The sequence below is a fragment of the Cygnus atratus genome, chromosome 3, assembly GCF_013377495.2.
Source record: "Cygnus atratus isolate AKBS03 ecotype Queensland, Australia chromosome 3, CAtr_DNAZoo_HiC_assembly, whole genome shotgun sequence".
In the NCBI taxonomy this organism is placed as follows: domain Eukaryota; kingdom Metazoa; phylum Chordata; class Aves; order Anseriformes; family Anatidae; genus Cygnus; species Cygnus atratus.
The window spans coordinates 87831891-87902917 of record NC_066364.1 but is presented as its reverse complement, the minus strand read 5'-3'; the positions used below and the strand labels follow the sequence as shown (position 1 = coordinate 87902917).

General features: G+C 49.8%; 1 protein-coding gene across 8 annotated transcripts; it reads right to left on the bottom strand.

The window, feature by feature from the left end:
* Positions 1-22965: 22965 nt before the first annotated feature.
* VEGFA (vascular endothelial growth factor A) lies at positions 22966-45192 on the bottom strand. 8 transcript variants are annotated; one of them, XM_035562479.2, is made up of 9 exons: positions 45063-45192; positions 39200-39251; positions 33870-34066; positions 32185-32261; positions 31747-31779; positions 31433-31579; positions 28974-29045; positions 27693-27824; positions 22966-25414 (listed from the first exon to the last, which is right to left on the bottom strand). In XM_035562479.2, exons 1-9 carry the CDS (start codon positions 45126-45128, stop codon positions 25393-25395), a joined length of 798 nt encoding a protein of 265 aa, XP_035418372.1. In that variant the 5' UTR covers positions 45129-45192; the 3' UTR covers positions 22966-25392. The 8 variants fall into 8 exon arrangements, with proteins under 8 accessions (XP_035418372.1, XP_035418385.1, XP_035418376.1 ...); XM_035562492.2 differs by lacking the exon at positions 27693-27824; XM_035562483.2 differs by lacking the exon at positions 28974-29045.
* Between the last annotated feature and the right edge of the window lie 25835 nt (positions 45193-71027).

The following is a 71027-nucleotide window of genomic DNA, read 5'->3' as shown; positions in this document are numbered from 1 at the left end:
CTCAAGTCTTTGAGATTGCTGAGCAAGATAAAGCATCCGTCTCAGAAAGTCAGCCAAACTCAAGAGTTGCAAGGCTAGGTGGTCCCCCACCATTGCTAGTGATTACTTGCTCAAAAAACATTTACTTTCTCTTGTCTGACTTTGTCTAGCACCTGTGACAAAACACTAGTTCTCCTCCTTCCCTTACTTTGAAAATACATACTAGTCATCAGCACTCAGCAGCTAGAGGTAGGCAAGGGAAGCATATGGTGCACATAATTAAGAAGAGAGCAAACAAGCATTAATTATTACCATTTTGAACATCACTCTACTTCATATTTTGTCCGTGGGCCAAAGTAGAATTTGCCACATAAAGCTTTCTCCATATCTTGGCCCCCACCTGACACAACTGATCTTGGGGCTGCTCATCTCTTTATGTTTGCTGTTTGTTTTTATTGTGTTCAGCAACACAACACAGGCTGAAGAAGTTTGATCAGCAAGGCTGAGATGGGTGGAAAGTGAGCTTGCTGAACCTGGATCATGGAAGCTCCATGCACTCTTCGCAGTGACAAGAGCAGAGTTTGGAAGATAACTAGCAAGGACCTATAGCTCACCTAGATTTATCTCTTGGTAATAATTCTTGCTGCCTTTAGAGGGGTATGATTAGCGCTGTTTATATAGACTTGGCCAAATCCTCAGTAGCTATAAATCAGAATAGCTCCAATTAATTTAATGAAACTGTCAATTGACACCAAATAAGCATCTAGTTTTTAGTATGTTCTCGAATTCAACCAGATCACCCCCTTTCCATAAATACCTAATTGGCAGTTTCCCCTCCAGAATTCCCGCAGACCCTTCCTCCTGGAATCCAGCAGACTCCATGTCCTCACTGTCTCGCTGGGCACGAGGTAACATCTGAATGTTAGAACCATAAATAAAAGAAGCACACGTTGTTTTTTTTACTACAGAGTTCTATTAGCAAGTCAAAGCAACAGCTTGGAATGGTGGAGGCACAAACCTAAAGAATTTGTGGTATTTGTAAAAAATGCAGATAGTAGAGGATTTGACTCATTTCCAAATACTACAGCAACTGTTCCTTTAATGCATAGTGTTCTGCTCAGCCTATTGCATTGCCTGCAATAGAGGTTTATTTATGGATGGCCTGAGGCAACTACACAAACCTTCTTGTAAGAAGTTCTTGCTCCATAAGGTAGATCATTGTTCCTCTAAACCACCTTTCACCAGCAGATTTCTGTGCACTTTGCAAACAGCGACTTAGGCATCAGGGAAATCCTCTGTGAGGCAATTAACTGGTGTTGCTGTACTAAGAGAGAGATTCAGTAAGTTGCTCTAGGTCAGCAGGAAAGGCAGGAATTAAACTCAACTCCACCAGCCCACTTTTCACTTCCAGACTATGGTCAATTTCCCACACCTGGAACTAGAAGTCAAAACCTGAGTCCCATCACCAGATACAACTGTTAAACTACATCTCTATTAAACTACATCATCTATGGCAGAAAAATACCTATACCTCTCAAGCCCCTAGTCCACACTGTAAACCCGACACCGTTTCTATAAAGTAACCCACAAAGACTCCTCCATTTGCTTTAAAAAGATAAAAAATCAAGTTTATCTCCTTGTTCTTTGGTGAAGAGCAGCTCATTTTGGTTTGCTTTGGAAGTCTCCAATAAGGACTTTTGAGGACAGGAAGAAGCCTAAATTCTCAGTGGTAGTCTGTTCAACTATCCTGCCTGGAAAAAAAGACTTGGACAAAATATTTACAGTTCAATCTGAATCTCTGCTAGGTTTCTAATGAAGAGGTTTCAAATCAGTTCCTTATTTTAAAATGGTGATTCTCATTCCAGATGACTTCTTTGCCTGTCTTTTGCTTTCCTATTCTCTACACCACATCAATATTTTTGTGATTTTTTTTCTCTTGTCCATCACATTATATCCCGCATGTACTGACTTTTACTGGGTCTAATTCTCCCTCATCCTACCTTTTTTCTCCATTTTCTTTCTGTTTTTTTCTTAAAGTTCAGTCTGAAGTCAATGTAAGCTCTCTTGCCTGACTTCAGGTTATCCGGATATTTTGTCTTTTTTCCCCCCTAATCCTGTTTATTGCACCTTTCCTTTCCTCAACACTCCTCTGCAAAGATCCATATGACATTAGCTGTACCTGTTCTTTGAGGTGTAGGAGTATTTTGCACTTTGCCTAAGTCCATATCCTGGCCACATTCTGGTTTCCTCTGGTTTCACTCTCCACTCTACCCCACATCTTAGTTCCCACAAGAATGAAACCAAGTTGCCTGCTCAGGAAGACACATCTCAGCCACATCAATGCTCTGGGAGCTCAAAGGGAATAGAACCAAAGGCTGTACCATAGTGCACATCCATCCATAGTGTAAACAGGACCGTGCCTAAACGATGTTTGTATAGACTAACTTCCACCTATTCAAGTATCTATACTGTGTCTTCTCACAATAACTTCAACCAGACTTGACACGTGAAAAGTGCTCAGCACCTCTAAACTTAAGATCAGAGAGCTGCTGAGCCAAGCGATGGAAGAGAAAAGAGAAGGCCCCCACAACCAAAAATAGGTACGAAGATGGAGTCTATAATCACATAGCAGGTTGGCATTAGATTAGGTACAGAACCAGGTCTCCTGATTGTCCCCACTGGTGCCCTCACCACAGACTATATGACATTTCTCTCTCTTCACTCCCTTCTCATCCCTCTCCATCCCCCCCAAGCCACTCCTCTCCTTTTATTTTAAGAGCTGACTCTGCCATTTCCCATCTATAAGGTGACATATGAAAACTTTCTTAGAAAACAGTCATAAAAAGAAGAAGAAAATGAAAAAGAAAGACCCAATGGAGAGCAGAAAATTACAGTGTCTGGGCCGTATTTACAATAATTATAATTATTATAAAGCACAATAGGGTGTAGAAACCCATAATTCTCCTGGTGCTTTCTGATTTTTAGATCTATGTTTAGAAAGCACATGCCAGAGAAACAGTCAGAAAAGGAATGTCATGAAGTCACTTTCCTCTCTATGTTGTAAAAGCATTGGGGGGAATATTTGTGTCTGCAGGAACATGGGGACAAGCAGCTTCAGAAATGAGTCCATCATTGCCTGTCCCAGTGTGACGTGCCACCTGCTAGACTGAAAAATGAAGCCCTCTCCTAACACCACCTCACAAGCAGAGGCCCTCCTTTCCCTAAAGATCCATGTGTCACTTTCTAGGACCACGCAGTTCTCCCAGTTCCAACACTTTGGTGACTCCTACCCAAACGTCAGACTCCACACCAGCAGATGTGGCCCCTAGCCCACAATAGCACAAGCTCAGAGTTAATCCCTTCCTTACATGACCATATCACAGCAGGATCTCAAGACCTCCTAGTAGTGCCCAAGGCAGCCTGACTAACATCTGCCCCCTGGGACTCATTCTTTCCTCATTCCTCTTACACATACAATGCAAGTGGTTTATTTAGCTCACCAGGTATCATAGCCAGAGAAAGCAGTTGAGGTGCCCTCACGTGTAAGGCAGGAGGTGGGAAGGCTTGCAGTGGTCCTTCCCTCTTGGTTATCTAGCCCATCAGAAAGCTCTCCTCCCTGCACAGAGGAGCTTTCCCCATTTGACAGCAAATTCTGTTGCTTATATGCAGCAGGCATCTGCAGCTTCATTCCTAAATCCTGTGCAGTCTCCTCAAGGAACAGGCCTGAGACCTGCAATTTTAATCAGACGTCTTTCATAAAGATAAAAGCTCATATTCCTACCTAATCCTGCATGGCTGTCCACTTCGGAGCCAAACCAGTTCATTCTGAGCTTCTCCCAGTCGGAGTGATGAAACCTGTGTCTCCCAAATGAAAGAGAAAGATCTCTCTGCACAGCTCAGTATGTCCACAGTAGTCTGTGCTGTCAGAGGTTGTGTGCTCCAGCATCCGGCACAAGCTGGATTAGGTTCACCCGCACAAATCTCCCTACTCCTTCCTGTTCAGGTTTAGACTCTGCCCTCCGTGCCCTGACTCCTGAGCTCTGCTGCTCTGTTTTCCTAAGCAGCACATGTTCCAGCCGCTATGATATGAACCAACATCTACAGCAGGGCCGCTTCACAGCCAGTAGCAAAACTGGTGTTTGAAGTGCTATGGGAGTGTCCACTTCTCACCCAGTGAGCTCAGGACACCCTTTTAGGTTATTGGACTGGAAGCAACCAGGCCAATTCCCTAATGCACTGTGCCAACAGACTTAGGGAACTTTCTAACCAGCAAGGTGGAAGCTGGATTAGAGGAATCTTCCCTGGAAGGAGCATTTTTGTCAAAACAGGCCTTTAATTGTCTTTATTAATACATGAATGGGTGATAATAGCACCTGAATGTGAAAACCCCCAATAAGTTATGACTGGGAAACATGTCTGAGTAACAGGGCAAGGCTTAGTGACACATGGGTAAGTAGATAGGAAATAACGGGGACCAGCCATGAAGGAACAGACAGTCTGTAGGTTTGGGCAGGAGTGAATACACCCTTCCCTCAAGCACCAGTTGTGTTCAGGGGTAGGTATGAGGTTCAGTTTCATGCATTGCAGATGTATCTATGTATGAGCATACAAGTACATGTGGATTTTTCTTTTAGCATTACATATTTCTGCCCAGATAAGGTGTAGTGAGATCGCATGCAGCATGAACAGTCATAACCAGAAGAGCATAATCTTTGCAACATGTATGCCTATCTGAAAAAACCTCCCAACCCTGCAGAACAAGCCAAGCTCAAGCTCTTCACCTACACTGCAAAAAACCAAGGGACTGGCTCCGTTATCACCAGTGATAGGACCCGCGGGAACGGTGTTAAGCTGAGGCAGGGGAAGTTTAGGCTGGACATCAGGAAGAGGTTCTTCACCGAGAGGGTGGTCGCACACTGGAACAGGCTCCCCAGTGAAGTAGTCACTGCACCAAGCCTGTCTGAATTTAAGAAGAGATTGGACTGTGCACTTAGTCACATGGTCTAAACTTTTGGGTAGACCTGTGCGGTGTCAGGAGTTGGACTTGATGATCCTTATGGGTCCCTTCCAACTCGGGATATTCTATGATTCTATGATTCTATGACTGCTCTTAACCAAAAGTAGGGTGTTTTACATGACTTCTCCATCTCAATCTCTGTCTCAGGCCTAGCAGAGGAGGAAGATGGAGAACCACCAAGGGACCTGGAGGCAGAAAGGAGGGAAGCCCTGGGATTCTTCTCTACCCCTGCTGTTTCCTAAGGGGCAGGTGGGGCGTTTTGCACGATGTCTTCAGCAGCTGATTTCTCTCCCCAAGAGGTAGGAAGGTTGCCAAACCAGAGCGGTTTACCCCAAGGAGGGCTGAGAGTCACACCTGGCCAGGTGTTCTTGCTGTCATGAGACCAGCTACCTCCACACCTCAAATTAAACAGCCTGAAGTGGGGAGAAAGGGTGATCAGATAGACGCGCATACAGGTATCTCAGATATGCACCTGCCACTCAGCCAGCGCCAGGGAGACGCCGGGGAGAGAAGGAAATATTTTCTTTCTCTAACATTTTTAGCATGGATAACAGAGTTCAAGAAGAGCAGAGGAGTCCAGCAATAATGGCTTCTTTTGCCTTGAGCTAAGCTGCTTAATTGCATGGGGCTGCCTCCTCTGATCAGGGAGAAAGGTGAAGCACCTCGCTGCTTGTCCCAGCTAACTTTCTTCAACCAACAAAGCCAGAGAGCACAACGCCAAGTGACCCCAACATCAGAAGTAGCAGAATGGGACAAAAAGAGTCCTGCTAATGTACTTCTGCGGGCAACAACGTGTGAGCAGGCATGTGCTGAAATGGCTTGCAGACCAGGCTGAACCTGAAGCCCAGTAGCCATGGTCCTTCCAGCTCTGTGGAAGCACACCATTCCTAATTCACCTCTTCTCCCATTCATGCTTTAGGGCTTTGGGGAGCAGCAAGCAGCTCCCAAATGGTTCTTGGTATCTGGAGAAAACTCAGTCTGCTGAAACAGCTGAAATAAGGATCTTTCTTCCACTCTGTCTCACAGTTCAGGGCCTTTTTCTTTCACCCTTGTCCTTCCCCTCCTTTGCAAGACCTTGGCTTGGTGTTTAAAGAACTTGCAATCATCATAAGATATAAAATGTTCTGCCAGGATGTAAAACTAAAGATCTTGATGTACCCCAAATAATCATGGGTAGCAGAATAGAGCTGCTCAGCACGAAGGGTCTTAGCCAGGCCCAGTCTCTTTGCTTTTCCTGTCAAACCCCTTATCTCTGTAGCAAAAACTGGATGATACAGGGTAGAGAATTGGCCAATGTCAAATCATGGATTGTACGGAGATGTGTCCCACAGCATATGGACCAGTGTCCACCCCAACAGTGTCCAGTCCCAACAGTATTACCAGTGTCAACCCCAACATGTGCCTGCTTATGGCTGTCGAGCCTCATACCCTTCATTTGCCCAGCTACTAACAGTGTCCCAAACCTGCATCTGCTCTCAGGGGGCTGCTGGCCAGCCACTGCTCATCTCCATGTCCTCCCACCCTCATCCCCAGCCAGACCAGGCTTTTCTCCAAGGAACATGCCCTCCTGAATCCCTGTGGTGAAGGGGAATGGTGGGCTGGATGTCAGTGATGGGCCCCAGGATGTGTCCGCCACCACGTTGTGCTGGAGCCCTGCCTTGGAGGCGATGTGGACCTGTGGCATAAGCACCACCAGGCCTGGCTTCACATCCTACTGCTGCAACTTATCTGGTATGTGGCCCTGGGCAAACAAAGTGCCACTTCCTCCTCTCAGTCTCCCTGCCTATCTGTCTTGTCTAATTAGGTAAAAGCTTTCCAGGGTAGAGATCGCCTCTCCCTCGGCAGTGACACAGAGCAGCGGGGAGCGTTTCTAGACACAATTAACGCTCAAGCAGAGCAGGCCTGCTGGATTCGATGGTGTCAGCAGGAGCAGACACCCCTGACGCAGGCTTTTATCTTGTCTCAGTTAAGGGGCAGCAAACATGGAGACCTTCTGTGGCTTGGTGAGGAAGCCAAGTCTCTCCCCTGGATAACTCCCTGGCAGAGCAGCTCCATGTCTGGAGCATACAAAGCAAAGCATTGCTTTTACAGGTGCTTCTCCCCTTCACACAGCCTTCCAGGCTCACCTCAAGCACAGGGCAAAGGGTTTTTTCCCAGGCTTTGGTGCTGTGAAAGGAAAGGCTTTGCCCGCTGGCTGAAGATAGCTGGAAGAGCTCTGGAAGCCAGCCTATCTCGCAGGTAGGAGCACACAGGCAGCAGGGAGAGAGTGACCCTGGCATGGCTATTACAAGGGCTTAGGGCTGCTCGCCTGCGTCAGGGTGGAGATAACATCAGCCTGCTGAAGGCGGCCTGGGGCAGCCTAATTGCTCCTGCAGGAGAAGGAAAATGCCAGGCCCCAGGAACCTGGCTGGCTCTCAGCTCATTGCCGGGCCCTTGGGCTGCACTGGGGTTGTGAATCCCAGAGGAGAAGCTGCTGAGGAGGGACAGCATGAAGATAAGCTCCTTTCACACACCACCATGAGGGGTGGGTGGATGGAGCAGTACTGAAGGAGGAAGCTCACTACTCCTTTGCTTGCTCCTCCCTGGGAGGTGGTTGCAGGTGTGGGTGCTGCGCCAGGCCCAGCAGTCACTATCTCAGAAGTGAGACCTCTGTTAGGGGGCCAGCAGAGAGCAGAGACAAGGGGTGTGATGGCTGCTAGGAGTTTAAACAGGGGTGCTGCAAGGAATCCAAAAGCACACAAGTTCTCCCTCAGTCCTTCGCTACCCGTCTTCTTATTTCATTGCTGTTTGCCAGTGGATTTGAAGATGTTAAGAAGAGAATGTCATGAGACTGGCGCAGCTACAGACATTGCTAACCTCAAATGCAATCACCACAGAAAGCATTGCAGAATGGCAAACCCGAGGTGTGTGGACATACCAAACCCAGACTCTACTCAGTAAAAATCCACATGCTCAGGATGTTTCCGACATGGCTTATAAATAACACATTGGCCTTAAATATTCGGAAACCCACAGTTATGTCCTCTAGGAGTCAGGCCAAACAAAATAAGGGAACATTTCGAGACGATATAGGTCTATGTGTTTGAGAGCTGGATACTAAAAGTAGTGGTGGTAACAAATGTAGTGTTCTCCATCTGCCCAGTGGATGTACAAGAAATAAAGCGTGTGTCAGGTAGCATCCCTGCTAAAATTGACACTGGAGGTGGCTCAAGCATGTGGGTTCTGGGTGTCTTCCCTCCCTTTGCTCCTGCGTGGAGTCTTCTTCTCCTCACTCTGAAGAGCCCCAAAAGCTTGGCTTGTGGTCCTGGCAAGAAGCACGAGAGGGCCCATCCACATTGACCAGGCCCCACGGAGTCCTGCCAACTGCAGGACGGGACTCTGCTTTGTGGAGCTTGCTCAGCAGCAAGAGCTCAAACAGTCGCCCCAGCAAGCCCTTGAGCTCATTCACAAAACAGGAGCTCAGATCCCAGCAAACCCACACGCTCACCAAAAGGAGCCTGGAAATGATCTGAGGGAGAGCACAGATGGAAATCATTGTCATCAGGGAGGCCAAGAGCTTTGCAGGAAGCACGAAAGGATCAGATGTTTCAATGGATAAGAAAGAACATCCAGAGCTACACAAGATAGAATAAAAATGTAAGAGATCGAAGCCCTTTTGCTCCAGGATACAGGCCAGCCCTGACTGACGGGGATTAAGAATTACACATCTGAACAGGTTATCTCATAATTACCTTCTGCCATATTTCCTGCCCCTCTTCCCTGCACTGTCTGGCACTGGCCCCATCCCAGACACAACTCTGAGTGAGACCACTGGGAAGCTCCTCTGAGACAGGGTCTCTGCAGGGATGGCAGGAGAGGAAGGAGGCTCTGCAGCGGGGAGATGAGGAGACAGAGAGAAACCTCAACCGTGGTAATGTGCTCATCCTCTGCTTGCTCTCCCCCACATTCCCACTTTCTCCCTCACCATTTCTGCAACAGAAGATATTGCCTAAGTAAAGCTCCAATGAAAGAACAGCCTGCTTTGGATATCTAGTTAGACAAGAAAAAAATAATAATAATTTACAGACCATCTGTCCTGTCCAAAGCAGAGCAATCTTTCCCAAACTGAGCTAATTCCATGCAACAGCAACAGTAAGCAACACGATATTAAACAATAATAAATCAAATCTGACATCATTTGGAGCGTGTCCGGTCCTTCTCCTATGGGGGTATCACTCTTCTGTGTGTCGACAGAGAAAAAGAAAAGCAGAAAGAAACCTAATCTGAATCAGATAAAAGACAGAGAGCTTAGTACGGTGTTCCTGAGAGGGAAGACACCTCCCAAAGTCTTGCAGTAGGCACCAAGAGGGAGGGACAGGGGGAGCAGGGAGGAAGGATGGGGCAGGATGACCTGCATGTTCTGCAGCAGCCAATTTTCTAGACCAGCAAAGTCATCCTGACCTTTGGTGCAGGGGGTTGGGACCACCCAGCCCCACCACAAAAAACACATGCCTCCCAGAGCCCCTGCCTTCACAGAGCAGCCCCTTTTCCAAGGTGCTAAAAGGCTTCTCAACTTGGTCCAAACCAGCAAGCCCAAGAGCTGAGATGCACGTGGAGAGCAGCAGGGCAGAAGGAAAGCTCTCACGGTGACTCTGGGCTGGAGGATGTGGTGGGAGTTTGGCAGTGACAAAGCATACAAAAACAGTGGTCCAATGCCATGAGATGTCTTGGCCAGGCATCCCTGAGCCAGCTTTAAACAAGCTGGGCACCAGTGGCAGGGTATGGGCTGCAGCAGAGAGCTGAGCTTGGCCTAGGAGGGATCTGCAGTCCTGCACCCTGGTGGCACACTGCTGCTGGTACCCTTGCCAGCAAGAAGAAATCTAGGTTAAAACTCAGCCTAACACCCAATCTCATTAGACTGTGTTTAACAAGCTCTGATTCCACCTCTGGAATGCAATACACGCATACCCAAGGGATGACTGGATTTAGCTCTCTCTTTGTAAAGTACTAACAGAGATGTGACTGAGGAGATTTGTACTCCATGGCCAGTCTTAGATCTGCATACTAAGCACTTCAAGGTAAATCCACTTTTTTCTTCTTCAGTGGAAGCAGGAAAATGAGGCTGTTTTCCCAGTGATGTACCAGCAAGGGACACTGGTGTAAACGAGAGCACTGCAGCAATGCTTTCTGCTCACTGCACACCCAGGTCAGGGCATTTATACCAAGACACATAGGAGGCCTCTCTCTCTAGCTTAGTGCTTTCTTCAAGGGCATGTCCAAGAAACCACCCCGCAGGCAAGGGAAAGTTGGCAACTGGATATTGTTCAGAGAGCACAGCTTCACCCCAGAAGCTGAGGTCTTCTGCGCCTGTGCTACAGACACTGCAGAACAGAGGGCAACGCAGTCCTTCTGCTACTCCAGCCTTTGTAGGAGGCTGCAGTCATCAGGGCGGGCTCCGAAGAAAGTGGAGTCCAAACCACTGGAAGAGAGGTGGCAGCTGAGCTTTGGACCACATCACTGACAAGTACAGAAATCTGGGCTGGTGGGGCCCACGGGCAGAGCTGGAGCACCCAGGGATAAGCTAGTAGGGAATTTAAAAGGGTTAAGACGATGGGTTAGGGAATTATCTCTGGTACTTTGTTCTCCCATCTCCCTTTCCTCTGGCCATTTGCACTCCATTGTAGTGACTTGCTTCCAGTGATGCTGGAAGCTCTTCAGGACAGGGACTAATTCTCCAAAAATGCTGTGCAGCTCCAAGAACCAGAGAATTATGATCCACAACAATTCTCTCTGCTGCCATGGCATTCACCCAACAGTTCAGACACTGAGATGTGGATGTGGTAAAATAGATGGTCTACAGCAGAGAGAAGAAATTAGGTGCTTGATTTTCTTTCAGTTTTAATGGGCTTCTTGTAGGTGTGCCACTGCTAATGAGCGTTGAGTCATGCTGGCCAGAGCTTTTTCTTGCACAACTTCTCCCTGCCTCCCCAGGCTGCTCTGGATCTGCCCTCTGATAGCAATATACCCAATGACTAGGGTAAGCACCACTGCCAGCAGCAGTTTTCACAGTGTATCTGCTGAGCTTTACCAGAACCAGAACCCGATTGTTTCACTATTGTGGCTCTTTGTTCAGCCATTCCCCCTGCCCACCCCTCCAAAACCCTCTGCAGCTGCCCTTTGGCAGCAAAGGACAGAGCCCCCCCGGGTGCACCCCAAGTGCAGCCCCATCCCATCCCGCAGCCCAACACGGAGCCGTGCTGCTCCTCTCTGCCATCACCCGCACCCCACCCTGGCTCGCCAGCACCCACAGCCCCACTCCCTGCCCCTGAGCACGGAGGAGCCACCCCATCCATGCTTCCAGGGCCAAATGCTGCAGCTGCAGGTGAAACCAGCTCTTTCCCAGTGCCACAGGTCCTTTCCCACGCGGACACCTCGTGGCATCACACCAGCCCCCTTCGGCGGACACTAACCCCAGCAAGGACAGTGCCAGCTTGAGGCAGCCAGATGCAAGCAGCTGGGAGATTCACTACAAAGTGACTAGCTCCCATACATGCTCCTTTTTCCTTTTTCTTCCTATTTCTCTTCCAGGCTGTTGGAGGAGGCACACCCCGAGGCACCGTTCCCATCAGGACTTTCTTGATGACCTCTGTGCGCAGGGGAGTATGTCTCAAGCTGGTGCTTGAAACCTCCTATACCAGGACTGTGAGTCCAAAGACACTGTGTAAGTAGGCAGTGTTCCCCTGCTGATTCAGCTAAATGTGCTGGCACATCATGAAGAAAATCTGAAGTATTTCCACTGACTCACGCAGGTCCAGAGCTCCTCTCAGCTCCGTCCCTGGCTATGAGAGTGGATAGAACCTGTCTCTGAGTCTCATTGCCTCAGGACTGCAAGGGGTGGGTGGGAGAGGAAATCCCATGCAGGGAGGCACTTGGACCCTGTCTAACATTCTGAGGGGAGCAGGGATCTTCCACCTTGCAACGTGTGCAGGTTGCAGGCATGCACGACGCAGCGCCTTGCGCCAGTTGAGACTCATCTCTGAATCCGGCCTTCAGTCTCCGAGTGGCTCCGCATGCCAGGGCACTGTGTCCCAGCATTAAAAATACCAAGGCTGACAGATAGTGTTTATTAATAGCACGAGTGGTGTTTATTGCTGAGCAACAGTCAGCAGCTCGGAGGTTACTGCTGTTACGAGCCAAGGTCTGAGCGCATTGCCACATTGCTCTGCTCTCGGGGGAAGAGGCTCCATCTTTGGAGGCAGAAGCCATGGGAACGGGTCGAGGTGGGTGCTCGGGGCCCTGGGGACCTGCTGCTTGCAGGGACGGGCAGAGCACCCTGACTTGATGCAGCCTGCATGGCCTAGGGGACCTGGTTCCATGGGGTGACCTGTGTAATGTACAGCAGAGGCAGTGCAAACGGGTGGAGAGCAGAGGGGCCGTCTGCTTTCTTCCCCTCCTCACCTATACTCAACTACACCGGGGACATCATCCCTTCTCCATGAAGAGCCCTGGTCCTCTGGGCTCTTGCTCATAACTCCACAAGTCCCTCAGCTCTGCCTCTGCGCCAGAGCCCCTGCCAGCCTCGGGGGCCCCAGCTGCTCTTTGGGAGGGTGTTGGTGCTATTGCCTTGGTTTTACACAGGGAAATTAGGGTGCAAGGAGGTGAAATGATTTGCCCAAGGGTGATCTTCTGTTTGTGCCCCAGACATTGACTGGGACTGACTAAGTCTCAGTGATCCAGAAGTGATCAAGTAGTGCACTTTGCTGGTGTTTCTCTGGAACACCCATGGAGGAGGGGAAGGGGTTCAGAGGCTGAAAGAAACCTGAAATCTAACAAGCTGTTGTCACACCCCAGGCACAGGGCTCATGGTATGGCACTTGCACCTGGAGGCAGAAGCCAAATCCAGCTATCAGCAGACGTTTCTCTCCAATCCTTGATCTTGCCCTCTCAGCACAGCAGACTTCGTGTGATGCTTTGCACTCCCCAGGTTCCCTCCTCCAGAGCCATGCTCCCTAGCTTTTACTTGCTTATGGGAAAAACACTACAGCACTAGCATGCTACAAGCAACATCCCCCTTCGCTCTGTTTCTTCTTTTTTTCCCCCTTTCCTCATCATCACACACAACGTGGGGATCTCCAAGAGAATGCTAACCTTGTTAGTCGTTATGTATTGCTTCAGGGGAAGACAGTTGCAGCTGGGAAGCTACTCCATCCTGCCCACACAGCCTGCTGCACACCTGGAAATCACATTACGTGACTGATGAGCGCTTGTCTTAACGAAGGCATGACTTTCTGCTGGAGCCACACAGAGCGGAGCAAAGACTCGGTGACAAGCTGCATTGTAAGCAAAAGCTATGCTTTGCACAGCACGCAAAACTACAGCTTGCTGCCTGCTATCGTGGAATCTCTGAGCACCTGACAGAGGTTACCAATTAATCCATCCTTAACAACTTGCCATTAATTCACTTACAGATCATCCCCCGGGGTGGTTCAGTACTGTTATCACTGCTAACAGATGAGGAAACTGAGGCACCAGCCAGAGCAGTGATTGACACCAGTTGTCGTTAGCGAATGAGGCTCAGGGCTGGGAAGAAGACCTGGGAGTCCTGGTTCTGGCTCAGCACCAAGGCACAAGATCTCCTTTGTGTGCAAATGGCCATAGCTTTCAGCCAGTTCGGTTCACACTGAGCCAAAACACAGGCTTTGACAAAAGCACATCTTCCACAGAGGCAACTGATTTGGTTCGTCTCCGTTAAAAGACACTATTCAAAGCTCTCCTCATCCTTTTAATTAACCTCCATGCAGATTTCATCCTCTGGGTGCGCTGGAGTCTGTGCACGGAGGCAGGTCTGCATGAGAAGGGCATACAAGTGCTCGGAGAGGCTGTTCTCAAAGCCCAGCAAAAGCGAGGGACCTCCTCTCCTCCCTCAAGGCCCCAGTCCGGGTCAGGGAGCTGGGCCGTCGATGTTTAGTCTGGAATGGTCTGCCGGACACGATTTGGTGGTGTTCCCGTGATACTTCGCACAATGAGCTTAGGGAGGACAATGCAGTTGCTTTGTGAGACGTGGCGATGCTGTGTCTTGTGACACAGCCTATTAGCAGATTGGCTAATGCTGGGTGTGCAGCTGCTTTCTGTCACGGGAAAGGCTGAAAGCAGCCAGAATATACCTGTGAATCCTGCCTCTAATTACTGAGAGCAAAAAACCAGTGTGCTCCTGGTTTTCCCATATCTGAGCACCTTATGGGCACATGAAAAATAACAGTCCATAACAAGAATAAAAATCCCTCTTTTTGTCTTACTAAAATCCTGCTTAGTAAACAGAATTACACTTAAAACAGGCTGTGATAGAGAGATACAAGGGAAGAAAGACACTTCTTTTCATGAAGACAACTTATTAAACAGCTGAGTATATTTTGCTACCTCTGCTTAACCCCAGCTGTCTCTACACCCCTTATTTAAGACGTTTTGCCTCTTTAAAGGGCCTTTCTGGCAGCCCTCCATCAGTGCTGAATTTTTCAGGAGGGGGGAGGGATGGGATGTAAAACAGCCCAATGAGGGGACATAACATTTTTCCTTTCATTTTACTAAGGCCAAGATTTGGCCTTCTTGCTGAGGGTGGCTCGGTGGTAATAAGGATCCCGGCTGTGAACTTCCTGTGAACTGATGGGAAAAGCCCTTCTCCCGGAGAGAGGAGACAATATCCAAGGGCTGTGTACAGAAAAGGGAGGTAGTCAGCTAATAAAGAAAATTAACCCGGTGGACATGATTTGCCTGCATTCTCCAAAGCTGGAGCTCTTTTATAAGGCTTGCCACAGAAAGCTCGTAAGGATAACAACTAATCCCTGGATAAGGGTTAAAGTTCTTACTGGGCATTAAAACCTGGTGATGTGATTAGAGAAAAAGTGAAAATTTGCTGCTCAGAGCAGAGCCTCCAATGAGGAAGCCGCAGAGTGCCATGTTCTGGTCGCTGCTGAATGATCCCAGGACACCGCGGGTGAAGAGCTAATGGTTTGGCTGATGGTGCTCAGATGTCAGAGGAGCCCAAAAGGGGTGGAAAGATTATTTGGAGTGAAGCAGCCCAGCAGCCCTCTGAAATGGCCACTGGGACAGGTGCAAGGTGACGTACCCTGGCACAGGACAGCCATAACTTCACCTCTCCACCAACGGGCCTTGAAGTTCCCCTCTGGAAAAAATATTTAGCAGTTGCTGTGGATACCTCCGATTAGATGCCTGGGTTTTGTGTATATGTGCAACCTAGAAGGCAAACAGGGCTCAAGTGACTTAGAACCAGGAGAGAAACTATAAAAAATATCCACACTGAGACAATGATATATAAACAATCCTTTTCCAGGCTTAGGAAAGGTTTGAGATTGACAACACCAGAAGATGGGGAGTGGATTAAAAATAGGGTGGAACCTGGTTGTAAAGGGATATGGCAAGAGTCTGGAGAGCGGCGTCTGAAGTGTGCTGGAGGGGGCTGGGTGATGGGATTTAAGGCCAGGAAGGAAAATCATTGCTGGCAAATCACCGACCCAGCTGAACCCCTTGGCAGTTTCAAAATGAATGCAATCTGGGGACATTTACCTTCTGAGATTTTGGAGTATGCTTGGGTCATGCTGGATTTTATCTTTTTACAAGCATGAAGGCTTGAAAGCTTTTTGGTTTGACTAAAAGGTGTTAGTCTTGCACATCACACAGCTCTTGCGCTGGTGCAAATATCACAAAATTCTCAGTAAAATTGTGGCCTGGGCTCTAATAGCTGCTTCTTTGCCTGCATGGTCTGATGGAGGGGTTGCTTGGGGTAGGTTCTCCAAGCTCAGACACTCCTGCAAGCCCTAGGTGCAAGTTTTCCAGCTTGGAGCAATTTACTCCACTGAGAGCTGTGTCCATGAGAGTGCAAGAGGTTTCGCAACTGGGAGGGTTCCCTGAGCCCAGGGCTGACAGATAAATTTGGGCCTGCCCCACCCCACTCCTCAGACACACTCAGCCTCTTCCTCCTCGTCCTCCCACCTCACATGGCATCCCTTACCTTCCTCCCTTGTTGGTCTTGCACTGTGCCCCACCTTTCCTGGCCAGCAAAGCCCCTCCAGGCTGTGCCTTGCTTTTTTCCCTCCCCATCACCCCCCGTACCCCATATGCAGCACCCCAATTCTAGCTGGATCATGGGTCTAAAATTCTAGATTGTAGTGACCACAGCTGTAGGATTCTTGTAGGAGTTGCAACCTTCCTGAAGTGGGGTTGGGAGCTTTTTTCTGCCATACCACAGCACAATTACATGCCATAACATCACCAAAATGGTGAGCAACAGGCACCTCCCGTCCCAAAATCTCACAAATGGCCCTATCAGCAGTGGCAAGGCCATGGCCCATACAAACCTTTTCCAATGAAGGCAGAAAGTAGCTCCCTTCAAAGGAGCCACCACATAGGAGAGGGAATGAGAGCAAAGTTTGGATGTGTATCTACAGCAAGTGGAAGAAATACCTACCAGCAAAGTAAATAAAACCTGCTTGTATACTGTTTTTACAGCTCCTATCCCCTTCCCAAAGAGCAAATGGAGGGAGGTGCAATTGATACCAAAGTTACCTATTGAGGTTGTGTCTCAAATGATGGAGAGGAGCAGGAAGACATGACTTCAGCTGCAACTGGGTGGCGAACACAATACTGTGTTCAGTTTTGGGCCCCTCACTGCAAGAATGACATTGAGTTGCTGGAATGCATTCAGAGAAGAGCAGCAAATCTAGTGAAAGGACTAGAAAATGATATATGAGGAGCGGCTGAAGGAACTGGGGCTGCTCGTTTGGAGGAAAGGAGGCTGAGGGCAGACCTTGTTGCTCTCAACAACAACCTGAAAGGAGATTGCAGCAAGGAGGGAGTCAGTCTCTTTTCTCAGGTGACAAGTGACAAGATGCAAGGAAACAGCCTCAAGTTTCGCCAGGAGAGGTTTGGACTGGATATCAGGAAGAATGTCTTCATGGAAAGGGTAGTTAGGCATCAGAACAGGCTGCCCAGGGAAGTTGTGGAGTCAGCATCCATGGAGGCATTTAAGAGACATGCGGATGTGGCATTTAGGTGCATGGTTTAGAGGTAGACTTGGTAGTGATAGGTGGTTGGACTTGATGATCCTAAGGGTCTTTTCCAAACTAAATGATTCTATGATTCTATGACTTATCTGCTTTGGGGAAAAGTACACCAAGATTTCTAACAATTCCAGCAAGCCAGGAAGTTTCTACTAACAGACAACAAAATAATGAGAAGTGAATGGCACTTAATCATCTGCCAAAGATACCAAAAGGAAGAATTTACTTTGAGACTGAAGGACCACATTTATTTTATGCATGGGAAAATGAGGGCAGGGAGGTAAAGCAGATCATCATCTGCCCAGCTGGGAGTTGAACCCTGCTCCCTCACTTCCCACACCTCTGCTCTGCTCTGCAGACTAGGACCTGCTGACTCCCACACTTCTTCCATCCCTTCAGGTGTACTAGGCAATTCCTACCTGATGATGAGGGAGAAATAAGCTCACCAGATGATTGAACACTGTGATGTACAAGGCTGCACCTGCACCCACACTGTGGGGTACCACCACCACCACCACCCTGGCACTGGGAGCCACAGCACCCTCCTGACTCAGCAGCAGTAAGAAGGTTCCCCTGTGAACTCCCCGAGCTGGCACTTCTAGCAGAAGTGACTGCAAATTCCAGTGCAAAAATGAGAAAGCTCCTGAAGGGATTTAGAGAGATTAGGAATGAGCAGGAAACAAAATGAGATTTAACTTGGGAAAAGATAAGCTAATATATCTGGGGCAAAGCTGCTTTGCCGTGGAAGGGGACACCCTGGAAAGCAGAACTGGCAGAAGAGGCTGAAAATGAACATCCATGGAGAGAGAAATTTAGAGAGAGAATGAAGAAGGAGATGTTTAGAGCCACTTCTGCAGTTCTGCATTCATCCACCTTGGAGTGTCTTCAGCAGCAGAAAACTTATGAGGGAAAATGAGTATTTTTGTTATAAATGAAGGGTATCAGGAGACAAGGAACAGGACTAACTGAAGGCAGAGCTTGATGAGTTGATGCAGGGGACTTTGAAGAACTTCTGTTTTATGTCACTGGCCAAGAAACACCCACAGAGGAGACATAATGAGACTCCACAAACACCTGAGGGGTCCATGTCGGAGAGAAAGGGAACACATCTAGACACATTCACAACAGGGTGAAATTAAGGCATAGAAAGCAGAGGCTAAAGAGCAGGACAAAGTGCAGGCAGTGCAACATGCCAGGCTGCAGGGTATGACCTGCGTGACGGTAAACATGTTCAAAACAGCAGCACAACTGTGACTGGTGGACCAGACAACCTAAAATCAGAAATTATTCCTCTTGGGATGTCTCGGAGCCTGTGGCTGGTCCCAGCATTTCAGCAGGGGTGTGGATCACACTCAGTCCCACAAAGCGAGTCACAAATGTCACAGTCCCTTGTGCTGTACATCCAGCCACCCCAGTGGGGTACTGGTGCAGAGGGCAGTGCCACTCCCTGACTCATCAGCACCACCTCTGGCGGTTCAGCCCGTTCTCCTGGCTGCCGTGTGTTGGCTAGGTCCGCACTGTGCATTCACAACACACAGCTCGGGCAAGCCAATACTGCAGGCGAGAAATTGGCCCAAAGCCTCAAGAACAGCCTCGTATTAGTCACCGAATAACTCAGGATGATCCTATGACTCATAATTTATGGTTCCTATGGAGACTGAAAACAATCAGATTCGGTGCTGTTGACCCCAATTCATCGCACTTTCAATGGTGAGATAAATCAAAATAAGTAGGAGTTGGCTTCTTATTCCCCAGGAGCAATAACACCTTAGAAGAAACATGAGCTGACCAGGAATTTCCAGGCTGTTTCTCCCAGATGTGAGGTCTTTGCAATGCAACAGAAAAAGGCTTGAACACTCCAGCAAGCTGCCCAAAATAAGGAAGGGGTCTTGAGGAGAAATGAGCCAATTCAAGGTGGGGGAAAAAAAAAAAAAAAAAAAAAAAGGAGGCAAATGATGGCAATTTGCTTTTCCAGAAGTTAGTGCTGGCACTAGCCTCTAAGCAGCTAGGCAGGAAGGGTAGGGAGGGGTGGTGGTGGGAGCCTAGCTATTGGAGAAAAGGCCAATAACATGAACATGGCACTGGGTTAATGATACAATCACAGCATGGACTGTATCTGGTGCTAGGGTTCTCTGTAGTGAGAAGGATATGAAGGCTGGGCAGACAGACAGCAGCTGAGATGCCTTTCCAAAGTGTACACTCACTCAGGCAAGTTGTATTCTTGCTCAGGGAAGAGTTATGAATAAGATGGAGGTGAAGGACTCAGGTCAGTTCACACAGGCCACACTTCTGGCCTCAAAATCCCTGAAGAGGTGATGGAAGAGGGTTATTTGCTTAAGCTGATTGTTGTGCTTATCTTGTGCCGCCTCTCCTGAGCTGTCCATGGGGCTTGCAGCTAAGGGGTTAGGTCTCTCCCCCTTCTGCTCAGGTAAAGGTCCCGTTGAATGGGGTTGGACATGGAAGGCCCAAGGGCACACCCTTCCTGCACCACAGACCCGCTCAACCAAGATTCACAGGTCTTGCCATCCCCAGCCAAAGCTTCTCAGCTGCAAGGCACCATTCAGGTTGGGAGCAAGGCATCACCACCTGTATCCTGGGTTATTTTGGCATGACATCAGCATTGAGGGCATAACACCCAGCAGAGCCAGACACCTTTCCTAGCCTGGGTCCCACCAAGTGACACGCTCCAGGGACAGAGCACACAAGCAGCTCCTGAAACAGCTGGCAAAGGCCATACTGAAGCAACCCCCTAGCCAAACCCTTGCCATGCAGGCACGGGGCTTGTAGCTCATCACCTTTCCCCACCACATCTAAGTGCCAGGCTTGGCCAGAAGACACGTGGCACGCAGTGAACAGCAGAGCTACCCCTGTGCTAAAGGCACGAAGGAGCCTGTGGCAGCAGATTGCAGTGAGCAGCACGGATGCCAGGGGAGACACTTGGGCACTCCCCATTTGGGGAGGGGTTGGGCTTTTTTTTTTTACTCCCAAAGAGGTGTCAGGGGTATCCAAAGTTGTGCGGTAAAAATAAAAAGCGTGAACCAGCAAGATTAGCCCCATATCACAACGTACGGACATAGCCCAGAAGCACAGATATTTCCTAATATGTCCCTCAGCTGTGAATGCACAGCAACGCCTTCCTGAGTATACATTAAGGCATCTCAGGCGGTGTTTCAGTGGAGACCTGTAACTGGAAGACTATTTTGGTGGCGGGAGGCCAGCTTTGGCCAGGTAAATGGGTCACACGTGGGGAAGAAGCCTGTCTGCCAAGTTTGTGTGTCACCTCCAAATGTGCATGGAGAGCTGCACCTCTGGGAGATGCCCTGTCATCCCCTCCTCACTGCATGTATCCAGCAAACCAAGGCCACCAGGCCACCCTGATGTTTGAGGGAGGACTTGACCCTCATCCCTGTCATGGTGCAGAGCCCCCCGATGCCTTCCCACTTCCCAAATGGAGAGGAATCCCTCCCCAAAGCCAGATGCTGCTCAAATTCCTCACAGGCTCGCCCTGGCCCCTGGTATGGGGGTACCACAACTCACCACCTCCCACAGAACACGTGGGGGGGCATGGCTGGAGCTGGCCTGGCTCTTTCTGTGGTGATATTCCTACAGCATCTCACCCAAAGGAGGCACACCATCAGGTGACATGGCTGGGAGCCATCTTGAGACACCTGAAGCACCTGAAGCACCTGAAGGGACGAGGGCACTGCCAATGTGTGGGCTGCTCTTGCCTCACTGACAGGGGATGGATTTCCTCTGGGCCTCCCAGTCCTTCACAGGACCGTGTTGAACAGGACAAAAGATGTACAGGCATTTTTAACATATTCTCTGAAGGTGGCTGAGGAGCCTGAGCAAGGCCTTTCTCTGCAGTGCTGCTCCCCCTGCTTCCCTCCTGGAAGGCTGACGGACTCGATCTGCAGTCTGAGTCATTAGCAACAAGGGGCCAAAGCGGCTAACAGGTGCAAAATCAAAAAGACAAAAGGCATTTCTAACCAAAAGCACCCTTTTCCCACTGGCAGCGGTGTTTTCTGTCCTCTCTGCCCAGGGTTTTTCAGGTGCCTCTGCTCTTTGACTCCCACAGAATAAGTGAAGCAGGCACGAGGAAAACTGCCTGAAGGCAATGTTTCAGCCACCCACCCAAACGTGGATGTGACCAAAAGTCTCGAGGGAAAAATCCCTTTGTGCAGGGCACGTGGCAGCAAAGCTGGCTGGGCTCCACACGTCCTTGCCTCACCCCAGGACAGGGCGCACGTGAGCCAGGTATGATGCACAGGCTCAGGATGGGCAGGATGAGGGAAAGGCACGTTCCTGGATCCAGATACCTCCTGAAGTGGGGTCCTCACCCGTGTGGAGCCGCTCCAGTGAGGCCAAGGCTCCCCTCCAACAACAAGCTGCAACCGATCTCCTCACAGGAGGTTGCAGCCCAGCCATATCCACTCTGGAGGGTAAATTTGAAGAGCTGGAAGGCTTCCAGTGGCCCAGGTGCCTCCTTCAGAGCTGACTTGGACAGCCTCTTGCTGCGCTGCCATCCTGTTGTGGCTGCAGTGTGTATATAAAGTATCATGAGGCAGCAGCCTCACCTCTGCTGTAGCCACACACAAGTGAATCCCTTCAACAGGTGGAGTTGTCCCAGCTGAAAAGTGCCACCACACCAGACACAGCTGCTGTCTCATGGAGCAACCTGGCTCTGCACGTGTCCTCCTCCTCCTCCTAAGCCCTCAGAAGCAGGAGTAGAGAGCAGTGCAGATGCTGTTCTTCACTCACAGGAAGCAGCCAGCTCAGCTCTCCATCGATGGGCAGGGTTCAACATGCTGTGACCAACAGTAGGGACCTGCTGCCTCATCCATCCAGGGGACCTGGGTTCCCTCATGCTGATATTTCACATCCAGAAAGGTCTCTTCAGCTCAGCCCATGGTGGCACCACTGACCTGCTGATTTCGATCTTTTTCAATTTGCTGACTTGTAAACACTTCCGGGCTCCAGCAAAGCCAATGCAGGTCTGCCAATGATAGACTTGATGTCTTTGTTAACTTGCACAGCCATCTGTGAAACAGCCAATAGATCCTCACAAGCCAAAAGTCGGTGGTGAATATGCAAGTCAAGAAATTCCTTGGGTTCTTCACACAGCAGCATCCACAAATGGCCCCCGCTCACCTTCACACCTCTCACTGCTGCACTCTGCAAGATGTTACTGAACAAGATGAACCAGAGCCTCAAGTGCTTTTCCTCTTCCCTCTACTCTCTGCCCTCTGCAGAGGCCCAAACTGCACATAAAATAAATAAAAAACAAAAGCCATATCCTTTACCTTGAGAAGCGCAGGAAGAGCAGGACAGGGCAGCAATGAACTTAGTGGTCTGTATTAACCCAATTTATCTTTGTTCCATGTCATCCAGGATGGTGAGGTGTCACTGAGCCATGACTGGTAGTGGGTTACACACAGCTCCAACAGCAAACACCGAGTCCATTACCAGTGAAAGGCAGGCTCAGAGCATTACTTTTCATCTTGGATTGTAAGTTCCACCAAGATCGCATCTACTCGTGCCCATGCAGCACCCAGCATGATGGGGCTTGGCTCCTGATAAGACAAGAGGCAAGGCTGCAACCATCACGGCACTGCTTGGTGTCAGAGGCTGGAAAGGAACCCAGGAGTCCTGCCCCCTCGTTCCTGCCCATCAGACCACCCTCTTCTCACTGAGCTGGGAACTTGGGCTGGGCTTCACAGAAGTATTTTGGTGCCTACCTCCCACTAATTTCAAGGGGCTTTAGGTACCTAGATGCTTTTGGAGGCTCTGGGCCCAAATCCAAGAGTCCAACTGGCAGGCTGCTGGAGCCCTGTATCCTCCAGAGGCAATGCTGGAGGGTCTGCTACACAATGGAAGAAAATCAGGATGCAAGGCAGAAGGAGAAGGCAAAGGAAATCAAGGTCAGAATTAAATTCTTTAATACAAAAAAAGTTTGTTTGTCGTCGTCGTCGTCGTTTTTTTAAGATATATCTGTAATTTCTTTGTTTAAAAATAAATATGCACTAAGGAATATCTTGAAAAAATTCACTAGACACAATATGTAGTGTTAATATCTTTTTTCCCCGCAATTATTACAGATAAACAGTAGCACCAATAAATAAAATGATAACAAATATTAAAATTAAAAAGGAGAGAGATTCAAGATGTAGAATTTTCTATTTTTCCTGTCTCTTCTTTTTACATATATAAAAAAATCGTAGCGTCTATTTAATCCAAATCACACATATACATAAACATATATATATATATACAAACACATAGCCAAATATATATATAGTATGTAGATGTATATCTAACCCTTGTCTCAATAGGAATGTGTAGGGGTAGGTGTTAGAGAAATTAATTAAATAACTGCCCATAACATGCTACTGACTCTGCCAACAATTGGGGAGAGATGGGATGGGACAACAGGAAGGTTAAATTTATACACAACCAGTACAAATAAAAAAAAAAAAGAGGTACGGCTTATAAATAGTTGAAATTAAATATTAACAAAGAATACTGAAAAATCCCTACTCTTTAATTAAATTATCTGTTTAATTTCTAATTTAAAAAGGGATATTAAATAAGTATATAAAACACTTTCTCTTCCCTCCCCCCCCAACGGAAGCCTCTGTCTTGCGCACGATGCAGCATGAGTATTATACATTGCAGATGCAAGCACCCACCCGTGTGTTTTTTTTCTCCTTCTGAAAGCCATCAGTCGGATGGGGAGTTCCTAGTGGTTAGTAGTCACTTGTTGTGAGTCTGTTTTTAGACCGTCTTGTCTTTTTTGGAAGCTTTCCGTGTTGTACATTATCAGGCGTTGAAAAATTCAATTGCAGATGATGTTTGGCAGATTTCTGACACAGACCGAGTACCTTTTTGATTATTATTATTATTATTAATAATTTTAATCACAGAACTAGATTATATATATCCACATAGATGTACAAACACGCTTTCAGGGGTGTGTGTGTGCGCGCGTGTGTAAGGTGGGTTTCACATACACCACAGCGTATATTGCAGATACACACATAGCCAAGATTTTCAGACACGGCTTGGGGATTCCGGCTGCCTTCACATTTGATTCCCCAGCCCAAGAGCTGGAAAAGGGGCCTGATATTTACAGTACACCATTAAAAAAATCTTGACGCTCACATACACACACACACACCCCTACTGTGTATATACTTTTGATTAATATCCCTTTCCAGAAATGTTCCATAAGCATCTTGGATGCTCTTGAGTGGCAGCTCTGTGCATGAAGAAAGCAGACAGTGCTGAACAATTGTGTGGCTATGCACCGGTCCCCATTCTTGCTTCAGCACACTGTAGGCCTTATGTCCTTTTGCAGCCACCAAGGGCGGGGAATCTAGACTCCTGTGATACTTCCTTGAATGGAAAGTTAGTGCGCATCAGCTGCCCACCATCCTTAAGAGAAGCCAGCATTGCCTCTCTGTCGAAGTTTCTATAGCGAATAAAGTCAACGCAAAATGTACACTGACATCCCATGTCCCAGCAAGGCAGGCAGGTTATGAGACGAGTAAGGGCGAAGGTTGGGGGAAGAGAGGGGAGGAGGAATCCTTGATCACGCAGATGGCCGTTTCCTTGGCCTTTGACCCATCGCACCCTAGGATGCCGCTCTTTGGAACTCCCTGCCCATCCTCTCCATCACCTCTCCTCCCTGTCCCAGGCAAGGAGAAGGTGGTTTGTGGTACAGCACACTCTACAGAGAAACAGCGGAGGCCGCACAAGTCAGTTAGAGTTAAGAAGTTTACACCCAGCGCTTCTACTCAAGTCCAGTCTTAGCTTGTTTCTTATGCCCCAAGTAGCCCGCTTGTGTCCACAGCAGTCGAGTATTATCCAGTGAAGACACCAATAACATTAGCAATGTTAAAAAAAATAATCAGTATATATATATATATTATATATATATGTGTGTGTGTGTGTGTGTGTGTGGTTAAGATATACATATATGTATATATAGATGTGGTTAAAATATATATACATATATATATATGTATATGCATGTATACACACATATATATGTATGCATGGGAAAACCCATCAAATACACCCCTATAGTCTTCCTGGCTCTGTTATTTAGCAGCATGAAAAGAAAAATAAAATAAAACAGTTCAAAACCCAAAGGTGAATTCTGTGCGGCGGGTGCCTTGGGGAATGTTCCTTCCGGAGTCCATCGTCCGTACTGAAAGTGCTGTGCTCTACCGATCCTTCATTTTTAGGGTTCATTTGGATTAGTGTTTTGTTTTGTATTTTTCTGTCCAGGCGAGAAATCAGGCTCCAGAAACAGGGCTGTTCCCCCTTCTTTTCCGCTGCTCACCGTCTCGGTTTTTCACATCTGTCAGAGAGGAGAGGGAAGGAAAGAAAGAGAGGAGATCAATGTTTGTGACGGGGGTGCAAGTAAGACAGGGAAGGGGAGGAAGGGAGGTGACTGATGTGTTTAAGAGCATATGGCGTTAAGACATGGCATGACGTCACTGGTGGGGTGAAGTGCTGTGCAGTCAGGGCAGAACAGCGGAGAACCTCGACCCATGAATGGGTCGATGAATTCTATTCCCGCAGGCTCACCTAGACACGGGGGGACACTGGTACAGGGGTAAATTTAGGAGCAGAATCAGAGGTCTCCTCACTCACAAGCTGAGCTGAGTGTCTTGTTTGCACCCTCTCACACCATGCACACATAGATACACACACACACAAAAACAAGGCTAAGCAACGCATGCAGAAAGACACACTCCCTCAGCTCCCCACCTAGCCTGTTGTTTGGGTTGGAAGCAATGCAGACAACAAAGCCTCATGCAGGCGAGAAGGTGAAAAGAAAATGCGTCTCATTTCACTGGCTGCCACAAGCAGGGGTTAGCGCCACAGAACAGCAGCAGCAGCAGCCTGAAGAAGCAGCAGGAGAAACAAAAATTTGCCCTCCCCTCCAGGGCCCAATTCTAACTCTACAAAGAGATGGAACAGGAAGAACTACAGCTTAACCAGCTTTTTATCTGGAAACAGATAAGCTACCCACTCTTATGACTCCTTCCTATCTTCCTGGCCAACACACCAGCTCTGGAAATCTCCCTTAGTGCCAACTATCCCACCACAGGGAGTGACTAGTGAAAGAAGCAAGTAAACCCCTTCTGCCATCATGACTTCTTTGGGGTATTGTTTGTTTTTCTTTGTACTTTGTACTATTTCTCAGTCTTCAAACTCTGTAGGGTAATTTCCAGTTACTCTGTGGATAGGGAGCAGGACCAGAGGAAAAAAAACAAGGTTAGGTCTGGTCTCATTCTTCAGGGGCTATGCTCACTGGGAGAAGTGTAACTCTGGAAGCTGCTGTACTCTGGCCCCTCCATCAATTACTTTCCCACTCGGATTACAGAACCCCAGAAAATTCCTCTGTTTGCAGAGCAGTTTCCACCACTCTGGCAGTGCCTAGATGCCTCCCTGATTTTGGCACATAGCACTTTCACACCTAATGGAAGCACAGCCCTAGTCACCTAGCCAATTCCAGGCAGGCAAACAGATGTCTCCTCTGTCAGGATGTAGCCACTGGTGAGGACCCTGGATCTCTCTCCCTAATTCTTTCTCATCCAGCCACTGCTCCTGCAATATTCTCTTGACAGGAGGAAGCTCCTAGATCTCTGTGAACTGAGTTTGGAGGCACAACCAAGGGCTCATTAGCAAACCCATCTCTGTCTCTCTCTACGGATAGGTAGGATGATCACGCACCAGAGATGCACACGCAGCTGGTGCGAGTCAAGTGACCCCACTGAGTTCACCAAAGTGCTCAGGTGAGAACCAGGAATCGGTTTCTGCACATGCCCATGCCACAGATGGTGCATGATAAGTAGCATTCAGACAACACATGCACAGTGTGGATTTCTGAGCAGACACTAACCAGTGCCTTTGCATCTCCCACCTGGCATCTGAAATACAGACCTCTGCCTGCCTTCACCTAGAGACATGCTGTATCCCACATCACAGCCCTGAGTGCAGTCCCTCAAACCACAACTCTGGCCAAGACATGGACAGTAAGTACACTGTGAGCACAGTGCAAGAGGACAGGGCCCTCTCCCTGGCTTTCAAGAACACAAAGGCAAATGAGAGTATGAGGATATCCTTGAGGGTGAGGGAGGTTCCTGGCCTGGCCTTCCTTACTCTGCACACTGCAGAGTGTCCACAAGCCATACGGAAAGGGCTTGGAAGACAGGGGTGGTGGAATCCTAGTCAGCTAAGAAGGATTTGGCTTTGTACAACAGTACCCTCAGAGTTGCACACACATAATGCACAGAGGGCTGCAGACCCTCCCCCTGGCTACTACAGCAGCATGAACTCCGTTACCTCGTTCTAGGGGAATGGACACCTTAGATACAAATGCCCTGTCTCTGGGAGCCATCCCCGTCCAAGTCCTGACAGCACATCAGAAACGCAGAGCTGCCCTTTGACACAGGGAATCTCTGTCCTCATCTCAGTTAGACCCTCTGCCCTCTGGCCCACGTAGGATAGACAAACGAAGTAATCATATAGCACTGGTGCCAGAAGTCAGCAGGAAGCAAGCTCCCCCCTCTTTCTCTTTCTCTCTCTTTCTTTTTGTGTGTTTCTCTTTCATCCTTCAGGACACAAACCTGCAAGTGCGCTCGTTTAACTCAAGCTGCCTCGACTTGCAACGTGAGTCTGTGAATTTGCAGGAACATTTACAGGTCTGGGGATCTTGTACAAACAAGTGCTTTCTCCTCTCTGAGCAAGGCTCACAGTGACTGCAAAAAGGCAAAAGGAAAGATGTCTAAGCTACAGCGCTTCAGCAGAAAGAAAATACACATGCAACACCCTAAACATCAAAGCAATCCCCTTGCCCCCTCCCACAGCCCCCATGCTGCCCACTGGAGCGTCGCGGGCTGATGGTTTTCCAGCAGCACCCCGGCAGCCCCAGAACCTGGTCAGGACAGCACCCCTTTGCATTAGCGTAAAGAGAAAGAGAACAGGCTCTGCACAGTATTCACAAATGCTGCATTGGATCCATCGGCACAGGCCACAGGGAGGAGGAAGGGGGAAGCAAGGATGGGAAGGTGAGAGGTCCCAACCAGCCATTGATATATCAATGAAAGGCGTTCTCTGAAGTGGGCTATTCGAGTAGAAAGAGGCCAGCGGCTAAATGAGTTAAATACACAGGGTCTCTCCCCCCTGGAAAGCAGCTGGGCTCCAGCATCACGTGCTTATCCCTGCAGTCGGCAAGGCCCTCCTTTCTGTAAGCCCCGTCCCAGCCTTGCCACCTAGGAGTCTCCCGTGAGGGAAGGGCCGTGAGTTTTCAATGCAGAATTTTGTGAACCACCGTGAGAGACAGAGCAGAAGAGACAGGGAGAGAGACAGGGAGAGAGAAGCCACCGAAACCAGCAGGGAGAGAGAGAAAGAGAAAGAGAGAGAGAGCCCCCCCAGTTCCCCAGCACCCCCTCTCCAGCTCCCCACCGTCCCACCTCTCCTCTCCGCTTGTGACTCCACCAGACACGCACGCACACGCGCGCACGCACGCACACACACCCATGCACGGCAGGCACCAGCCTGCCCGTCGCCAGTCGTCGTAGCACGAGACAAGTGGGGGACAGCACGCGACAGAGCCGCAACCCAAGGAGTGGGAGAAGAGGTGCAGAGCGCTCGCCCACCCACCCGCGCTCCTGTGCCTCGGGAAAATGGTCGCCAGTGATGATTAGAGAGAGCCAAGCAAGCGAAAGCCGCCTTCCCTGAGATACCCTTCGTGCCAGAGCGGTGCCACCGCCAGCGCTGCCCCTGCGGGATCTGCAGCCCACCAGTGACTGGGAGGGGAGGGTGAGATTTTGAGTGAGCAGCAAGCAGGCGGACTGGTTTGGGGAAAGGGAGGGAAGAGAGTCTACAAGCAGAGGACACAAACGTACAAGCTGGGTGGTTTGTACCGGCCTTTCTTGCGCTTTCTCTTTTGACCCTTCCCCTTTCCTCGCTTTGATTTTCTGGAAGAAAAACAAAAAAAAAAAACAGAGAAAGAGAGAGAGAGAGAGAGAGAGAAGGAAAGAAAGGGAGAGATAGAGAGAAAACGGAAGAAAACGCAAGGAAGAAGAGAAAAAAAACACAGCCATGTGCCTTGCTGGGAGGGGGAAGCACATGAGGCAGGACCGGAGGGCAAGTCCCGGGGCCGAAGCACAGATCTCCACCTCGCACACACACTCACTGGCCTCCTGCGCTCCTGCCAGCACCGCACCCAGCCTGCCCGCAGCCAAGCCAGCGCCAGGGGACACGGCGTGCACAGAGGCCACCTCCACGCGGGGCTGTCTCAGAGGGCCCCCGCAGCCCCCGGAGAGGGGCAGCGGGGCGGGGGCGAGGGGAAGGGAACAGAAAGCCTGGTGAAAGCGTCACACAACCGCAGCGAGCGCAGACAACCATCCCGGGCCACAAGCTCAGGCGCACGCTGGCTGACGAGGGGCAACCTGCGTGGAGGGGCTCCCCCTGGGGAAGAGGAAACCGCCCTGACCTGGTGGCGAGGAGGGGGCAGCCCAGGGATGGCGACAATCCTGCCACGGGATGGGCTCAGCACGCTGGGACAAGGGGGGAGAACGGGTCTGCACAGCGGCGCTGTGTGGGAAGGGGCCACCTAGCCCGCGGGCTCTGCTCGCCCACCCCACTGCCTGCCTGTGGCTCAGTGGGCTCCAGGAGACCTCGCTGTCCGCTAATAGCCCTCCAGCAGCCTCCTTCCTGAGCACCGGAGGAGGCAGAGGGAGGCCTGACCTAGCTATGACACCGAGGAGATGATAACCAGCAAGAGGCTTCAGGCCTTCTCTCCTTTTCTCCCTCACCCACCCCTTCCCTCCCTTCGCTTTCCACATGTATCTGGCAAACTGATGAGCGGACGGAGCCAAGGCACTGACTCTCTTAAAAATTCACCCCTTGCTCCTGATTTGGGGGCAGGAGCCGGGGCGGGACGGGGCTAGGACGTGCAGGCCTGGACACTAACCATGGACCTCTACAGCCCAGCGAGAGCACAGAGAGGGAGGGAGGCTGGAGCCTGCGCTGCTCCTTGAGCCACATCAGCGCAGCACCAAGGGAGAGGCATGCGAGGAGAAGGCCCTGGGCAAAGCACCAGGGCTTGTCAGACAAGTGGGCACCACGGCAGCTCAGCAGAGACTCCCTCCTTCCCTGGCGCAGCCCACCTCGGGAGGGAGCTGTCGAGGGAGGGGACATGGGGGGGCAGAAGGGAAAGCACCACGGGTGTTCCTTAGGCCCCGTTCAAGTCTTCTCGCTGGAACGAGTGTCAGAGCATCAGCTCACTCCCAGCCTCTGCCCTACGTGTCGGGAGTCACAGGGAGGCGGTGAGGGGAGGAAAATCGACCTGAAGGGAGGAGAGGGGCACCAATATAACAGGACTTTCAATCGAGAGCAAGTCAAAGCACAGCAATCTCTCCCATCCCTTCCCTTCCTTCCCCGGGGAAGTGCAGAACCAGCAAAGAGCAGGCAAGGTGCTGTTAGAAGAGGAAAGGGAATGCAACACAGTCCGGGCTGGCTGCTTCACCCACACCCCATCCTCACCAGAGCTCACACAGACCCAACTCTCGCACACCTTCAGACCACAGAGCCACGCAGACCGACCGTCCCCGACACGGCCCTGCACAGAGAGGAGCGCCGGCTGCCCGCGGCCCGATGCAGCCACGAGCGGATTTCCAGGGGGAGGAGGAGAGGCTGGAAGGCGGCTAGAAGGACACAACCGCCAGGAGAGGGGTGAAAGAAGTTCTCTCTCACTCTCCCACTTGCTCTCTCTCTCTGTTTCAGCCTCATCGCCCAGTATTCACCCCTTTCCTCTCCAACTCCGCACCTCCAAGTGGCAGAGTCGCTATCCCAGCCATGCGCAGTCCGGCTGACCCTCTCACCCAGAGAGGTCACTCTATTTTTCCACGTTGTTCCACGTTTTGTGATCGTCCCTGCAACTACTGCAGGGCGAGAGCTGATTTATCTACTTTCCATAACCTTTTTACTTTGGGGAGGAAGGAAAGGGAAGGTTGTGCCTTAACCTTCTTCAGGTCACCAGAGTAAATCCATCAGCTTGAAAAAAACTCTCCTGAAAGCCTCCACCGAGACCCAGCTAGGAGATCCATCTCCTTTTATACCCTCCCACGCCCCCACCCCACCAAAATCAGCATCACATCGTGCATGGCATCAGTCCTGCCTCCACCAGGCCTCCACTGCCACCTCTCCCTGTAGCCAGCAGAGTTCCTACCCAAGCTGCTGTGAAAGAAGCCAGCAAGTTCTCACTCAAGCAGCAAGAAAAAAAATTAATAATAAAGAAAGGCAGCGATTTGCAGTAACCAGAAACACCCCAGGAAGAGGGAAGGGAGAACGGGGGCTGCACCTTGAATCCATTCTGGTAGGACACACACGACGGGACTTCCCTGACTCGGGGTAAAGCATTAGGAATGACTGCCATGGTCGTGGGTCATGCAAGCTCCAGGTCTGGGGTATGAAGGAAGGACCGTCAGATCTGGGTTTCTGTGCCCACCTGGAACGGATTCAGAGTGTCGCCCCATGCACTACCATATGCCATTTCCAAAAACACCTTCTCAAAGTGAGTATCTCCAACCAATCAAGGAAAAGGGCAAGGGGCAGTGGGGAGAGGAAATGCCAACCAACCACCAAAAGAGAAAGGAGGAAAGGTTTGTCACTTACTTTTCTTGTTTATTTTTGACATCTTTCTTTGGTCTGTGGGGGAAGAGAGAACAAAGGCCTCATTAGAAGGGAGCTTACCACATACACATCCAGTATTATTCCCAGTTCCCGCAAGCGCAGGGAAGAGGACATGTACAGCTGCCGCTGCAGGATGCCCATGGCACAGGTTAAGTAGTCCTTCTCAAAGCGTTTGCTCTCCTGCTGCACCTCACCAGTGCCAAAAGTCCCCAGGCTGCAGGCTAGCAGTGTCCACCTGCCATATCTAGAGATGGAGGAGCCTCGCCAGCAGAGTTCTTTTCCCAGGCTCAGCCATCCCACTGCAAACCAACTGAGGAGACCGCAGAAGCCTCTGGACAACAGTCCCAACCCAACGGCAGAAAAAACGAAAGGCTCGGAATAAGTTTATCGCAAGAGGAACCAGTGCTGCTCCATTCTCACCTGCAGTCACATTTACTGTGCTGTAAGAAGCTCATGTGCGCTATGTGCTGACTCTGATGGGGTTTAATTCTCATGATCTGGAATGAAAGAAACAGAGAGGGTCACTGCCCATTCACTATTTATATTCACAGCTCCAAATCAGCCCGCTGCGCGGCAAAGCATTTGCACCCCAGGTGCTCCTGGGAAGAGCATGGCAGAGTTTGAGCTGGCTTTGAGGCCCCGTTCTCCCAGTCAGAGAAGGCCTTTGATCACAAGCAAGCGGCAACACCAGGCTCGTGCCAAAGCTCTGTTTGCTCATGCATGCAAGGTGCCAGCACTGGTGGACTGCCTTGGAGACAGAGGCATGGGAGAGGGCGTAACACCACAGTAAGATTCTCACTGAGCCGTCCCTGGTCAATACTAGCAAGACAGCAATGGAGCATTCAGCCTGCTCCCAGCGAGAGGCATGTTTCAGTCTAAAGCAAAGGCCCAAAGCAAAAGCTCCACGTCCGACTACTGTTCCCTAAGCCACCACTCCTTCCCGGCTGACATGTCACCTTCTCAGTGAGATGACACACAGAATAAATCTGGTGCTCTGTGCTTAAAACACCCCTGCAGAGCCAGACTTCACCCAGCCCCTAGCTCCATGTGCCTCCAGGGAAGTTATATGGGAAGCTAGGCACGTACTGTCACAGTCTCTCAACCCAGAACCTGGCTGGACCACTAGTTCTAGCATTTGCACCACAGATCTCCTGAAGAGCTTCTGACCCTTCACAGGCATGCAGGCATGCCAGCCAAAACATGTAATTCAGCAAGGAATGGTAAGAAGAAAACTGTCCTTAGTTACACCGTGCTAGTAGGCTCTGGCCCAGGCTGGAGCATGCAAGTGGAAAAGCAATACAGGGGAACCATGGAAGGACACAGAGAGGTTCTCTGCCGGAGTTCAAACACAGCCGAGGTCACAAGTGAAAAGCACTGGCTGGTAATCACGCAGTCCTGCACGTCTCTCATCCATATCAAAAACTGATGGCAATATTTACAGTGCCCTTTCAAGAGGCTGAGGGACAAAAGTAGGTGAGGGAGCTACAGGCTAAGGGTAACGGACACTAGCACCACAGTGGATACAAGCTGGAATCAAGGCCGGCAGACAAGGGCAGTGACAATGCTCTCTAAGCAGAGTCTGGATCTTCCCCGTGTGCCCAGCCTTTGCTATCACGGCCAGTCCCTGTCTCTTCCAAGAAATGAATTCAGCAGCCTCCAAACAAAGGAGGAGGATGCCCAGAGGCAGAAAGGCTTTTCCACTTGACACTGAAGCAGTGTGTTTCTTAGAGACCCTTTCCACCCCTGCTGTGCCAATGCAGCTAATGACCCAAATCCTCTGCTCTGTTGGTAAAGACTGACCTCACATGCCCTCCGGGAGAGAGTACTCACAGGCTTTTCCCTATTGCGCTACTCAGCTGCCTTCAGAGCAACAGCTGTGTGGACCAAATGCAGAGTTAAGGTAGAGCAAGGGTCTGGGGAGTATCTTCTCCGGGGCCTCAGAGATAACAGCATCAGAAATGCTCCTTTGCATTCTCTATGCGCAAAGTGCTCCTTTGCAGAAATGCTCCTGTGCCTGCTCCTAGCTTCTGTATCTCTTGGGGTGGCTGTGACGGGTGACTTGCCTTCTCCACCCAAGCATGCCAGCTTGCAAGTTGGGCCCTCACCTCCATCGTGACGTTGTACACATCCACAGGGACACATTCTAGGCCCTCATCGCCGCAGCAACCCGCACATCTCATCAGAGGCACGCAGGATGGCTTGAATATGTACTCCACCTCATCAGGGTACTCCTGGAAAATGTCCACCAGGGTCTCAATTGTCCTGCAGAAACTGCGCTCGTAGACTTCCAGGAATTTGATAACTACAGGGAGGAATGGAGGGAATAAGTTAATGCAAACTTAGCTCAAGAATGTCTAGTGCTTTGCCCCTTAAAACGAGCCAGACAGTTGCAACACATCTACCCTATGCTCTTCACTACCAGTCTTGCAGGCCTACGTCCTTCGTCTCTGCCCTACTCACCCACCATCCCTCCCTCCCACCCACACCCCAAATCAGTAGGGGAAGAGAAGGAGATGGCCCTTCCTCCTGCTGCTTCGGGACAGAGACAAGATGGACCGGAGAGCTTCGCTATTTGGACTGGCCCTCCCTGGCAACATGATGCATCCCACAGGTGCCTCGTCCCCTTGCCATTCCCCATACTCTCAGACATGCTGCCTCTAAGCAAAGTAGCCCAGCTAAGAAAAGCACCTGAGGCTGCTGCAGATGACCTGCACTCTGGATTAAGGCCCTTCACTCGTTCGTCTTTTACCCTCTTTCAAAAAGGCCATTTGATGCCTTGGTTTTAGGAGGCAGGGGTATAAGCCAGAGGCAAAAGCATCCTCTCTGTAGACCTCAGCGCAGAGACGCCCCTGACAATGGTGAGACGGCTGTGAGCAGTGCATCCACGTGGCTCCACTCTCCCCACCAGCTACAGCTTTTGCCCACGCACAGCATCCACCTCAGCAGGCCACCTTCAGAAGACCGACAGCACCTGCTACAAGTCGCAGCCTCCCTGTCTCTACACTGACCACTCTCCCAGAGCAAGGAAGCAAGCCAGCACCTGGAAGACTCGAAGCAAGCCCACAGCACCCCCAGGATTAACCAGACCACACACTTGGCTACTGAACCACAATAAGGCGATGTGGGAGGGGGAACGGGCTGGGTCTGCCATTATCCCCTGCCTTCCCTCTGAATGGAGCAAACACTAACTGCTTGCGACCTGCACTGATTTCACAAGCGTTTCTCAATGTTTCCCAGTCTCTTGCCAAAGCTTCGTCTTGCTGCTTGGTCAAGGGTTGGAGAGATTTAAAGAGATGAGAGATAGGGTAGATAAGTACACACGCACAAAACCCAGCTGCTCGTACACCTCTGCAAACAGCGAGTACCTGGAGCCCTCCAGGCCTCCCAGCTCTACCAGCATGCAGGCAGCAAAGGAAGTTGTCTCAAATGGAGCAGAGGATAAGCGTATGCACAAAGAGATAGTACCTGCCCCGTGCTGTTATGCGCTATAATGATCCACCTGTACAGTATGCAGAGTCCTACAGCACCGAGGTTGATAACTCTGAGTGATAAGCACAAACTGCTTGCATCATGGAAAAATGGTCTCTGGTAAGCGTTTCTAAAGCGCCCTGAACTTGTGACAAACTGGCATAAAGGTTACTTTGCCACAAAAATGCAAAAGCTGCAGGGCTTGGAGCTCACAGCCCGCAGTTAATTGTTGAAAGTTAATTCTAGGTCATGCAGAGCTGACAGTGCCACAGTGCTGAGAGCGGGTACAAGAGGGGAGGAGCTCCCATCCAGGCAGTTTGAAGTGTCAGAGAGCGTGAGCAGCTATTAAAAGAGAGAGTGGCTTATGAAAAGGAAATGTAGCCTGGCAGGCATGGACTGCTTGTTGGTATTCCTAGCCTAAAAGACAGCATGCCTCTGTTCCCTGTCCCTTCCCTTCCTATTCCCTCCTCCCCTAACTACAGCGTGCCTCCTGCCTGTCCTCCGATCTTGTCTGTGCTACCTCCTTCTTCCTGCTCCCCTTCAGAGTGACCTTAGTCACTGCCTATGCTCCAACAAGTTGAACAATTTAATATGTGGGAAATTCTGCAGGCACAATGACAGCCGCTGAACTGCACTGTTGATTATTCACGCTGTGCCAGCAGAAAGGATCTGGGAACTCCGGCAATACAAGCACAGCGCTGGATAAGAATGCTTCCAGACCCACTGCAAGGGGAAGAAGGGAAGAAAAGAGGGAGGAAAAGCGACAGTTACCTGTGCAGATCAACTGCTGCTCACTGAACTCGTCTGGAGCATATAAAGAGCCAGAAACCGAAACCAGGCAGAAAACTGAAGTGAAACTGATTCAGGTCCACAGTGCTTTCTACATGTTTGCACTGCTCGAGCAGCTGGATTATACCAGGGAATGCAGACTACAGATTGGCCACAGAACAGCACATTTGATTTATTTTGCAGAGCCTTTACTTTTATGGGTACACCCTGATAACTATCCTTGAGATCTGGGAAATCTGACAGGACCTAACGCCTCCCGTTATCAGTGCTGGAGTTTTTGCCTTTACTTTAATGTACAAGGATTTTCCAAAGTCTGAATCAGCCTCGGAAGAGGGAACGGGGACTCTTTATCCAACTGCCAGTCAGAATATCCTGCCATGAAAGGCGCGTTGCCTCGATTTCACTGGACACAGAGCATTCACACGGAGACTGTGCAGCACTCCACAGTCCATTTGCACAGCTAGTTCCCAAACCGGAGCACATGACTGAGGTACAGTCATCCTCACAACAAAGCCCTGCCCCTGCTACTGTATCTACACTTACTCCTATGTACTGGGAGTCATATTCTGCACTTTGCCGGGCTGATTCAGTCCGTGCTTCCTTTCCATTGGTTGTGTCAGGGACGGAAGGACGTCTGTCTTTCATGGGGAAACATAGGAAGGTCACTGAAGGACTAACACCGCTTGGCCTGCTCCCTTCCTGCAATTTGGGCCTCAGCCCATGTTAAATGTTAATCCCACATTTAACCCACACCCCTACCCTGTAAAACACCTCCAAATTTGAGTCAGAGGTTCTTCTTTGTGAATGGAGAGGGAAGTAAGGTTAAAACTCAGCCAGGGCCCACATTAACTCTTTAGGCAGACATGGCCACAGCAGGCAGGATTAAGTCCAAATTCGGAGCAGTCAAGTGGGAACAAGCTAGACTAGAAAAGGAGCAGGTCTGTGATCATTCTGCCTCCCTCCCTGTCAATGGCTTAGCAGCAATACAGACACACTGTTCTGTTAAAAATAAAAGTGCAGCCACAAGTGCTGGTGGTTTCCTTTATTTATACCAGAAAATCTTTTCTCGTGGAACAAACAAAGAGCGTTTGTCTAACTCCTCTACAACTTCCCATGCCACAAAACATGTGGAAGGCTCTCTTGAGCACAAAAGGGTAGGGGCTGAAGTTAAAATTACAGGCTCCAACCAGAGTAAGTCCATCCCAAATAAAAACCTGTCGCAGCCTGACATCTCAGAGCAAGCACAAAATGGCCAAAGACACAAAGTCACCTTACGCACCCACCCCAAAGACCCCAGGAGTATCAGCAGAAGGCACTGCAGGATTGTCCTTGTACAACAGAGGCACATCATCAACTCCTCTTAACAGAGGGGAAACTGAGGTACAGAGAGAGAACCGCCAAGGTCATACAGCAGGACAGAAGCAGAGCCAGGAAGGTAATGCCAAGAGTCCTGATTTCTAGCTCGCAGATGTATTTGCATAGCAGAGCCAGGAATAGCATCAAGGCAATAGCACTGGAGTCCCACTGCTCACGCTGCTAGACCAACTTCTCCCCTGCTCCCATCAACCTTCCTGTGACAGGGAATTAAATTCTGTTCAACTCTTCCCTCCCCAGGAACGTAGTCAGACACAACAAATGGCACAGATCAGGACACTAGCTCTCTTCTACCAACAGCAGAGGGACTGGTTACCAAAATAAGCCTCACAGCAGGCTTCATCTTGATCCCTCTGGAGTCACTGAACCTTCTTCTGTTGACTTCAGCAGGAGCAAGGGTCAAGCGCAACATGCGGCAGCCCGCCAGCAAATCGGAAATTTCGGCCACGCAAAATGGACACCTAGCCCAAACGCTGCCTGCCACAAATCTCTGGCTACCTGCAGTTGGTCATACCAATAAAGTTACAGAAATTGAAATAGAGTGCAACATAAAAAGCCAATCTGGGCCCACACTGCTAGAGCCCTCTGCTGACCTCCAGCTGGAATAACGCTGGAGGTCACAGCCCATGGGGGGACCCTGCGAGACCTCCGACAGAGCCAGCCACACCAGCGAGGGGCCTGCTCCACTGCCAAGGTAATGGGGAAAACATGGTCAGAACAGAAGCTGATTGATGATCACCTCAGCCTGAAGGCCCCCAAGTCCACAGCCCCCACTTCTGAGCGGAGGACTGCGGACGGAAAGCCCACCAGGCTCCACCAGGCAGGGGGCTTGCAGGAGGCACCTCTGACTAGCCTGGCGGCTGACTGCTCTCCTGGCCTACACGCGCATGTGCTCGCACAAACCCGCAGAGCCGAGGACATGGCCACAGCCTGGCTTTTGGGTGGCTGGAGCAGCACAGAATCACTACGGCTGCACAGGCACCACCTCGTTTAGTAAAATCTTTAAGGTTGGAAAAGAGCCCCAAGATCACCTGGTCCCATCTCTACTGCGCTGCCAGCAGCGGATTAAGCAAAACCTATATGGGATCCAACCCCTGAACCTTTTATGGCTGCTCACACCGGAGTAAAAGGGTGCCTTTTTCAAGCCTGGCTCTGCACACAGAGATAGCCCGAGCTGGGGGACGAGGCTGGAAGTCACCCTGCACTGCCACCCCTCTTCTCCCTCCATACGCAGAGCCACTGCTGGTGGTGCCGGGGCTGTCGGGCACGGCTCCGGCCTTTGTTCGGGGATCAGCCCCGGCCGCCCGGGCACCACCGGCGCCTCCGGGGAGGAGGCGGGCGGCTAAGATGACAAATCCCTTCCTACGGCACTGTGGCAAATTCCTAGGAGGCTGTTCGCAGCCACTCAGCTCTTTGTGTGCGCGCATAAATATATATATATATATATATATATATATATATAAATGAGCGTGTGTGTGTGCACCAGCGCACGCACGCAGTTCTCCCCGGAGTTATGGGAAGCGCGCAGCAGGCTGGGCCGGCCCCGCCGCACGTCCCGGCCCCGCCGCACGTCCCGATCCCGATCCCAATCCCGATCCCAATCCCGATCCCGACCCCGATCCCGCGGCCGCCCCCAGCCCCGCGGGGTCCGGCCCCGACCCCGCCGGGGCTAATGGCGGCGCCCGGCGGCGGCAGCCCCCCGCTCCCGCTGCGGCTCCCCGGGAGGTGGCGGTGTTGGCCGCCGGCCGCTCCCGGGGCCCGGGCCGCCTTCCCCCGAGCCCCCGGCAAGCCGCCCGGCTCTTACCTTCGTTGGGTTTCCGCTCCCCATCCCCCAGGGCAGGAGCAGCCTTCGACAACTGCAAAGACAAGAGAAAATCGGTCACAACGCGGAGCCCCCCACGCCGGGCCGGGGGCAGCCGGGCCCGCCGCCACCGGGGAGGCCGGGGCGGGCACAGAGCCCTTTTGTTCCCCCCCGTCCTCGGCCCTGCAGGAGCCGAAGGGAGAACGGGGCCGGGGAAGGGAAAGGGGAGAGGAAAGCGACCCGAGGGGTTGGAAGGAGCCCCCCCGAGGGATTTGCAGCGACTGGGGGCAAAAAGCATTGAGCAGATGAGGGCCGGGTGAGAAAAACAACGCGGGTGACCTTCTCCCGCTGGCCCGCGCTGCTCCGTGGGCCTGGGCAAGCTGTGGGCCCGGTGCCACCTCCAGAGCAGCACCAGGCCTGCCTTTCTCCTTCAGGCCTCCCCTTCCCCGCCATAAAGGTGAATCTGGCCCAGGAGGAGGGCCGAGCGGGGAGAAGGGCTGTCAGGCGCGAAAGGGCATCGCGCCCCGCTCAATGTCACCGATGTCTGTCACCAAGCAGCGGTGGCCGCAGAGGTGTCGCTATCTGGCCCCGGTGTCAGGGTGGTTAACTGCTGCGGCACCGCATGCCGTGAACCCCCATGTGTCCCTCTGTGCTGGCACTGTCACGTAACAGGCCCATCCCCAGCCCCTGCGCTGCTTCCCCAGGACAAAAAGAGGCCCTGAGCTCTGCATTCGCTCCTGCTGTCCTCTTAGGACAAGGGGCATTTCCAAACCGCTGACGCAGGCGGGAGCAGCAATAGGGATCCCACCCCCAGACTGGGATGGAGCGGTGTTATGCTGCTTCACTGAGGAAGTTTTTTTTTTAATTCCAGGTGAAACAAAAACTCCACTCTTCCTGCTCTGCGTGAGGGTTTTAGCTCTGACGTAACTTTCCAGCCAAGTCAGGTTTCCCCCTGCTGTTCTGTTCTGAGCCAAAACCAAAAAAAGCTTGGGTTTCTTCACTTCTGCAAGGTATGTTGCCACCTGCGTGACGCCATCCACCCTGGAACCTGCTGCATTTCAGCAGAGGCGCAAAAAGAGAGTGGCAATGCAAACACACAGAGCACTGTTTCATCAGCAACATGCTGTATTTGGGCTTAGAAAAAGGCCCTCTGATCTCACAGCTGGAGACGGGACTGAATTGAGCAGGCAAAGTCCACCTCGAGCTCACAACGGGAATCTGCCACCTATGGTCTTCTAGCAGCCCTGTGCACAGAGCAGCACCACCTTCTGAGCGGCCTGAAGTGTCAGCTTTTAAAAGGAGGAGGAAAGAGAGCCGGCAAAGCCCCTCTCCCAGCCATTCCTTTGTGTCTGTGCACAGTTCCCTTTGTCTAAGGTCCCCCTGACCGAACTCCTTGCTTCTCATTTCAACCGACGTCCTTCTGTACCTGGGAATAACACACCAGGCCCGGACCTGAGCCACCCCACGCGTGGATCTGTTATGTCCCTGGGGAGAAAAGCCTGTGTGCCTAACCTCAGTGCTGTGATAACAGTTCAAAAAGCAGGTTCCTAGGAACAATTTCATTCCTGAAGTGTGAAGGTCACTGCAACAGCACAAACAAAATGGAGGCAGCAGAGGTTGCAGCGGCCTTCCAAAGACGCACAGCGCCTGAAGATCTATGGGTCAAAAGAAAACTGCATCAAGGGCAGAAAAGCCTCCATTCATGTCATAGCACAGGAAGAAGATCACGAGCCAGGCCGATCTATCCAAGTCACAATGCTCCCAAGACCTTTCGCAGAGGGATTTTTGGTTCGCACACCAAATGACAGTGATGGACTAAACAAAATTAGCTCTGAGACACCTTGAGGGTCTTTCTGCCCATTCCCAGTGTGAGGCGGCTCAGCCTGCTGCCAAGCCCCCTGCCTCCATACGCACACGAACATGCGCACGTGGTGCATGGGTGTTGGGAAGCAGACGTAAGCCGCACACTTTCACTGCTCACCTGCGCGTGGCCAGCACCTCTCCCTGCCCAATGGACCAGCGCGGGAGCCAGAGCACCCTCCCAGCTCTCACCTAGACCTGGGCTGCAACTCCACCCGAAGGGTGGGAAACAGGATCGGTACGGAGCCTGCCAGGAGCAGGGTGAACGAGGTTGCTGTTCCCCCTTGGCAGAGCTCTGCAGCACTCGAAGGGGAGCTCTCAGCAGTCACCCAAAAGGTTTCCCAGAACTATCAGTAACACGCTGTCTGCCCGCTATACCAGGAAACCTCTCTGCCCTTTTGGCAGAGCCTTTCACCTGTGGCTAATGCCCTCCAAGCCCGTTCACTCAAACAACAGGGCAGGCAGGGGGTTCTGCCTCGGTTGAAACCAGGCTGCTACATATCATAAAGGGCAATGGGAAGCCAAAAGCCTTCCAAGGGACAAGCAGGCCCAGCGTGCCCTTCGGTGGGAGCCTGAAGGTCACGCTCTCCTCTGCTGTCTTTTGGAATTACCCAACAGCTCTGTAACACACTTTGTTTCCAATAGATTTTCAGCATTTCACAGAGGTGTGGAAGCAAGCCCTGGGCTCGAGAGCAGGGTAAATGCCCCCAGAGAATGGGGCTGACCAGGGGGAAGCTCCTTTTTGTGCCCTTTGCAGGTCACAGTGAACGCACATCCTGAAGTGGGGTAAAACCCTCCCGAGCAAATAAACCTGCCTCACACTGTCTGTATCTGCACCTTCCCCACCCCCCTTCTCCTCCAAGTGCCAGTACGAAGCAAGTTACTCTCTGAAGGGAGAGAAAAGGTTAATCAAGTCATTCCTCTCCAGCCATCACCCCCCTCACCACCACCACCAGGACTCTTTCTCTCCCTTCCCCTCCCCCTAATCTGTGCAGCCTCATTAAAAGAGCTTTGTAACTGTTTAGGACTGGAACAAACAATCCATCCACTTTGAGAGGGGCTCTGGGACAGGAGTTAAGGCACTTTTCGTCTTAGGCGCTAGAAATTCTTCTCAGCGGTTTCTACTTAAGCGGTGGGGGGACTCGCTGCACTCCTTCCCCATTGTACCTACAGACGGAGATCAGTAATCCCGCGAGCTGCCAGCACGGCGCAGGCACCTCTGACACGGAGCAGGACGGACAAGAGACCCCATTCGGGGTCGCTCAGGAATCGGAGAGCCCCTCCGAGCCCCCAGCATGGGTTCCCCTTTCCCCTGCTCCTGAAGGAGCCCTCCTCCTCCCAGCATGTCCCCGGACCGCGGGCCCGCAGCGGGTCTGGGGAAGGTGACCCGTGGTGTCCTGGCTGCCAGGGGGCTCGGGAGGCAGGCTCCGGGGGCTCCCAGCAGGGCCTGGCGCAGAGGCACGCCGAAGGCAGCGCGGCTGGTGGGTGTGTGATCATTAGCAGTCTGGTCACAGGCTCGCTCTCCCTCCCTCCGTGTCTGATCGCTGCCTGTTCCCTGTGGCAATACAGCTGGTATAGCCAGGTCCCTCCACGGTTCGGGGTGGGAAGGGATGAGCTCTCAGCACCCCACCAGCACGGACCCGCCACCATGCCGCCGCCGAGACCCCTGGACAAAGGAAGATGGGGAAGGACCTGCCTTCCCCCATTCTCTAGGAAACCGGGGACTGGAAGGGGACAAAAACGCAACCTCCCGCACCCTGCGGGGCTACACGCCCGCTGGCCAACAGCTGGGAGGGTGGCACTGCAAAACCACCTCTCCCTCCCTCTCCTGCACGGAAGGGCTAGTGCCACAAGCAGAGGCAGACACCTGTGGCATCAGCGCCACCCAGCCCAGGCCGTGACACAATTCCCTGCTGTCCCGGCCTCGCTGCAGGAGCGACCGTACCAGCTCCCTCGGTCAGGAGCCATCCCCCTGCCGCCTTCTCCAGGGGAGCACCGTGATTCCTGCGTCCCTCCTCCCTCGCCTTCAGGAAAGCAGCCTGACACGCGCTGGACCCTGCCTTCCCAGCTCAGCCTCTGCCAGGGCTTTTCTTTAATTCTCTCCAACGCGCCTGGCTAGCTAGATAGGTTTTATTCAGCACGACAGTCTGATTAACACTACAGATAAATATTATCATCAAAGCACAAAACCCTAGTCCCAACGTGAAGAGTCATGCTTTCTGCCGTGCCCAGAGCCATCGTCAAGCTGCCTACGTGAGATCTGCTGGTATTTCCAACGTTCCCATCACCGTGGTGCCCAGGCGACCAACGGACAAATAAGGACAGAACTAAAGGACAGACCTCACCGTCTGTCTGTCTGAGCACTTATATGGCCCGCATCACCCGGCTGTCTGAACATCTCGCGATCTCTCGTGCAATTATCCCCGCAACACTTCCCACCACCCCACAGTTCCCACGCCACCCCGGAATTTTTCCCTACTCTTTCCCCCCCCCGCCTCCCCCCTCACCGTTACCCTCTGTCTTTTCTCAGCAGCACCATCCTCCCGCCTGGGAGAAAAGGCAGCATGAGGCTTTCACGCGACTCCCGAGGACAGGCAGACCTGGACCCTACCTGATCCGCAGCTTCATCTCCGGGGAAGAGGAAGGGGAGGGGAGAAGGAGCAAGGGGAGGGTTGAAGGGTATTATTACTAGACACGGACCCGGAGTTGTCTAACCTACAGCCAGGGAACAGACGCTGCTCTGCAAGTTTACGGATGAGCTGGGAGGCAAAGAAGCCCTGTTTTCGGTGACGGTGGAAAAAACTCTTGGAGAGCGGAAAGAATCGTCCCACGAGCCAAATCTGGCAGGCTAGCTGCACGGAGCTGCTCCGTGACACGCTCTAATGAGAGCTCAGCCTCGGTTCCCATCAAGCACAGCCTAACGTGCGGCTGTCACTGGAGAAAGTAGAGATATAACAGGCTAGAAACAAAGCGTGCAGTGCCTGCATGACTTCGGTTACAGCTGAAATGGCTCCTAATTGGGGAGTTACCTTCCAGCATCCGTGCTGAACAAACAATGTGAATAACTGATTAGTTTGCAAGCGACGTTTATGTTCACGACTGTGGGAGATGATCTAGCCCGCATTCTCGCCGAGAGCTGAGGAGATGGCAGGGGAGAACTAGCTCCTTATAGCCCTTAAAACATAATCCGCGCCTGCCTAGCATACAGCCACTTTCACGTGGGCACTCTGTCTAAACCCCTTAATATCTCTTGGCAACACAGCCCTCTTGACTCTTTTGAAAACAGATTTATAGGACAGGTTTGCACAGAAAGCTGCCTTTCTTTTTCTCTCTCCTTTTTTTTTTTTTTTTTAAAGGAGAGAAAGACAAGGAGGAAGAGTCGGTTTCTAATCGCTCAGGAATGACAATGAGGCAAAAGTAAAAGTGACCGAGGAAGGAGAGAAGGGAAAAACGAGGGGTTTTGTAATCTCGGTGCAGGAGATATACATTTTGAAAAAAAAAAAAAATCAATCTGGAAGAAATTCAGGATCCATTTTGTCCTCTTTGATCTCTATTTGTTTTTCCAGCTAGGTATTTTGAACTCCACACGGCAGCGCGAACCCGAGCCGGGACCCAAGGCAAATACCGCCGAAACACCCTTTTGCAATGTCAGGAGAGCCGAGGCCGGGAGGAGAGAGGCTGATGCAAGAAGCCAGCGCGCTGCCTCCCCTCCTTTCCCTTCCCTTCCCTTCCCTTCCCTGCCCCGCGCAGCGCCGCGCAGCGCCCCGGCCCCGCGGAGCCCCACGGCGGGGGCGTGCAATGCGCGCACATGTGCGCGGCCCCTCCGCGCCTCGCCCCCCTCGCACAGGCACAGCGGGCAGGTGGGAGCCGAGGGAAGGGGGAATAAAATAAAACAAAAAAAAAAAAAAAAGGAAAAAAAAATTATTATTATTTTTTTTATTTTTCCCGCCCCCCCCCCCCTTCCCCTCCGCACGCGGGGGCACAAAAGCCCCGTCCCGCCGCTTACCTCCGCGCTCTGCAGATAGAGCAGCGCCGCCAGCCCCCAGTGGATCCAAGTGAGCAGAAAGTTCATGGTTGCCGCCGCACGCCGCGGAGGAACGGGGCCCGCCGCGCTCCGCCTCGCCTCCGCCGCCGCCCCGCCGCCGCCGCCGCCGCCCCGCCGCGCTCTCGCCCGCGCCTCCTCCGTGCCCTCCTGGGGTGCCGCCGGCCGGGCGCTGCGAGGGGCTCCGGGGGAAGGGGGGCTCCTCTTCGGGGCGTCCGCGTTCACCCCTCCATAAGGCCGGCTCTCCGCCGGCGGCCCCCGCTGCTGCTGCTCCCGGTGGGCGCTCCGCCGGGCCGAGCGCAGGCTCCGCGGCCGCCCCGCCGCCGCCGCCCGGCCCCCGCCGCCGGGCAATCCGAGCTCCACAGCGGCAACCGGGGCAGGCAGAGGCACCCGCGCCGCGCTCGCTCTCGGCTTCGCGCACTCACGCCAAAGTTTGCGGGGAAAAGTTTCAATGCATCTCTTTTCCTGCGCGCCCCCCACCTCTTCTTCGCGGCGGCTGCCTCCCCCCGCCGGGGGGATGGAAGGGGCTGAGCCCGCCGCCGCTCGGCCGTCCACCGCTTTAAAAAAAAAAAAAAAAAAAAAAAAAATCAGAAGAGGGTGAAAAAAAATAAAAAGAAAAAAAAATCCAAACTGGCTGGAGAGGGAGGCAACCGGGGCGGAGAAGAGGGGAAAAGGGGGGGGGGGGGGGGGGAGCTTTGCAGGAAAGGGAGAGAAAAAAAAAAATCCAAAGTATAGGTGGGGAAAAAAAAAAAAAAATCAATTAAACGGGAGGATAAAGCAAGGCGGCGAGCCAAGCGCAGGTCCCGGTGCCCGGGGAGGGCTGAGGTGCTCCCGCGGCGCGCTGTCCCCCGCCGGCTCGGCGTGCGCTCCTCGCCCCCCGGCGCCGCGGCAGCGGCGGCTCCGCGCACTCCAGCGGCGGCTCCGCGCAGCGCCCGCTCCCCGCGCAGCGCCCGCCCCACCGCCCGCTCGCCGGCGCTCTGCAACTGCTCGGCGCGGCCGCGGGGAGAGACGCTCCGCCGAAGTCCCACCCTCTCCGGCGATTCCCCTCCCTCCTTCCCCTCCCCTCTCGTCCTTGCGGCTCCGGGCGAAAAGGCCACGGAGGTAAAAGGGGGTGCGCGGCGCCCCCCCCCCCCCCCGCCCCCCAGCTCGCCCCCCCAGTCGGGATCGTGTCCCCCACCCCGTCACCCACCCGCGGTTCCCACGAGGCGCGCCCACCTTTTTCCCCCACCCACCCCAGCCCGGCAGCCCCACGGGCGCGCTTTCTGCCCCGCCGAGCGATGCGTGAGTTCGGGTCAAAATTTACCTCGCCCGTCCGTGGGAATCGCTCCAAAGTCCAGCAGAGCCATTTGGGGGGAGGGGGCAGCAGGGGACAAATTGCCATCCCGGCCGCCGCCCGGCCCCCCAAGCCCTTTGCTTTGCAGCTGCGGTGATTTCTTAGCACCTACGTGTCAAAGGGGAGGGGGCGCATCCTCGGTTGGGTTTTATTTCTCTTTATCCAGCTCCGGCCCCCCTAGGTCGCGGGGCCTGCCCGCACCAGCCTTTGCCTGCAGAAGGGCATTATACTGGAGATCTTGCCAGGCAAACCCCATCCCGCTTTCTGGGAAGGTATTTGAAGAGCAAAAAGGTGTCTCCGTCTCCCCGGGGTTACCGCAGGCATTCCCCAACCGAGCTCCTTCGCTCGTGTCACCCGCGAAATTTCCTCCTGTGGGATATAGTAGCAACACACGCGTGTCGACATAGATCAGTCTCCCTCCTGCCGCCGTCCCCCAAGGACCTTCGGTGGTGGACGGGGTGGAAGTCCAGACCGGCAGCTTCCTGGGGCTGGCCACAGGCTGGAGGAAGGGGAAGGGGAAAAAGACACTGAAGAAAGAAAAGGCCATATCATCGTTAGAAAGCAGGTATTCCAGCACTGTGCTACAGACTCCCACTGATACAGGCAAAGCGTTGGCTCTATAGAGGCACCTGCTGGCTGAGGGGAACACACAAAACATAAAAATAAAACCGAATAAAATCTTTGCTCTCAGCACATCTCAGACCCGTTCTTCCCTTTGTTTTTTTTTAACTGGTTTGTGTCACCCCTTCGTGCGGTACTGGGGGAAGTCGCCGGGGTTCCTCCGATCCCGAGGAAGGCTGGCAGGCGGGTGGCAGCTCGGTCCGAGCGAGGAGCCTCCCCAGCTCCCACCCAGCCCCACGGCTGCGGGGCCGCATCCTGCACCCCTCAGCGAGGGGAGCAATCCAGCCCAGGCAAAACCCTGGGGAAGGGTATAATCCCTGTCCCCTCAGGGATCACGTTTCTTCAGAGGAATGGGTGTTGTTCAGAGGATGGGTGTTGTTCAAACATTGCAAAAGAATCCTTTTTTCCTTTGCTCTCTCTTTTTTTTTTTTTTTTAACTAATTGTTGCAAAGAGTTTCTGAAAAAACAAATATCCGTCCAAAATATCTGGAGTTTCCCGTATTCAGAACGCAACTGCCAAAAACGTCCTCCCGGAGATAGGGAGGCTTCCCCCTGGGGCAAGCGAGGGGATGTTTCACTAACTGAAAGCAAAGCCAGGCTGGAGGTCCTGGAGGTAGTAGGAGCTGCTTCCGACTGTCACAGCTCACTGCGAGCAGCTCCCTCCTCACGCCAGGCCTCTGCTCTTCAGACCAGCAGAGAGCAGATAATTCGCTTTTTTTCCCGTATTTGGTAGAAGGGGCCTTTTTTTTTTTTTTTTTACCCTAGGGGCCTTTTTCCCTTCCCGCTAGGTGAACATTTTATGAATGAACGTAGCTCTGCTGCAAATAACTTGTGTTTTCACAGTCCTCTGGAAGGATGAAATCCCCAAGGCTGCTGCACTTTGGAAAGTCCCCCACAGAAACCCAACAGAAAAGATTAAACCTGCCGGTGGAGAGGGGGAGCCTTACCCCCACCGAGCTACAATGTACTGTAAATAATGTACAGAACCCAGCTTCTAAAATTACCGCTACAGGATTGCTCAGCTCATCTTACGTTTCGTCTGGATCCTGTGATCTTCCCACCTGCCAACATCCTGCTACCAGGAGAGCGGCGCGTGTGAAGTTTGTGCAAGCGGTCATGTACTTGCACGAATTCTGGCACAAGCGGGGACACTCATGTGCCTCCCATGTTAGAGTTACACCGTAATAAATACGGGGACGGGAGATGCTGACATTGCTACAGAATCCGCGGTGCTCGCGCTAAGTACCGCTCACCAAAAAAAGCAGATCAATGCGTGTCGTGGCTACGCTGCTTCATTAGCCTTGGTGTCTTCCTCACGTCGACGGCTCCCGAGACAGAAAGGAAGACGGAATCAGGGGGCAGGATTTTAAATATGGAACACCTAAAAGCACGAGCTCCATGTTTAGGCACTGCAGCGAGTAGGACGCGTGATTTGCAAAAAGGCTGAGTGACGACTGACTTGGAGCTGTGAGGCACGGAGAACTTTGAAGAACCTGACCATAATTTAGGACTTCATCTTACAGACTGAATTCAGGGGCAGCTTTGGCACAGACTTCAAAGGGCACGGGATCAAGCCCATATTTAGGGGCTCAAAATACAAATTTAGGAGCCTAAATTTAGGCATCCATTTTTTAATACCTTGCCCCGTGCTAGTAATAGCCTGCATCTCATCCCTCTGTTTGACCTGAAAAGGGAGGAATGTCAGTAACTCTTCACCGGCTCGCCTCAAGGAACCTGTGGCTGAACAGGAGGAAACCCAAGAATCACATTCCCTGCACGTCGTTTATTTTTCTCCCCTCTCTCAGGTCCCCAAAATAACAGCCAGAGCAGTGTTAGTAGAGGAGCTCAGGCCCACTTTGAAATTGGAACAGGAAATGTGAGAAATGCAGGCGTTAAAAAACAAACAAAACAAAACAATATTTTCTTAGAATTCCATCTCCTGGGCAAGTCTGGGGGGAATCTGGATTTGGATAATCTAAATTAGGAGAGAAGTCAGGAAAACAATGAGTGATTTTGAACATCGTAGTGCCAGAGCTATTTCTTAACACGCAGCTCACTCTGTGATTTCAAGTACAGTCCCTCAGCGCTGAGCCTGGAGAACAGCGCGAGGAAGCACAACGTCTCGATGAGGCCGCCTGGCAGGCATGGAAAAAAAGGCCGGGATGGAGTGGGGTGTAGAGAGAAGCAGGCAGGTGAGCAGACCCCAAAAGTCCTAGAGTATTTCAGGTGCTTCGTTCCTCGCAAGAAATCACAGCGATGCAAAACCAGGCTACGGCCGCAGCGGCAGCGGCACCGTCACAAGGTAGCAGATCACTTAACCCCACAATCCACGATATTATGATGATTTTTGCATCGGTTGCACGGACAAGGAAGGGAGCAGCTGTAGGTATAACAAAAGGTGGCTCCTCTGAGATGCTTTGCCAACGCTCCCTCTGCTGTGGTATAAATAGAATACATGCAGCGGGCACGGGCAGAGCGCGAGGCTTGCGCTTGCAAGCATTAGAGATGCCCATGCACCACCCACTGGCAGTTTCACTTGCCTCTGTCACTCAGGAGTTTGTCCAGAAAGCTTCAGCTCCTGAAAAAATAAAAACACTCGAGGGGCAGCAGCATCACTCAGATCATCCTCACCAGTTGATTCTGGACGCCAGGTGCTTCTCCCGTAGTCTATAATTGCAGCAGGTTGCGAGGAGTTGCTCCCCTTCCTCACTCTCCAGCTGATCTCCATCACTGGATCTTCATCTGACCCTTTTTGCAGCAAGCAGCAGAGGCAGTGACAAGCGGAGGAAACAGGACAGGTCGTCAGCTATCAGCAGGATTGTTTTAATATCTACGGAGAGATCAAGGGGCTGAAACAGCTTTTTTCCTGCCGGAACTACACGTAATGTCAGCCTAAGGGTGCAGACATCCTGACCCCGACTTATGTGTCCCCAGCTAGTAGAGCCAGTAGGAATACGCACACGGTTACTGTGAAAGTGCTTCACCTTACACTTACATCACGGTCCCAGGAGAAACATCTGATGGAGCAGCCTTACATATTAAATCATTTCCTGGAGGGGAGAATTCATTTGGGCTCATTTATTATCATTTGTCCTGGAGCTCTTACTTTGCACTCCCAGCGTTGGGAGTGGGTATTTTTCATCGATAGGGGTCGAAGAGCCGAAGGCTGTTTTCAGAAAAGCTCTTCTGCTGTTTTAGGTTTGTCGCTTGACGTTTGTCCCAGGTGCTGGACACGGGTTGCTTTCTGAAGAAGGTATGATTTGGACTCAGACTTCCACATTTTGGTAGCTACTAAGCAAAAATAAAACTAAACTCAAGCATGGTTATCACTCCCCACAAATCAAGAGTCCGTTAATGGTATTGACTTGAGCAATAAATAAACCAATACAACAATCAAATCAGAATCACACCAGTGATGCATCAAATGAGTAATGGAGGGACACATAAGATGGACAGTCAGCACGTGCAGTCCTCTGCAAGGACATTTAAATGGGTCTCCAGTCCAGAGAAACCCTCAAAACATCTATTCTACGTGCCCTGAGTCACAAAGTCCCTCCCAGCACCTCACACCACTCTTCAGAGCCATACCAAAAGCCAAATGCCACAAATGTGATGTGCCACAAAAAGAGAGAAGAGCACGAGGTTCTCCCCAAAGGCCGGCAGCAGCAGGCTGTGGTTTGCACCCATGCCCCACACGACTGTCAGAAGTTGTCAGTACTCCACATCAAAGAGGAAGATAGCAAACCCTGACTGGTGGTATCTACATGATCATGGAGAAACTCCCTCCTGCCCACAGATCTGACAGTCAGGTTAAATCCTGAGGCCAGAGGAATAGGAGCGTGGATATGCCTTGTGACAAATCTCACCTTTGCTCAGGCCCCTCACGAGTGCTCCCCTAGAAGAAAGAAGCAAGAGAAGAAACCCAGAAACCTCCTTTTTCCTTCAGAGACCCAAATACCCCATCCAACAAAAGGGGGAGGTTTGGGGGTTATTTCTTCCTTAGGGTGAAAAGCTGAGGAAATCTACCAGCCAGCTGTCTGGGGTTCCCCATCCCAGGGTAGCAGAGGGGCGTGAAATGTATGTGCACCGAAGCAACGCCCGTGCCTCTTCCCCAGTAATTAGGGCGTGAGGTAGGGAACCTCCCCGTCCCCAGACGCCACTTCCCCACGGATGACTGAAGACTTCCTTGCACCATGTCCTCCTCCCACCCCGTTCCCACAAGTCACTCGTGACCGTGCCACGCTCACCTCCGTGACTGCCCAAGCCTTTCAAGAACTCCTGCCCGCTCTACCACGCAGGTTATAAAACCCGACCGAAGGAAGTTGCAATCAATCAGATCTATAACTGGATGCCAGTTAAATATTTCCATATTGAAACTAGATTATTATCTGACGTGTAAACCACAAACCATAGATACAATTGTAAAGCTTCCATCTCAGAGCTATATTAATGTCTGGCTCACCACTCCAAAAAACATGCAATTTTTATTTTTTTTAAATAACAGACTTCAACAAATTGTTTTGGATAAATGGCAATTTGATAACTCTTTTGAATCACAGTTTTCACAAGATAGTATTTCAGTTTCGTCGGGACCTTACGCAGAACATATTGAATACAGTTCAGTGAGCAATTTCCTGAGAGCACATCGAGTTGCTCAAAGCAGGGGAGTTTTCTTAAATTCCTTCTGTGTCTAGACCTTACAGATGCCCACACACCTTGGTGGCTGTCTGCCCAGAGCCACACCTTCACACCCAAAAGCAGCTGGGCAATCCTCCAGCCAGAAAAAGATCAAAACAAGGGCAAAGAGACTATTAGGAGGTTCCTGAGTTCTCCAGCTCTCGGTCTCTTGGGGGAGTGCTTCTCAGCTCTGGATCTGAAATGCAGCCCATACAGCATTTCTCGAGAGTTTAAGAGACAGCCTTCCTCATCCTCAGCCAAGATCATCAGCCTTCTCCTTGCAAAGAATAATTTCCAAAATTCCTTTTTCCTCTCCGAATTTTGAAACAAAGTTCTTAGGGCAAATCTTGGAGGCAGGAACTTTGGTCCAAACAGCCTCAACTCGAGACAACACTTCACTAGTGTCAGTTCTGGGAAAACCTCTTTTACACCAGCAGGACAAAACACAGTCAGAGCTTAAGACGCCTGAGATGCCAGAAATACCCTCTTTCTTACAAAAATGATATTCATAAATAAAACTACTTTTGAAGAAGGTTGGCAAAATCCAAACTGGGTAATAGGTTTCGTGATGTCACCAATTCACAGAAAGGTCAACATTAAAAGCCCAGAAGATTTAAAACAAAAACTGCAGGGACAGCTATTCATACAACTGTCATCCATCAACAAAATTAAAGTTCAAACATCTGATCGGTTTCATCATTTCCAGCTTATTTTCTGTTCATCCAAAAAGAAATGTTTTCTCTGGAACTAAGCTATAGGTCAAAGAGCTTAGCTTCTGACATCTATAGTTTGACAGAGTAAAGTTATTTTTCAATTGTCTGTATTCCCATTTACATTGTTTTTCTCTCTAAGGGGCCATATTAATTCTTCCAAAGCATGGTGGACCAAGGAAGGGTTTGCAAATTTCCAGTGAATTTAACGTATTATCTCTGTTCTGGAAGAAAAAAAAATGCAGTGCGGCTTTATCTCATCCCCTTCCTGGACATTTCAGGACAGCTATGTTGTGGGTGTGCTAGCATGTTATCCCCTAACATCTTATCTGCCTGCGCTATGTCCAGGGCAGCACAGGATCATCAGGGCAGTGATCCAGACCTGCACAGGGCAGTGCTTTCTACTCGTTATGATGTGAGGCAAAGGAAAAGGCACAGTCCTTGCTCCAAACACGCTTCCTAGCCCTTCCTAAGAACTACCTAGCAGCTTGCTTTCTTGGAAAGTGAGCCATAAAACAACTCTTACAGCAATGCATTTATACCTGGACAGCTCAAGTCTTGAGCCGGACACTTTGTAAATATAAGAGAAGAGAAGCAGGCTGAGTTAGTGCCACTATTATAATTTATTTAATTTTATTTTATTTTATTTTATTTTATTTTATTGGAGTGGGGGAGAGGTCTTTTATATCTCCCAGTTGCAAGGCACAGTGCTGGGTTGGGGCCCCAGGACTCACCTGACATCAGGACAAGACAACCATTCTCTGAGACAACATCCTGAGTACATGACACTGGTTGGGGACTGGGCTTGCCAGCAAAACAGCTTTTGCTTCACTCAACATCAGCTCGGTTAGGTGAAATAACGTGAGCTGAATCCCATTTTCAAAGAAAATGATTGCACAACCCAATGCTATCTGTGAAAACAAACAATTAAGCAAACAAAACCAGGCACCAAACTCTAGGAGTGCTTCATGCAAGACCGTGTCCGCCTAGCTAGCCTGGCTCTGGAGACCAGCAGTCCCTTCTCTGACACTTTTTCTCACACCCTCCATTGCACACCGACCCATTTCACTGCATTTCACTTGGGGAGTTCCCTTTGATCCTTTGTGGCTTTGGCATACTCAGCGGAAGGACCTTGTGATGGCAAATGGCTCCAGCTGCAGAGCTCTACTGAAGCAGCATTCGTGTCTGTGATCTAGCTGGCCTTGTCTGTTCAAAAGGAAGGTGGCTTTGAAGTCTTTGAAAGGAAAGGGTGACAGCAAAACCTTAGTTGTGATGCACTTCTGTTCTTCTGGCGATGAACATCTCTCCTGTGTGTGTACCCTTGTTCCTGTCCTGCCCAGGATGGAGGAGAGGTTTGGGCACAGAACATGTGGTGAGGAGATGGAGGTGCTGGTGGTGGAAAAGCACCCAAAGTACCGTGCCTGGAGGGTCTCACGAGAAGAGGACAACCAGTCAGAACACAATGTAATCTGTGCCACAGCAGAGACACTGAGAAGCCCACAGGCTACCACCTTGGAGAATGACGTGGTTGCCCAGGGAGTTGTCTCCTTTAATAATTTTCATCCTTGACCAGGTGCAGGCCATGTGCGGGCTGGCCTCACCACTGGACAGCATCCTGTAGCACACAGAGCTGAGGCCGGTGGCCGGTGCCTTGTGCCAGGTTTCGGTCGAAAACGCTTGCCTTTCATTTTGCCCTGGACTGGGCAGTGGGAATGGAGGAGCTGCATCAGCCAGTGTCGATTTCATCTAGTCGAAAGTTTGGCGTACTTGGATGAGTCAAGGCTCGTTAAGTAGCTGCTGAGGTGTCCTGAGCTGGCTGCGTTGTTCTCCAACAACATGCATGCAATTTAGGAAGTGGCTGTCGGCTGCCTGTTCTCCCAGGTCTGTGTCTCACCGGGATCATGGGGGCACTTCTCTTCTGCATCCCACCTGCTGCCGGGGGAGCAAAGGTCTCTGACGGTCTCTCTCCCCTCACCAGGAGCGTTAACCTATGGTGGATGTGGCCCAGTTAGAAGAAACCAGACAAGAATCAGAACACGGCCATGGGGAGGTCCCTGCCCACTGCTGGGCAGCAGTTAGCCAAAGGCACCCAAGCACACAGCTGGAGGCAGCCAGCACAGCGCCTCTGTGCCATCCCTCAGGAGATGGCCTGAGCTCTGTCATTGCTGACACCTCGGGGACAGTCACCTGCTGGCAAACAGGGGCAAAAATTATCCAGGGCAGTTCATTTGCTGGCCACTCCTGTTCCAAAGGCACCAAAGTATGTCCAAGTCCAAAGCTCTGCAACATTAAGAGCAAAACAGCCTGCTGTGAGCAAGGAGAGTTTTGAGTTGTGCATATACTGCATCAAGCAGCTCAGACAATGCTTACACCAGCATGGGAGGTGATGCCACGACAGCTACCACACATCTGCAGGCAGAACTGAGGCAGAGTGGCGTAGGAGGGGTCATGGTGGACATCCCAAAACACCTTCCTTCGGTAGAAACTCATTCCCTATTGGTATTCTGCACCAGAGGAAGACTACTAGCTACAGAACTAAAAATGAGTTATTGATTAGAGCCAAACTAGTGTGACTTGTTATGGGCAAACAGAATAAAGTCCAAGCTCCTAATGTACAAACATGGAGTTTTAAAAGGGCCAGTTTCTGGAGCTGAAAACAATTCAGCTTTGGGCTAAATCAGCTGGGAGAGAAATGTAAATAGAAGAAATGGAACAGTTGGGAAACTGAATATTTTATTGGTGCTGAAATATCACAATTGAGAAAGAAGTTTGGTTAGAGGGAAAATAAAGCAGTTGCAAAAATTAAATACGTAGATGTGCTCTCTGTATGGATTTGTGTATATGTACATATGAGGGGGAAGAGAGAAGCTGACAACAATAGATAATGTGACAGCTAATTTAATTGATTTCAACTGTAGAAAATTGATAGGAGGACAGGAAGACATTTGTGGACAGTAGATTTAAGGGCAATAAGATGTCTTTTTTAAGCTGAGTCAAAACAAAGGATATCATAAAGCAATTCTGGTCTATTTCTACATGGAAATAGTGGCAAAATAAATATCCAGCAATGATTCAGAGAATGTAGATGTAGCCAATGAATATGATCAGTCTAGACTTTGAACAGTGACAACATATATTTCCTTCTCAATTGGAATCTTAGGAAACTTTGAAAAAATTAACAGAAGTGTAAGAAGCCCGAAGGCAGCAATTTAGATTCAAGGGACAAAAAGAAAAGAAAAGATAAAAAAAAAAAAGCCAACTTTTCAAAGCATTAAAACGTTAAAAGAGCTAGCAGAAAAGACTGTGAGTGACTTTGATAAGTTTTGGGAAACAGGTTTCATAGGTCTAGAAGCAAAGTGGCATTGTGCCAGTATTAAAATGAGCAAACACAGGAGCTTGTGTGTCACTGCAGCAAGATACCCAGAGAGCTGGTGAAGCCTTCAGTCCCAAGCTTGTTGGTATTCAGCCCTACAGAGCCAAGCTGACCTGATCCAGCATTGGTGATGGTCCTGCTCCAAGCAGGAGGTTGGCCTCCAGTTCTCCGGTGTCCTTTCCAATCATTTCTATGACTGCAAACATGATGCAGGTAAGTGTATGGCTGCAGGGTGGCATAACCAAATGGACTGAAGCAAGAATTAATAAGAATGAATTAAAGGGGATAGTACAATTCACATCAGTGAGCCTAGATACGTAGAAAATGGATCTAATTAGAATAATGACAGCTTTTTTTCAGTGAGGTTACAAGTTTGCATGACAGAGGTTACCAGGGTTGATATAATTTACTTGGACTTCTTCAGGGTATTTTAGTTCATGGCATAGGACAATATAAAATAAGCATGGATCTTATTAACTGGATTAAACACTGGCTAACTAGCGCATCTCAGGAGATGACACTGTAAGCTAAGAGTCACCATTTGGCAGGTGGTGTTTTTGGTGCAGACCCTTCAAATCGAACTCAGAAAGACACACAAAATGATTCCCATTGAAGCCTGAAGATGGCACAAAGATGGAACTATTAAGTAAGGAAGAGGATATGTCTTTGGTGCAGAACAGCATGGATTACCTGGGCCCTTGCAAACGATATGCATTTTACTGCAGAAATTTGTGAATCACAGCTGCGGAACAAAACAGGAGACCTCCTGACAAAAGGGGATTTCTACCAAAGCAAGCCTGAAATCTGGAGAGGACTTGGAGGTCATGGATATATGTGCCAGCGTGAAATATAGTGTCAAGGGTAATAAGATCCCGGGCTGTACAAACAGGAAATATCAAACAGGAAAAGGGAGGTTGCATTATCCCAGCCTTTCACACCAAGACAACTGCTGTTGGGATCACTGCGTGCAGCCCTGGCGCTGTGAGCTGGGCAGGGAGGAGCCGGGAGGGTGCTGAGAAGAGCCAGAGGATGACTGCAGCACTGGAAAAGATGCCATGCTTCAGAGCTGCCAGGATGCAGCCTGCTCGTTGGATGAAAGAGAAGGTCATGGGTGATTTGGCCATCATTTGGTCATTGGGGAAAACTGCAAGAAGCTCTGGTGGGTTTCTTGACAGCCAGATAACTTTCAGTCACTTTTTTTTTTGAGAAAAGAGCTTTAATGTTTCTTCTTCATTCAATCAGAGATTAACTCAGGAAGGTCCTTTAGCAGGTGTTACACAGATCAGATGAGATGGTCACAGTAGTCCTTTCCGCCCTATGTTTCTGAATCTGTGCTCTTATAAAAAATTGATGGATTCTGCATGTATATTTGTTGCTTGCATTCATTGTGTTAGGGATTCACACCTTTCTTCTGATCAGTCAGTGCTGTTTCTCCACATCCAGTAGCAAAGCCCTTCCTGACGGCCTCTTTCCCCTCTTCATCTATGCAGCCAGGAGCAGCAGACTGCTTCATTACCTTCCTTCCTGCTTTCTATGATGTTCAAGTCCTCACGGGGCACTCCACGCCTCCCAGCCCATCCCATGTGCCCAACTCTCCACAGTCCTCCAACCCTGCAACAAGATTGTAATCCCACAAGAGGTACCTGTAGAAAGACCCTGAAAATGCCCATCTCTCCACTCGGCTACAGAGAGCGGCTTTGCAGCTCCCTCAGACTTGGGTCAGAGGCAAAATTTCGGGTAGCTAAAGACAACTTTGGGGCTGGCAAGGTAACTCCTGAGGTGAGCAGCTTGCCAAGGTCAAGCCCAGGATTGTGGGGGAGTGGGGAAGGGACGCAGAGCAGACTCCCATCAACAGCATGCAGACCCTTGGACCATGTTCGGTCGCTCGTTGGTTTCTCCCCTAGCAGCAAAGCCACGACATTTTCGTGCTGCCCACACTCCCCCCTGCTGGTCACACCGGCGCTCGGCCCTTGCTACAGCCTGGCCCAATTCTGACTTAGTTTTCTGACTACTTTGAATTCTGGAGGTGAGATATAGACAAAGATCATGATGGCATCCGCTCACCTGCCTGGAGGTATGCAGGATTAAAATATCCCTCCCCAGTGTGCTTCAACAGGGCATGACTTTCAGCCTGGATGAGGGGAGCAATGAGGAATGCCTCTTTATTTGGCTGATGCTAGCAGGAAAATAAAGGCTGGGTAATCACCGTCATCCAAGCCAAGGAAGCCTCTGCCTGCAAAGGCCACTGCAGGAAAGACTCAACAGCATCAAAGAGCTACGGAGAGCCATTGGGCAGGCGTGTGAACAGGAATGTCATTAACTCACTTGAATGTTACCTCATGCTTTGCATGACTCATGGCTGGAAGTAGAAGCACGATCCCATTACCTGTGCACTCTGACAGCGCGGTCGTAACCCCGGCAGAAATAGATTGCTAATAAATAACTTATTAGTATTGTTGTTGTTGTTGTTATTACTAAGAAGCCAGTTACTGGAGTACTAACTCAAAGGAATGGCCTCTGTCCCCTGACCCGTCCTGCCTGCCACCCTCTGAAGAGAGACGTTTGCTGCTGAAGATAGGGTTTAAGGAGAAAAAATGAGTGAAGATTTCCGTTTCTGAGATAGCTGGTAATAATTAACATGCAGCTAATGGAGGAGCATGTTAGTTGGGCTTTCCAGGGAATGCATTCTAGCTGCGAGAAGATAGAAAAATTCCAGAGTGAAATGCAACTGGCCTTGCACCTCATATTTCTTGTGCTCCCCAGATCCCATTAGGCCATTAGAAGGCCTGACCCTGTGCATGCTGAAGCTACTCCGAGCATTTTCTTTGTGTAGAGGACTTTAGGGCAAGTCTGCTAAACCCCAAAGAAAACCAGGATTCTACTTCAGTTGCAGAGAGCTGGAAACTCAGAGAGAACCTAAGAGAGCCGAAGACTCAAAAAACCCGTAGGATGCCTCTATCTCTCTGGCAATATCTGCCTGCCAAAATAACCTTGTCAATTCCTGCTGAAGCTCCCCTCAACCCCAGCCCACCCTTTCAGAAGAAGATGGTTCATCGGGACAACTACGGCCCAGGCTTTCTATCCAGAAGGTCTCCGGTATGCCTATCAATACAACAGACCAGCATGTGGTCTGGTCTGTGGTCTGTGGACTGCACACCACCACCATCACACTTGGAATAAAGCAAGAAGGGTGCACAGACCTGGCTGTAACAGGGACAGCATGGCCCCATGGTGATAAGTTAAATTTTTAGTGTATCTCTGGCCTATCTGGTAAGGAATCCAGCACTGATTTCCTCTGGGGCAGGACAATTTGCACACTGTTAGCCCATACACAACCAGTTTTCAAGCAAGGAAGGGAAGAGTAACTTCTCCCAACAACTGGGATTAGACATATTTATATACAAAGAGTAAAAAACACCATCAGTTTGTGCTATCATTGTTTACTATTGCATATGCAGCAGAAATAGCTCAAGATAGTGTAAGAAAAATAGTTGAAGTCGTACAAACATATAGATTCTGGGGTATTTATGGGACAAGATAGCACAGTGAGGAAGGACAGATAAGGTGGTGTAGGAAGAGAAGAAAACGAGAAACTTTGTACAGGGCAGTTGAGAGATTGAGGAAGATATGAATTTGAGTGAAAGTTTTAAACATCAGAAGATCTCCAAAGAACAATTGTGGTTTTCCTCTCATAAACACAGAAACAACATAAACAGCACAGAAAAACAGACTGAAATCTTAACTCATATTAATAGCATTAAAAAAAAGAAAGTCTCACTTCATGCACTTTCTTGCAGCTCTGCATAGGCAAAGACTCGCATGGGAAAGGGGAGTGAAGGACCTTTAGTAATCACAAAACCCAATCTCCTGTGATTACCATCCAACCTTTAAACAGAAAGTCTTCACAATTTGCCAACCGTAACCATAATTCTATTGTCTTTGCTCCCTGGTCCCTCAGCTCACAGTTACAAGCACACTCATGCAGAACGCCAGGTTATAATTCTGATAGCTGGTGGAGACAAAGAGAAAGTCCACCAGGGAAAGATAAATATTGTTCTATAGAGATCACCAACCAAATCTACTCAAATTCCAGAAGATAAGAATCGTTAATAATTTCCTGCTCAACGTGGTCGGCCCTGGCCTCTCCTGCAACCTCTTGTTCCCATGAAGATAACATTTTTGAATAATAATTTTTTTTAAAATTACCCCAAACTAAAGCACTTTTCCCCTGAGTAAAACTCCTGCCCATAATTTAGCAAATGTTGGCATTAGGCCACCACACTTCTTTCTTCTCCAACGGGTTGTATGGTGCATTTGGAGAAATGCAGCTGTGTCAGAATTGCTCAACCACTATATTTTAAGCAAAACACAGTTTCTACCCATCTTCAAAAGATGTGAGTGTTCCAGTAACCAAAAGCTACCTGTTCATTTTACCAGATTGCAAACTCTTTCAGCTTTCCCTGGACAACAAAGTAACCATAAGTAAATTTTGAAGTAAATTTTGTATTTTAAGGGCTGATGACATGCTTTGATTGCAGCTGTGCAGAATCACTCTCTGGAATTGTTATCTACCAGTGGACTCCAACGCATTCAGAATTTCTCACACACTCCAATACCTGGCTGCAAGTTTACAACCCTGGTTTTATTTTCAAGTATTTGCAGAACCATTTTGGTTTGATGATACATTCCCTTCAGCTAGAGAAAATATTTTGCAGGAGCTGCTCTCTGGCTCTTCTAGCTCTGAAACATCCCCACCGTGAAGCAGCTGCAGAAGTGATTTGCCTCATAAGAAGAACTGTAAACCATCTACATCCCAGGATAGGGAACACAGGACCAACCATTACTACAACAGCTTCATGTCAAGTTTTGCAAAATATCTGTAGCCACGAGCACTCCTTACAGCAGAGCTGAGCTCCCTGTGCCTGCCTGGGTCTGCTTACTCCTGGAACCCACCCAGGGCTTTTCACTCTGTGCTAGCCCCACAGGATCCATCCATGAGACAGAAAGCCGATTCTGCTTACCCGAAATGTAGCATTTTGATTATTGCCATGCACCAGGAATAACCGCTCTTGGAGCCAGATACAAGGCTGGGCTCACACGGTGGGCATTGGGGGTCAGTAAGTTATCGCTTTGTTTGTAAACATGAGAAAACTTCATCTGGAGTCAATAAAAACACGGAGTCCCATGGGGCCTTTTTCTGAGTCAAGCAATAAATACAAAGATCTCATCCTCACAGCGAAGGGAAATTGGCAAAGAACAGCAGCATAATCATATGGTACATCATATATCTGCGGGCCCTTTGATCCCAAGATATTTACAAATATTAATGAGTCATGCTTCTCAAGCACCTTTTTGGAAGGTATCATTAGATCGTTTTCCAGATGGGGAAACCCAAGGGAGAGAGAAGTGATCCTTCCATAGCCACACAGAGCGTCTGTGACACAGCCAAAAGCAGAAACCAGATATTCTTGCTTCCAGTCCTTTGTTTTTAATTATAGCAACATTCTTCCTCTCGTATTTTAGGTTGTATTTTATGGCAAGTCATATATGAATACACACCTATGCATGACATTTCTTTCTGGTTTGCCTTCCACTAGTCACACTAATACTTTACCCCTTACACTAAATGAATTTTAACTGACCCTTTTATAGCAGAAAACTCAATAATAAATATATACCACAGTCACACAGATAGTGTTCCTCATAAAAAATAGTAATTGTCTTTATGAGCAAGCAAAATAATATTGGAAATTTAAAAGCATATGCATCTCTAATGTTTGAGAGGGAGATTTTAACAGAATTCATATGTAGGTATACATATGAGCAAATGCAAAATAATGCTCTGCTGTGCTGTCTTAGTCAAGTTCAGTAGCTTTCACACTGTATCTTAAAGGCTCAAATTTACCAAGACAGAATTTATTACCTGTTGGTTTGATGGAGAAGTAGAAAAGAAAGAAAAGAAAAAATTGTCAAGTACTCTCAAGTATGTGAAAAAGCAGCTATCTATCGGCTTCTTTGTTCTGGGGGATCTGATAAAAGAAGCAGCGTCCTTTGGTGACACACCACATAGCCCTGTTTTTTTGCTCCTGGTGCGGATAAGCAAGGACAGTTGTCAATGGATGATCTAACCCACAGAGGCTCTGCTTTCCTCTAGAACACCACAGCACTTTCCTTCTTTCTTTCTTTCTTCCTTCCTTCCTTCCTTCCTTCCTTCCTTTCTCTTTCTTTCTTTCTTTCTTTCTTTCTTTCTTTCTTTCTTTCTTTCTTTCTTTCTTTCTTTCTTTCTTTCTTTCTCTTTCTCTCTCTCTTTCTCTCTCTCTTTCTTTCTTTCCAGCCAGAACATCGTCATAGAGTTTAGGCTAATGTGATAACTACATTTACATACAGGGCCAGTACTTACTAGGTGATTTCTGCAGGCCATATCAAACATTCAGATCCTTCTGTCTCCTCCCTGTGAAATCTAAAAAAAATCTTCCCATCAAATCCATAGATAAGGGGGTGAGCTGGGCCTCCACACAGATTCTGTTCCTTACCAGCCCAGGAGTAGTGTGGGAATTTGATTCCTTTATAACTTTCTCCTTGGCTTTTTCTTTGGCCTCACTCTTCTCTGCTCTCATCTTTGATTTAGCTGATTGTTCTTTCGAGAGAACAAAGCAATTGCTCTGGATTTTACCAGGGGACGTTTTGCTGGTGGGATAAACCTGTCCAGATGTTGGCATTTACATCAGAGCTAGACGTCTAGACTTACTCTAACAGTCAGTGGATAGAAACAGGCAATCTGGGGCACGTGTAATTGCATTTTAAGGTAGATGTTGAAAAAGCTCAGATGAACCAAGTCCTGGAAGCACATATCTCTCCATTGGCTATAAAGATTGCCTGGAACGTAAGCTCATACATAAACATCAAAAGTTAGGTGAGATGAAAGTGTGTGGTCCTCAAAGCACCTAATACAAAAGCACTTCAATACTCACCAGGCTTTGGGTCTTTTGCAGTGCATCAAGTAATATCTATGCTTGTGTTTTCTATGATGATCAAATAGTAATAGAAAATAAGGGAGAGGATTTTCTGTGAAGGAATCACAGCCGTACGCTCCTTGTCTGTGAGTGGTATCCACTCACATGCCTGAAGACAGCTAGACTTAAACCTCAGCCCTGAGCCCCAACTACTTTGGTTCAAATATTTCTGCTGCCATCGGTGGAGTCAGATTGCCCTGTCTTAGCAAGGGGAAGAATGACTCCACAGAAAACTCCATTTGTGGGAAGTGCTGTTATCTCGTGTTACCGAGCAATGTCAATATGATGCAGCCTTCCATAATGCTTGCTCATGTTTCCCCAAAGTAAAGCAAGGCAAAATACTTCCTCCTCATCTCTAAATTTACACCACGAAGGTGTATCAACTCAGTTGACTTCATCAGCACAGTTTGCAGCTTGTCAGCAGCGAGACCTCATCTTGTCCACGTCGTGACAGAAGGACACATTCAGACCTCCTCCAAATCCTGTAAAGAGTAGGCATTGTAACTGCTTCCCCCATGATGATGCAGCCAGAGAGAGTCTAGCAACCTTAGATAGCAGGCTTTTAACCAAGTAATGACGAAGTACTCTCATATTTAGATGCCAGAGTAATCGCAATGCCAGTATCATGACAGGAGAATGAAACTGGAAGGCTTTGCCACCCTCCTCCCCATACCAACCATTTCTTCATGTTCTTCACACTAGAAGACAGCAGGCAACTTCCTTTCCTTGATATCAGGGCTGGCTGTCATTTTATCCATATTCCTCTTCAAATTTAGCTACATTTACACAACATCAGGATCTCAACAAGTTCATTAAAGACACAGCTATCACCCCATATCTGAAAAGCCTGGTGAGGACTCTGCTTCTCCAAAAGCAAATTTTCCAAACATGTCTGAGCAAAGAGGGAGTTTTTTTGTGAGTTCACTCTAAACTATCTTCCTAATCATTTGGAATTATCTGTGAGATTTTGCACTCTGCATGATCTACTACTCTCTGCTCTTCCACAGTTCAGTGCTGTTTTAATTTTGCTTGAAGGCCTAGAGGGAGTCTAAAAAGCTATCCACAATGGCTAGTTGTCCTTATTTTCAGACAGTCTAAGGGTAATTTCCAAGTGCTCCCCCTTTGCATTATGCACTAAGATTGTTTTTCTCAGTTTTTCTCTTCTTGTTCTCTAGGAATGCTTATTGGCAGAAGAGTCTTTGTTTCTTAGAAGTTCATCAGCTCTCACCATCTGTTTCTCCCATGATGTCACCGTTCTCACTTTTGCCTCATCATTATTTCCACAGCAATCAATCAGAATTGGATGCCTCAACTGTCTGACCTCCAGGAGGAATTAAAAGCCAGAGCAGAAACGATATGAAGTAAAAAAAAAGGATAATGAAAATCAAAACCAGGGAAAAATAACTGTTTGAAGTGTCTGATTGCTCTAAATGCAATTCTTCTAAATTTCTGTATTATGGCATCATCTTTAAAGAATATTTTCAAGTTGTCTTCCAATGAAAAACTCTTTGAATTTATAGACTTTAAGAGGTAGATGTTTAATAATGTTTTTGTGGCATTTTTAAAGAGTGATTTCTCTCCATTTTCATACTCAGCCTCATATATACCAAGACATAGTGTGAGAAGTATAGACAGTTCTTACATCGTAAGAAAAAGAGAATAGCACATAGGCATTCTCAGTTGAAGGGTTCATTTATTTTTCTTAATATTGGTGCCTAACAAACATAGGAAAAATATATCTTTGTTAACAATCGCTGCTTTGTAAATTTAGATATAAGACATCTGTTGGTTCTGAAACATACATACATCAAAATCAAGGAAGACCCAAATACAAGAACTTTGTTGTTTCTAGCAGGGAAACAAGCAAACCATCCCCTCTTCCCATTTTTCTTTCTTGTCCTGATCACGCAATGTCAACAAACAAAGAAGGCCATAAACCGGGTTGTATTTTGCCTTGGCAGGGCACCTGTAGCATATGCTTGCTCTTACATAAAACAGAGCTTTTTAGCTGGTTTTTATTGCTCTCTCCGGTATCAAGGTGCCCACAACATTCCAGCCAGGAGCTCTCAGCTGCTTCTGGGGTTGTAACGATGCCAGAAATACCACTGCAAAGAGGAAGGCTTCCTCTCCATAGACCAGGAATAATATTTTCCACAGATCCCCAGCTTGCGCAGGTTAATGTGACCACAGGCTTCTTCCTCAGCCCCCTGTAGTGTCTATCATGATGAAAGTGTTTGAAAGCGCTTTCTTTGTACATTAAACTTCCTGGAGCCAACGGGAGGGCTCAGTATGGCGTTTTGCAATCTGAGCATCCATCTAAGGGGCCGTGTTCCTCATGAAGTCCCAGCGCTATGTATGCTGCATATCTGCGCTAGCAATTACTGCAAAGGGGTGCAGCTGAGCCTGATCTCAACACAGCTGAAGCATGAGCGCTGCCAAGAACAGAGTGTGTTCAGCTCTGTTTTAAAAACTATGGTTCGTCTTCAGTTGCAGGAGCGCTCCTTGTTCTCATTACCTCTCCTGAGTGCCAGAGTCTGTGAGGTAAGCAAGAGAGCCTGCTCCTGCCTTGCCTACAATGAAAACTACTTTTTTCAGTGTGGAACTCCATTTAACTAGAAATTATCCCCTCTAGATGTTTGTCTGTCCTCACTGGAGGATCTGGTACATCCCAAAGCTAAGCATTTTCCCATTCACCTCATATAAATATACATATATCAATAGGCATTCATCCAATAATATCCTGGAGTAACATTTCCTCTGTACTTGGTAATGGATGCAATTCTCACTGTATCCCCTGTTTCATCTTCAGCTTGTTTCATGGGTCTTTTATTTCATCCTTTCACCTTCCTGGGAGGAGATTCCCTTTCTCTGCATCTCATGCTTGGGAATAGAGTAGAACAATTACAAAGCTTTTCACCTGGACCATGTTTCTGTCTCTCCAGTAGCATCCCTGCGAAGAGGTTGTTCTGAACAGGCCTCTGTAGATGATTCTCTTTTTTTCAGAGTAAGAGGGAGGCTGTGATGGGGCATCAATTTTTGTGGTGTTCACCTAGTATCAGCCAGGCAGAAGTAACAACGGGACCCTGAAAATGGGTTCATCCCAGAAAGTGGAGTGATAAGATGACCATTGTAAACACACAGGACGAGAGGATGGCTGCGTTACTGCATAGTCACCATACTCCCCCCAGATGGCCTTTCCCAGGGGTCCAATGTTCCCCTTGTACAGAGTCAAGCAAGATGCCCATTAGTGCTGCCTTCCCCTTCAAACACTACGTAAGCGTAACTGATCCCTTTCGGTAGTTATGGATGAACACACCGCTTCTGAAGGCTGAATCAAAGAGGGCCCCAGTAATCTCCAGTTGCATCATCTGCTTCCACGGACGCATGATCAGACTCTTGCCCTCCACTTCCCTCGCCCTTAGTTTCAGCAGCCCTTCCCCTTTCCTCCTCGGTTGCTCTCCATATCTCACTTTCCCCTGCAAGACACTCCCTCCATCTCCTGCCGTTCACCCTTATGTTGCATGCGTGAATAGCAGTGGGTGGAGCGGCTGCTGAAATCTTGCTGGATCCACAATATGGGCAGTGGGGTCTGCATGCACTTAAGAATAAATTCTTGAGGGAAATCCTAGAGCCAAGCTAAGACGTCAGGATTTTGCTCGGTAGTTCTGTAGCTGAGAAAATGAACCCCTGGCACCAAACAAGCAGGGGGTGTTGAAAGTAGGCTGTGTGCCGAGAACTCCCCTTGCTAATCCCTGCCTCTGGCTTTGAGGGTGACCTAGAGGGGGACTGTTAATTTGCCTCTAGATGATGAGACAGCTTCAGGAGGAGGGCCAAGGGAGACCTTCAGCTTCCCGTTCCTTCGCTTCACCTCGCCTCACAGCGACCACTTCACTCACTGCCACACCGGCCCAAGTCTCTGCTTCATCAAAAGAAACCGGAGTTCAGCATCTATTCTGGGAAATACAGATGGGAGTGAAGGGAAGGAGGGGGGAGACCCGTTTCCATGGTTTCAAGCTCTTTCTTTCTCAGCGTTGCTTCCCTCCTCTTCAGCAGTTAATTTCTCTCGTTTTGGGGCTCGGGCTTGGCCCTGCCTCCTCCCCAAGGTTTCTTGCACCACAGCAAGCGCTTGGCAAGTCCTTCGCTGAGAGAACAAGGCAGGGAAGCGAGCAGGCTGCTTTGTCACATGTCACACCCTGGCTTTTGTGGAGTTTTCAGGTTGCTCTGCCCTACCGCTGCTTCCTCCTTCTCCTCAAGCAGCCCCTCACACAAATGAGGCCTAGCTGCACATCTGCCCCAAACCATGGGGGATGTCATGGCCTCGGGATACACCACAGCCCTCCTCTCTCCTGCTGCTTTCCCCATGGCAGGAGGCTCTTTGCAGCCCCCCTGTTTCCCTTGGCCCCACTAAAAGGACACCCCAGCAACCCCATTTTTTCAAGGGGAGCAGCCCACGGATCTAACTCCTTTGGAGACTGCATTGAAATAGGTCCTGCTGGTGGCATATGGGGTGTCCCCCAGCAGGAGCTGACCATGCCCCGTGCCATGCCCTCCATCCCTGCCAGCCCACGGCAAAGCCTCTTGGCTCTCTCCTCCCAGGCCCTCCTCGCTCTTTGCCCCCCCAGATCCCTTTCTGAGCAGATCCTCCCCGCAGACCAGGGGCAGACGTCCCCCCAGGAGACTCTGTAAAGGAAAAGAGCCAGCTCAGAGAGATCTTTTGTACTGCCCTGAGCCCAGGCTGATTTTTCCTGGGAACACCTCCCGCTTGCTTTTTCTGTGAAGGAATGAATGTAGCAAAGCTTAGAGTTGGGCTCATGGCTACAAGTCCAAACACAAGAAAAGGGAAAGCAGGACTGAAAAGCTAGCTACCCTATCATTAAAATATGAAAAGGATTAAGCTTATCTTCTCCTTAGGAAATAGAGGAGAAGTGGGAAGTAGCAGTGTAAGGGGCCTACAGTCGAACAAGCTTTGTTTGCAGGATAAGTGGCTTTTATTCCTGGTGAGGAGAGCTAAGCCGTGTTTACAAATAATGCTGACGGTCCAGCCCTGACTGTGCTCCAAAAATGCACCATCCCTACTCCTGGATTGCCTCAGCATTGTGTCCCCAGAGGCAGGGAGAAGCAATAAATTAGAGCTGCTATCCAAAACATGACACAACTTTTGAGCAATATTTTCTTGTGCCTTGTGGTACGTAGAGGGCTGCTGTCCCCACCATCCCACTGGCAATTGCTCTGGCAACAAAAATATTATTGTCTGCACTGTGATGGACAATAAAGACCCCTCGGGCTCATTGTTTTAGAGTCGGGATTTAGCCCAAGTATCCTTACCACGCCTCTGCCTCTAAATGCTGTGATTCAGTGACTTGGCTGTGGGCTGGAGAGTCACTCCCTCCCATCTACTGCAAGGCTCGGCCCCGTAGGTGGGACGGAGGTGATGTGAGGGCCTCGGGCTGGCCTGAAGGACCAGGGTGAGTTACATCCCTCTGGCAGACAGTGCTTCAGAGCCCTGCGGGAGGAGAGCAGTCAAGAGGTAGCCAGTGTGCCTCCTTCGCCCTCCTGCCCAGCCCGAGGCTCCTCTGCTGTGGGCTCCTTCATCCCACAGCCAGGAGTTCCCAGGTCCTGTGTCTTGTGAACCCTAGAGGGTACTAGAGAGCAATATTCAGCCTCCTGAGAAACAGGCTACTTGCCTGTGGTCCCGGTGGTGCCTTTCGTGAAACTAGGAGGCAACTCGGTATATCTTGGAGAAGCCTTGGAGACACCAGGGCCTGAGCATCTCCCTCAGTCACCATCGCTCTCCGAAGAAACCCTAGTAGGGACTGTTCAGCACAGGCGACATCATGAAATGCCTTGCAAAGGATGTACTTCCCCCCAGGTACCCATAAAAGGGGGCCAACACATGCAGGGTCAGCAACACCCCAACTTTAATGACCAGGATTCCCTTCATTATCTCCTCCTCTGCTTTGCAGGTAATGCAAGACATGTTGCTGTGGTGGTGTGGGCCACAGGAGACTCGAGGGGACTAGGCAACCTGTACCACATTACTCCAGCCCTCTGAGCTGTGAATCCATACACGCCGGCATGGAGGAAAGCATGCAGTGTGAGCGCATACACTGCCCTGCCTGGAATCGTAATGCAGAATGGGATCATCCCAAACCCATCCCATCTAGGCACTCATCCAAATTTTAAATGTTCTGCGAGTTCAGACACAAGAGAAACATTTCTGCCCTTTCTGCTTTGCCCTGTGATGAGAGCAGAAGAGCAGCAGAGACTGGGTGGGAAGAAAGTCGAGAGGACCCCGCCAAATGATGTCCTAGAAAATAATGACCATCTTGGTGACTTGTATCTCCCTCCTGGACCACACAGATTCCTGATGCCAAAAAAGCCCGTCTGCTTCCGGAGAGAGGAACACCTTTGATTCCTCCTGACAACCCAGGGTGCCAGATGTTGGCAGTGCTGTGGAGCACGTTGGCTGTTTGCCAGTCTCTTGAGGTTGGCATGTTAATTACACCTAAATGTATAGATTTGAATCAGATATAACTGCTCACAGTTATAACTTTCTATTTGGACAGCAAAAGCACTCAGAAGTTCACAAAGCATGGGGTAAAACAAAAATACACTTTCAGAGCAGCAGAGAAACAGCCTGAAGAACATCCTAAAAACCAGAAGAGTTAAAAAAGTGTGCCCTTCTAATCTCTTGGCCCATTTTAACTTGGTGGAACTGATACGCACACCATATCACACAGCTGAGCCTGTCCTGGAGTCTTTTTTTGGAGATGACTTCTTACAGGTGAGATTTTCTTGTTCACAACCTCTCTCCCAGCCTTGCAGAGCCATATTTCCATGATCCCTGAAGTTGTTTCCAGGGATCAGAGACAGACAATAGCACAGTATTAGGAAGTGAAGAGTGGTCTCATCTGATACCTCTTCATACCACACCTTCATCCCTTCCAGGTCCGAGCTTCGCCTTTCCGCCAGCTGCAGACCTTAATATCTTCTTCTTGTCCATGGCCTGCACAGCTCAAACCTCTCCTGGCTGATCTCCCTGTGCAGCTATGGGCTGTTCCATATTCCATGCTAACAGCAAATTTCATCCTGACATCACTTTCACCAACAGCCTGTTTGACAGACAGAAATGAAGGAAAGCATGTGGTGGGGACAGTTAATTGCTTGTGGCGTAGCTGATTAAAAAGCTTTTAGAAAGAGCTTGGAACAAATTTTTCTTCAGGAAGGAAGGACAGGTCTCCTGATCAAAGCCAGGAGATATCTCCTTTCTGTGACCTAAACTAATGATACAGATGTTCTAGACAGCCTAATTCGTCACTGTTTTCACCGCTCAGATGAATTAGATAAATAGAATGTCCACAGATATGTCCAGAAACTATTTCAAATAACAACAGCCAACCCAAGCCCTTCTATGGTCCTGTGTGTCTATCAGCCAACAGGCACTAACAATGATGCAGGATGGGGTCCTTTGCAAAACCTCATTCCCCTCTGAAAACTCTAACAAAGGGTTCAGCCTTGAGCTGGAAATGGATCTACAAACAAGGTGAACCCTTTGTGTCCCTGAACTGTTCTAAACAGTTCAGCAAAGCAGTCTTGAAGTTACCTGCACGCTTCAGCATAGCTGTTGCTGTCATTTCAGTGTTGCCTGCGAGTTTGAAAGAAAACAAGAGACGTCATTCTGCAGAAGCCACTTCTGAAAAAGCCACAATGTTTTCTGTCATCTTGCAAGCAAGAACAGAACTAAACAATTCATTGTCTATACAGGAGAACTAAAGTGCCTATGGGGAAAAAAAAATCACAACACACCTTGCCATTTTCAGGCTCTGCAATCTTTCAGCATTAAAAATGTAAAAGTGTACTAACTTCCAAAGCACAAAAAAAAAAATTTACCAAACATCTGGGAAGCTCCAGATAATTATTGACTATGCTGTTCATCAAAAAAATAAATAAAACAACAAAAAAAAAGTGTGGCAGCCACAATCAGCTCTCTGCTACCACACAGACCTTACTATACAAGCAACCACTGAAATTTTACTGGTTCTCACATATGTTTGCCTAAAGGACTGTGCTCCTGCTAGTAGCCACCTGGATGAATTTTGGTTGCATCCACACCACTGGAGGGAAGCCCAGCCAGGAAGAAATCTGAACCCTGGCAAACTCCCTGTGTCCTGCTCCACACAGCCATCCCCACCCGCAGCTGCA

What these genes read in the sequence shown, in the direction of transcription:
- VEGFA (XM_035562479.2), bottom strand. Translation starts at nt 45,128, where the DNA reads ATGAACTTTCTGCTCACTTGGATCCACTGGGGGCTGGCGGCGCTGCTC. An exon ending in CACAGTAAATGTGACTGCAG is followed by an intron (nt 31,780 to 32,184) that starts GTGAGAATGGAG and finishes CTTCCCCCACAG; the next exon opens with ACCAAAGAAAGATGTCAAAA. An exon ending in TTAAACGAGCGCACTTGCAG is followed by an intron (nt 25,415 to 27,692) that starts GTTTGTGTCCTG and finishes CCTCTCTGACAG; the next exon opens with ATGTGAAAAACCGAGACGGT.